The following is a 72,089-nucleotide window of genomic DNA, read 5'->3' as shown; positions in this document are numbered from 1 at the left end:
GATTTTGATATATCATTATAAATACTATATGTGACTAAGTCTTCACACTGAAGCTTTGTTCTTGTAAATATGGCAGAAAATGTGAATTGTGTACTCTGTCCCTGATACAGATGCGTGGATCAAGATCAAGCAGGTGTGCTATTAGGTTGAGATGATAAATCACCAGCCCGAAATGTCTTTATGTTGGGAAACTAGATGTCATTAATGTTCATCTTGCACCATTGGCTCTAACTCCGTTTTCTAGCCAATGGAAGGGAAAAATATTTGTGAATTTGCTGTTACTGACAAGTAATTATTAGAAATTATTTTATTAGAAAACAAAATTAATGTTCTAGTCCAGGCATGGGTAAACTTTTTGTAAAGAGCCAGATGGTAGATATTTTAGGTTTTGCTGGCCATAAGATCTCTATTGCAACTACTCAACCCTGCCTCTGCAGAAGCCACAAACAGTGATAAACCAATGGGCGCGGCTGTGTTCCAATCAAGCTTTATTTATGAAAGCAATTGATCTGCGTGATTTGGCTCATGGGCTGTAGTTTCCTAACTGCAAGAATTCATTCTTCACAACTGAGTTTTCTTATTCGAAAGGTGGGAATCAGTTGCTATCCTGGAAAACATTAAACAAGTACTCCTATCATTGGTACTTTAAGACTTCAACTTCAATGTCTTAAGCTTAAGTTGGAAAGCCCTTTGAAAATTCTTTGAAGAGAAGGATCAAGATGTAAACATGGAATTGTTTGTTAGGATAGGTTATATCAATCTCAAACAAAAGGTTAGTGTCTCAAAGCTTCTTTTATATTAGTGGCTCATAAGTTTCTTCCTAAACAGATATTTCTATCTTCTGCCAGAGAGCTGGACATACTTCTTAATTCCAGTGGGGTCCAGGCTTAGAGCAAGGGCAGCATATGGGTACCATACATTTGTTAGAGTTCATCTCTATGTAATCACAAAAATTAAATACCTCCAGAGCTCTAAATTACAAATTTGGACGATCTGCTTTAAGGCACAGAATTTCCACATGATAAAGGCAGCAAATGCTAGATTCATCCTCAGTATCATTGCTTCATGCTTTAGTAAATCAGGGTGGCTGACTGAAACTTTTGCTTCTGTTTTGATAAATTCTCTCATGGTGCAGACTATAACCTGTGTGTCAATCCCTGATTGGATGCCATTAATCACATTTCAGAGCTAAATATAATTTAGGAGTGGTAGTTTATAGATATATATATGTCAAAATATATGTATATTTTCAGGGGATAAGTAATATATACAGTTTTTTTTTATATCCATCTCTTACGGACTACCCAATAGCCGTGAATATTTGTTCTTGCAAAATTTGAATTCCCTGATAGTGCTTAAAGAAGGTTGGATTTCATACTTTGGAAAACTTCCCAGTCTGTGATGGGGCTTTTGTTGTTGTTGTTCTTGTGTTCTGTTTGTTTTTATACTCTTGGTAGGCACTTTGTTATTCTTTGGTTGTTGGCTTATTTTTGGAGACAACCCCAAAGAAACTGGAGATAACATATAACGAATAAGGTGGATGTTCAAGACAGGGATGGTGTCTTTGTTCAAAAATAAGGTGTCATGTTAAAATAACAAGACTGATTTTTTGTTATGTCTTATAATGTAGCTTTAGAGGATTTTTCAAATGTTTTAAGCAGTGGAAGTATTGAAATATATATTACCTCCTAAGATTCGCTTTTGAAGGACAACTTTTATTTGGTCATAGAAGCTAAGATTTGTTTTAAAAGTCTCATTACTCTATACTCATACCTTGTAAAAATATGTCTCTTATTGTCCCTTAGAAAGATAATTTGGACAAATATAGGAAACTGTTAACAGGTTTGTAATTTGCTTCTGTTTCAAGAAATCTATGGATGCTTTGCTGCTAATTTCCCAAACTCTCGCCAGCCCAACATGATGAGATTTGCCAATGGGAGTTTTCCTCTTGAGTATCTGTAACTTCTACTGTCCTTTGTGAGTGGTATCCTGAAGGTGACCAGATGAAGGAGCAAGAAAAGTAATTCTTGATTCCTCTCATGATGAAACCAAGTGTTGGAAGAGCAAGCTGGGGACCCCAAGGGAGAAGAGAGGCGTAGTCAGGAAAGAGAGAGGAGGTATTCAAAGAACCAATATGAGGGATTATTTTAATCTGAAGTAGATTTAATTTGAGGAAGATGAAGTCTGTATCAACAAAGAAATAGCAATGATGAGTAAATTTGAACAGAGACTTTGGACCACGTCTTTGATTTGTTTCTCTCTCTTAAAATGCATATGTGCCATCCCCATCCCCCCCAAATACAAAACTTTATTGTTAATTTTCTAATTGCAAAAGAAATATCTACTTAATGAAGAACACTTTGAAAACAAAGAAGTAAAATGATAAAATTACTCATCATTGATCACATGGAGATATTGATGGTAAAACTTAAATGTGTGTGTTCCCCAGTTATCTCTTTTTTCCTCCCCTTCTCTTTTCTCCTCCCCTTCTCTTTTTTCCTTTCTTTTAAAATTTCTATTAATTTCTTGTTTTTACAAAAAGAGGATCTATAACATCAAATATGATGTTTCATAAATTCCCTTGTTATATAGCAATATTTCTAAATATCTGACTCTATCTCTTTGTCAACGTGCATTTTCAACTAGCTCTATTTTTCCAGTTGTAAAAGCAATACATATTTACTGAAAAATGATTTAGAAATTATATAAGAACAAAGGTAAAAATAAATTTTAATACTACTGCCAAAATTTGCTGACTCTTCTTTTTTTTTGGTGAGAAAAATAGACCCTGAGTTAATATCTGTTGCCAATAATCCTCTTTTTGCTGAGGAAGGCTGGCCCTGAGCTAACATCCTTTCCCATCTTCCTTTACTTTGTATGTGGGTTGCCGCCACAGCATGGCTTGCCAAGCAGTGTAGGTCTGCGCCCAGGAACTGGCAAACCTCAGTCTGCCAAGCGGGGTGCTCGAACTTAAGCACTACACCACCTGGGCTGGCCACTCACAGGGCATTTGGAAGAGGTATTTATGCTTAAATAAGCTTGGGAAATATTGGATTAAATGCATTTAAACAGGTTTTCTTTTACTGTGGGACTTCTCAAAGCTTTTAATATGCTGATGTGTATTATGGTGCTCACAAAAGGAAGATAAAATGTAGAGTTCCGCAAACTTATTTGACCTGAGAATGTTTTATTCTAATATATATATATATATATATATATATATATATATATTTTAAGAATACACTCTGGTAAACACACACACACAGAGGCATACTCACCCACATACTCTTTATTTATTTACTTATTTCCAAGTGAGTATTTTAATAATAGGATAATAAACTTAAGATATCATGGACATCTATTCACATCAATAAATGAAGATCCTCATCATAATTTTTAATGACTGAAAAGTATACCACTGTTTTTATATACCCTAATGTCTTTAAATAGCCCTTTATTGGTGGACATTTAGGTTGTTTCCTTTTTTTTGCATTTGTAAATTATACTGAAATCAATACCCTTATACATCTCTTTCTGTACACTTGTCCAATTATTTCCTGAGGATAAACTCCTAAAAAAAAGAGATAGTAGAGGCCTTTTAATTCATGTGTATTCCAAGATTAGTTTCTTTGCCCAGGAATATAAGAGGTTTTCATAAAAATTAGTTAGGATGAGGATTTAGTTTAAATGTGTCTACTCATGAAGGATGAACTAATAAGAGCAGAGTGGGCTATCAGAACTTTGTTTGCTAAATACTTGTAATTATTCACTAGACTAATACGCGTGTATAAAGGAATAGTCATCAAGATGTTTTTTTCAGTATGGAAACTGGGAGCTTCCCTCATTCAAAAATAAAGTAAAAAAGCAAATTCCAAAAATGCGTTCCCCTCACCTCACCTGTAGAGAATCAAAAAGCTTAGAAGGAACAATGCTTTTTGAATTTTACATGAAAAGGAAATACATTTTAAATTCAAGTTAAGATGTAGAAATAGATCTCTACTGTTTCTATAAGTGACTTGCCTCTTCTCATTAATTAAATCCTGAAATACTCTAGCCAGTGTTTTATTAGAATTGTGACTCTATTCTACCAAAGGTACCATAAGATATTTCACTGGAGTTTCCATGGGCTGGGGTCTCATCCTGCTTATGATAAAAAATGAGAAAGCAACAGATCTGCTCTGTCTGAATATTGGAGTCCTCACTGAAGCTTTTGAACAATTATATACAGGACTGAGCAAAGGCTGTTGTTTGCTTATGTGGTAGATTGAGATCAAGAATGTTAATGTTATCTCCAAGAACACTTTTTAATTTATATCAAAATTGTATAAACAGGGTCACCAGGGCTAAATGGGATGTCAATGACCTATGAAGATCGGAAAGTAAACAAAAGATCTTAAAATAATCATGTAACCTGAACACCTCCAGGGTTGTTGTATATTAAAAGGCAATTGTTTACATAAAGAAAGGGAAAATTACTTAGTGCTAATTCTGTTTGTGACAAGCTCCTCCTTCCTCAATCCATCAATAGAATGGTGGTGGATGGGGGGTTTTGCTCTGCCTGTTTTGAAGGGCTGTGAAGAAAACCAACATAAACTATCCTTTAGGATCAGTATGGCACTCAGAAGCCTACTCATTTCCTTTATGGGGTTGGTTAGCTTCGGGCTAAGTTCTCTCTTCAGGATGTGTTGTTGAGGTAGGGAGGGATTTGGGGGACCTCCGTAAGATGAAAGGGGTACAATATGGTTTGCAGGAAGAGATGGGTAGATTCACTAGGTACATGCTCAAGGGTTTCTTTGAAGCCCAAACTTCCATCTTCAAAAGGAATTCCAGGCAGATGGCGAACAAATGGAACATGTCTTTGGGTGGGTGACCCACAAAGTTTGGGTTCAAGGGTGAAGGAGTGCTGAGTCCGCCCCCAAATTTATGAACAAAGGACAGTGAATCAAGAAAAAGAAAGCATATTTTTATCATGAATTAATAGACACATATAATTACAGATTTGAAGTTGACACAAATGAAAAACTCACTGCAGTAAATAGTTTCCCCACAAGAAACAAAAGATTCATCAGCCCTCCAAGCTGGCAGGGGCACGATTCACGAGGCAGTGTAGTCTAGCAATTATGTGCCTGGCTCTGAGGTCACACTGCCTAGAAGTGGGTCCAGGCTCTCCTAGTTACACTGTAAGACCCAGGGGAAGTAATTTGATCTCTCTGTGCCAAACTTTGCTCATCATTAAAATGGGAGTAATCATAGTACCTACCTGTTAAGTTAGTTGTGAAGACTTAAGTATGTCACCGCATGCAAAGTGTTCAGAAGAGTGCTCGACCTGTAGTAAACGCTCAGTAAACATTAACCAATGGTTTTAAAATTTGAACACATATTAAGATGGATACTCTGCTGAAATATGACTATTCTGCTGCCTGCTTAATTTATTTAGCTTAATTTATTTGATTCTTCATGACTTTTTAATTTTTAAGAGTCACCTTTAAGAATGTAAATAATCCACGGGGTTCCACCCAAAGCTTTTTTCCATTAATAAATACTTCAGTAGGAATTAATTGGCCCTCCAGATTGCCTGGATGGGAGAAAATTTCAGGCACGAGGAAGCGGTACTGGGGCAGTGGGGCTGCTCCTAGGACAAACTTAACTCACCTTTTATACTTTATGCCAAACTTAACCCACCAATTACAATTTTCCTAACTGTGAAGGAATTCTTAAGCCCGCGGTGTTTTAGTGCAAAGTGCCAAAGAAGGAATATGCCCATATTATTCTGTGAGAAAAAAAATAGATGGCTGTGAAACATCTTCTGGCTCCTTTCCTGAACCGTTGGAAGGCAAAAAGTGTCTCCTTTGAAGGAAGTCATGAAAGAATTGTGTAGATTGATTGTAAAAAATACCTTGTGGAGGGGTTCAGGAGTCTTCGCTCTGGGTGCGGGCTGTGGAAAGCGAAGTTAGCACACGGCTGGAGCTGCAGGCTGGAGAAGCATGTGCTTGAGGCATCAAAAAACAGGAGACACAGGAGGGGAAGGACAGACAGACAGATAGATACACTCATGCACACAATTAAAGAAGAAACTATTTATAAGCATATATACTGTTGAAATACCAAATTATATTTTACGGTTTGGCATTTTTGTTTTTGAATTAGATATGATGGAGTAGAGCATTATAATATTCTCAAAGTTTGGGGTTTTTTAAAATGATACTGATCCAAACTCAACTGCAAGCTTTGTTCAATGGACCAAGACACGCATCTTTAATGTCAAAGGCAGTCGAAGCACTGTTTTACTACAATGATTCTCGAATGTTTTGATCTCAGCATCCCTATAGACTCTTAAAACCCACTGAGGACTTTTGTTGTTATAGCCATCAAAATTCACCATATTAGAAATTAAAACAGAAAATGTTTATTAATTCGTCTAAATAATAACACTAAACTCATTTCATAGTTCCTTAAATAATATTCTTTTTTATGAAAATACATTTCCAATACAAAAAAATAGTAGTGAAAAGAGTGGCAAAATGTTCAGCTTGATAGGCAACAGATTGTCATCTCTGCTTCTGCGTTCAGTTTTTGTAGTATTTCACGTCACGTAGTCTGTGGAAAACTCCACCATGCTCTAATGAAAGAATGAGAATGAACACACAAAGAACATTTCAGTATTATTGTAGAAATAGTTTTGAATTCACCGACTTCCTGCAAAGGTCCCAGGAAACCCCCAGGAATCTCCAGACTACACTTTGAGAACTACTATTCCAGGACGAAGTCTTAGGCTTGGTTAAGACTTGGTGAACTGATTTCATTGTTTCATTATTATAGTTTATTGGTTCTGAGAGGCCCATTTTTTCACATTCTGAATTTGCGATATGTCTTACATTGATAGCGTCTTACAATAGCTGTTGGCCTAGTGGCAGTGGTGACATAGTTGTCATTGCCTGTGCAGACACAAACTTAGTCGTAGATACTCATATTGTCACCATTTTGGTTGAATTACGTGCATTGTTGCTATTACATGTTGAGTTTAATTGCTATTTAAAGACCCTTCCTTTCAGAACTTACAGTATGATTTAGTGTTGAAATGAAAAGTTACTATATATGCAGAAGGCAAAGATACTGGCAGAGGGAGATAAATTTGATACTAGTGAAACAATTTTGTAAGAATGAATAGAATTCTGTATTTTCTTGCATAAGAACAACTGTATGCTCTGTGGTACATAGGAAGGGAATAAACTCACAAGTAGCTGTGGCTGTACTGTGTTTGATCGCTGAGAGATGTGCAAAATGATTGCCTATGATATGCCAAGTAATATACTTGAAGGCACAAGAAATTGCCAAATTTCTTGGTATAGAGAAAAGATGCCGCACAGCATTGAGAGGATAGTGTGACAATTTACACATCATCCAAGAGTATCAATAAAGCAGGGTGTCATAATTTAATTAGCAGCATTTTTTCTTTCTCAGACATCCATGAAATAATTCATGTCTTATCATTGATGTCATCTTAGATTCAGTAAAAAATTAGTAACAACATTCTTGAGTGTATTTGTTTCCTACATCTGCCATAACAAGGTACCACAAACTAGGTGGCTTAAAATAAGAAATTTATTCCCTCGTAGTTCTGGAGGCTAGAAGCCCGAAGTCAAAGGAGTCAAAGGAGTCAGCAGTCATGCACCCTCTGAAACTCTGATCTAATCCCTTCTTGCCTCTCTCTAGCTTCTGGCGGTGGCTGTCAATTCTTGGCATTTCTTGGCTTGCAGCTGCATCATTCCAATCTTTGCCTCTGTAATCATTTGTCATAGCGGCATAATCTAGCCTATCCTGATTAACACAAGATTAACACAAGAAGTGGAGGATGACATGAAACCATAAATTTCCAATTCACTTTCTGTAAACATATACACTAATCCCTTCTAAGGATGAAACACTCCTTTCATCATTCAAAAATAAATTAATATAACATACTATATCAATGGAATAAAAGACAAAAAACATACGATCATTTAAACAGATGCAGAGAAAGTATTTGACAAAATCCAACATGCTTTTGTGATAGAAAGACTCAGCAAACTAGCAGAAGTGAACTTCTTCAATCTAATAAAGGGCATCTATGAAAAACCCACAGCTAACCTGGTATATAATAGTGAAAGTCTGATGATTTTTCCCTATGATCAGGATCGAGACAAGCATGTCCACTCACACCAGTTATATTCAACATTCTACTGGAGGTTCTAGCCAGAGCACTTAAGCAAGAAAATAATACAGTCATCCAGCTTGGAAAAGAAGAAGTAAAACCATCTCTATTTGCAGATGATACGGTCTTATATTTAGAAAATCCTAAGGAATTCACCAAAAAACTATTAAAGCTAATAAATTAATTCAGCAAGGTTGCAGGATACAAGATCAATATACAAAAATCTATTGTATTTTTATACACTAGAAATGAATGACCCAAAGTGAAATTAAGAAAACAATTCAATTTACAACAGAATCAAAAAGAATAACATATATAAAAATACATTAAATGTAAGATGTGCAAGATGTGTGCACTGAAAACTATAAAATATGTTGGAAGAAATTCAAGAAGACCTGAAAAAATGGAAAGCTATCCCATGTTTATAGATTGGAAGATGTAATATTATTAAGATGGTAATACTCCCCAAATTAGTCTACAGATTCAACACAATCCCTATCAAAATCCCAGTTGCCTTTTTTTTTTTGGAGAAATTGATAAACTGATACTAAAATCCATATGGAAATTCAAGGGACCTAGAGTAGCTAAAAACATCCTGAAAAAGGACAAAATCAGAAGAGTTACTCATCAGAATATTTTTGCTAAAGTATGTAAAGGTAAATAAAATGAAAATGTGATTCAACTTGAGGTCCTAAAGGGCAAGGTATTCCTTTTTCCTTTTACTGTTCTGTCTCCATGGTCCAGAACAGTGACAGGTTCACCCACACTGTTTTTCAGAAGAGCATCTTCATTTTAAAGATAAAATTAGTATGTGCTTACTTGTACTAGTCAGGATAGGCTAGGTCATTCTTCGTTAACAAACTTGTTAAATCGTAAAGGCTTAGAATAACCAGAGTTTACTTTTTGCTGTTATTACCCGGCCATTGTGGGTTGGCTGGGGGCTCCACTCCACCTGCAGCTCCTCATTTCAGGATCCAGGCTGATGGAGCAATCACTGTCTCAGACATTGCTGGATTTCATGGCAGAAGGAGATGCTCTGGAGGACCTTGCACCAGCAATTAAATGTTCCAGGCTGGAAGTGACACATGCCGTTTTTGCTTATAATTTATTAGGCAGAACCAATCATATGGTGCCACCCAACGACAAGGGGTCCTGGTGTGTGTAATTCTTCCATGGGCTGCCAGAATAAGGAACTTCAACTACGTGATGAAGAGATTAATGGATTACCTTACTGTAAAAAATTCAAATAGGAGAAAAATATGTCACTCAGTAATACCCCAAAAACACACTGTTAACAAGTTGGTGTATATTTTCTGGACACTTATAGAAATATACCTATGTGTGCACACACACACAGTTAAATGTATTTCACTAGAAATGCCATTCTATAATCTACTTTCTTCCACTTAACCCTATAGCAAGGTCACATTTCTCCAGGTCAAGACATTTAAGTCTGCCTCACGTCTTTTTTTTTTTTTTTTTGAGGAAGATTAGTCTTGAGCTAACTGCTGCCAATCCTCCTCTTTTTGCTGAGGAAGCCTGGCCCTGAGCTAACATCCGTGCCCATCTTCCTCTACTTTATATGTGGGCCACCTACCACAGCATGGCTTGACAAGCGGTGCCATGTCCACACCCGGGATCTGAACCGGCAAACCCCAGGCTGCCGAAGCAGAACGTGCGCACTTAACCACTGCGCCACCGGGCCAGCCCCTGCCTCACATCTTTTAACTGATGCATACTATTCTACTTTATGGATAGATTATGGTTTGTTTAATTAATTTCCTATGGAGGAACATTTAGGTTCTTTCTAATTTTTGATATTATTAAGCATTTCGCATTCAATACTCTTGAAATACGTCTTAGCCAGCAATATATGTTTGTGACTGAGTGAATGAAGATGATAAAGAAATGAATGAATGAGGATAAGCAATCACCAGTGATTAAAGACTCCAAACACATGATGAGTGAAGAAAAAGGTATATTATACAAAGCTTTTTCACATGGTTCGGCATATTCCAGGGTGGCAATAAAGGCGAGGAATTCTTACCTATGTTAATGGAGCAGGTCGTTCACATGAGCATTTCTGGAACTCCTTTGAACTCCTGGATTCCAGTTCAAGTGAAAAATCTTCTTGATTATAAAATTTAACATCTCCTCTCTGAGCGCGTGGAAATAAGGTATATTGCAATATTATTGCCGTAATCTGAGAAACCTGAAGCTCCTGAGAAATGAACGGGATGGTAATGTGCCTCCTCACTTATTTTTTACCCCCAGTTCCAATGCTTGAACCATAGATAGAGAATGACCAGTGATTTAAGTGAGAAATCTGAATCTAAAGATAGTCAGGGTTTGAGCAGTTGAGACCGATCACAAGAAGCTTCGTGACTCTGGCTCTGGAGGTGTTCACAGTCCCGGGAGCAGAGTGGCTTTGGCAGCTCAGTTTTGATGGGTGGAGTGGTTTGTAGTTGGTGGTGGTGGCAGGGAGGTTACTGTGGAAGATAAATGAGCTGCTCAATGTGTGAACTTACTCCCCAGGTACTCAGCTCTCCTGGCAACTGCTCACCGAGGCTCATGCTGTGAGACAGTCAGCACCACGCTCGCAGCTCGGCAGGAAACATAAACCCCGCTGAACCAGCTGAAATACTGGGGAGGGCTGGAGTAGTTTTAGTAAGTTCTGAGTCAGGGAAAAAAAGTGGATGGGCAGAGTGTTAAATATAGATGGGTGCCTATTGTACATCCTTATTCACATAAGCTTTATAAAGATGTATCAAAAAGACAACTGAAAGCAACTAGAAAAAAATTCCTCTTTTCAGGCTGATCTATTTCTTTTTCAATTCAAGTTGTATATGGTATGCACAGCATATTTTAAAAATCTGTTCTATTTTAGCAATTTTACTTGGATAGTTATTTTTTTAGCTCCTGTGTGTATGTGTGTTTCGGGCGGGTGAGTGGGGGGATAGAGAGAGAGAGAAAGAGAGAGAGAGATTTGCCCAAGAAACGAATAAAGGAGAAGGTAAATAATACAATCAGGAATTATAGCAAATTATTATACCTGATTTGGTAATATAGAGTAGGGGATGTTAACCCAGGCTGCACAACAAAATACTATACACTGGGAGGCTTAAACAATAGAAATTTATTTCTCACAGTTCTGGAGGCTGGGAAGTTCAAGATCAAGCTGCCAGCAAGGTAGGTTTCATTTTGTCCTTGAGTCCTTCATTGAGTCCTCTTCTCTCGGCTTGTAGGAGGCTGCCATCTCACTGTGTGCTCACATGATCTCTTCTTTGTGTGTTCAGAGAGAAAAAGAGAGAAGAGAGAGCACTCTCTGGTGTTACTTCTTATGAGCCCACTAATCCCATCACGAAGGCCCCACCCTCACGACCTCATCTAACCCTAGTTACCTCTCAAAGGTCCCATCTTCCAATACCATCACATTGGGGGTTAGGGTGTCAATATACGAATTTAGGAGGGACATAAACCTTCAGTCCATAATGAGGGGTGTTAAATTCTTTGCTTGCTATTCAATCCCCAAGACATTCCCAGAAAATTGAAGTTTAAAACATTTTTATTTGGATAATCTCTAACCCCAAAATCTCCACTCTAAAAATGAAGCACACACAAACATTTATCATTGCCCCCTCCATCTTGCTCTGGAAGGAACTTCCCTACCTTCACTCCCACCCTCATCCTTCATGTAAAATCCTGGCAGATTTTTTTCCCCTGAGGAAGATTAGCTCTGAGCAACATCTGTGCCAATCCTCCTCCTTTTTTTGCTTGAGGAAGATTTGCACTGAGCTGATATCTGTGCCAGTCTTCCTCCACCTTATATGTGGGATGTCTCCACAGCATGGCTGATGAGTGGTGTAGGTCTATGCCTGGGATCCAAACCTGCGAAACCTGGGTTGCTGAAGTGGAGCATGCTGAACTTAACCACTATGCCAATGGGGCTGGCCCCCAGATTTTTTATTAAAAGATGTATTCAGATGAAGAGTAAAGGAAGAAGCAGTCGGAAGCACATTCGAGATGCTGATCCCAGGGCCCAACCCCTAGATACCCTCCTGTTTGTCAATTCCCCTGCTACCTCTACTATCTAAATCTTTAATTTGACTTCTTTTTGTTATCTAAGTGAAATCCCACAGTTAAAGAATCATATGGGCTAACAAGCATTCTCTTTTAAGATGCAAATATTTGTGTGAGTGTGTGTGTGTGTTTGTTTAGAGAAGAATGCCATGTTAACAGACTATTAATTATAATGACAGTAGAGGGATATCTGTCAATCCAAGTCCTTTCCTCCCTGGCAGGTGGCCGAGGCTAACTCCCCTGAGACCACAGACATTGTTGGAAGGGGGAGAGATGGAGCATGGAGTAGTGGACGAGGCAGAGGTCAGAACGTGGTGCCCATGTGTTCAGCCCAGTACATCTAGCACCTTGAAAAGCACTTGTCCCATAACGGGCACTCTACCTATTTCTTGGATGAGTGAAATGAAGAAGACTATTGAAGCATCTTTGTAGAGGACGCTAGAAGCTGGGTCTTGAGTCTTGTAAAAGGATGCTGACATAGTATAGCAACTTCCTTTCACTTTTACCAAGTTTTTCCTGTGTGTGACTCTTTGTTTCTCTTCTTTGTCAGTCCTCGGTGGCTTTGATCTTGGAGGTTATCTGATCTGTTGCTATCACTGTCCATACACTGTTTCATTCTCTGTAACTTGCACTTGAAAATGAACAAAGGCAGCCTCTTGCAGAAAAAGGATGTAATTTTAGGAATATAGGGAAGGTAACTGCTGATTGATGCTTGGAATCTTACGTGGATCTTCATTCCTCAGCTCAGGTTTTCATCATATCTGGTGATATAGCAAAAGAGCACTAGACACTTGGGTTCTAGCATTTGCTTTGCCCTAAATAACTGAGTGATATGGCACCAAGTTCTTTTTGTGCTTTGTTTTCCTTAGAATACTCCATGAGTCCCTTTTGAACCTAGAACAGAGCTTTCTGTACAATGCAGACACTCAGCACTTTGAGTGATCTTTATGTAGAAAAGTTTCAAGTGATGTCATTCTGGGCTAGATTTACTACGAACATTAGTGACAATGTTACATTACTTATTCTGGAAGTAAGAGAGTCAAGGCAAATATGAGTAGCCTGATTATTTTGAGTCTCATTCTTTTAAGTTTGATGATCCACTAAATTAGAATAATTATAGGTATGCATGGAAGGGAAGTTAAGAGAGAGGAAGAACTAATAATTTTAGTTAAACAAGGAGTTATTTGTGACCTTACTCAAGAGAGAGAAGCAGGGTTTGGGGAGTGGTCCATCTCCACCTGCAGTGTTGCCACATTCTGATTCTGTGATGGAGAAAGCGGTTCAACCGCTTCAGGGTTTCAGTGTCGTCATCTATAAAATGACAGGTTTGGATTGGCTGATCTCTGAAGTCAAATAGATAGTTAACAATTTTTTTCTTTCCTTTAACTTATTTACTTGAAAACAATTATTGAGAGATACCATGTGCTATGCATTTTTCTAAGCGCTGGGGCTACAGCAGTAAGTAAAACAGACAAAATGCCTGCCCCTGTGGAGTTGACATTCTAGATGGGGAAAGACACACAATGAACAAATATATGATCAAAAATATAATTAAATAAATACACATATACATATGTATGTATATGTATATTTCAGAGGGTGGAAAGTGTGGTGGAGGGAGAAATATGAAAAGAAAGAGGAGGGGAAATTCTAGAGCAAAGCGACTGTTAAAAATAACGTGATCTGGAAAGTCATATGGACATCAGTCCATCCAAGGGGATGGACTTGGACTCACATAAGACAATCCCATGTAATTCTCTCAGAATTCATGCTTTTCATGGAAATTTTTTCCTAGCCAAACATATCTTTAGCTTGATTTTATTTATCAATTTATATTTTATGTAAAATTTTTTAAAAATTGCATTATAATTTACCTACAACAAAATGCATAATCTTAAAGTTCGGTTTGGTGACCACCTGTGTTAACTGCCACACAAAACAAGACATAGAACATTTCTATCATTCAAAAAGTTCCATCACGTCTCTTTCCAGTCAACAGCCCTGCCTCCGCCGCCACATACAGTTGATTTCTGACATCTATACCCAAAGATTATCTTTCCCGTTCTCAGACTTCACGTAAATGGAAACATACAGTATGTATATTTTTTCTCTCTTCTTTGTATTAGCATGATGATTTTGAGGTTTGTCCATGATGCTTTGTGTAAAAGTATTTTGGACATTTTTATTGTTGAATAGTATTCTGTTGTATAGATTGAACTGATTTTTAAACAGGGGCCTTACATGAATGAGAACCTTTTTTCAAAATATAGATCAGAATCTTGCTACTGGAGGGAATGCGTGCGCAGAAGTAAAGGATGGAAAGATCTAGATGGCGACCTCACTGCTGGCTTACCTATCATTTCTCTCGTTGTAGGGACACACCTGTTATTAGTGTCAGGGGGTTTCTTCCTCCCTCTGAGTGTCAACAGGAGGCCCCACCCTTGGCAGTGTCTTGGCCCTGCACTCCAGAGACTTAGCTATCAATTCCAGCGGGCACTCCTGGGGGCCAGACCCGCCAGGCCTTTCCTATCCCTGCTAATCCAGTTTCTTAGACATGGTCGGCCAGCCAGTTCCTTTGCCCAGTCTCTCTAAGTACCGCAGGATGGAGCAGCAGTGCCCTGACCTCGGCTGCAGGTGGCTGGCACGCATGTGTTTATTTTTATACTGAAGAGATTCCACTGGAATAGGCGAGCTTCGCAGGGGCCTCCTTTAGCTCATTGCTCTTTCCCGTCCTCCTGCTCGCTGCTTTGAATGTCAAGACGGGCAGAGCCGGGTCGCCGAGGCTAGGGGAACAGGGAGACTGCTCGCCTTGGGGCTTGTCTTTGAGAAGCAACTCATCTTACTTTTGAACAATTGCTAACCAGAGCAAGCCTGAATGATACAGGGAGGTGATTATGACATGAAAAATGCATACCCTACAGGTGTTTCGAGGATGCATAAGTCCAAGTACACAGTTTTAACGAAGTTATAAAATAAGTGATTTTCCTAAAGAAACAAATTGCATTCTGAAGGGTGACTTGTCCTGGTGTCCAGTGAGCTGATATATGGACTCTGGCGGGTATTACTCTGCATCCCTGGTACAGTGAAGGAGGCCATCACCACCAGGGAGAGGCACCGGATTAGTCAGTGGTACTTGGATGTCACCACCTGTCTTACACTCTATTCATCGGTTTTGTTTTGTTTTGTTTTGGTGAGGAAGATTGGCCCTGAGCTAACACCTGTTGCCAATCTTCCTTGCTGCTGTGCTAACATCTATGCCAATCTTCCTCCACTTGGTATGTGGGATGCTGCCACCAAAACATGGCTCGATGAGCTATGTGTAGGTCCCCACCTGAGCTCCAAACTGTGAACCCTGGGCGGTCCAAGCGGAGTGTGAGAACCTAACCACTATGCTACTAGGCTAGCCCCTATTTTTTTTTGTAACAATTCTGCCTCTGCTATTTACTCAGACTGTATTCCTGAGCAATAAGCGGAAAAGTAGTAGGGCGACCAAGCCCTGCTTTGGAGCTATGGTGCCTATAACTGAAGGGTCGTTTTATCTGACTGTTCTTTTCTTCCCCACGACACGGAGGTTCTCTCTTCAAGATCAAGATTTCAACGGATGACTATACTGTGGTATATTCCGATAGTGGAATAATATTGTGAAAAGTGAATAAACTAGAGCAACATGTATCAAAGTGGATATAGCTAAAAATGTATGGAGTAAAAAAGAACCAAATTACGTATGTACAATATGATGCCATTTATGCAAAAATTTAAAATATGCAAAATGATTCTGTATATTGTTTAGGAAAATTTACATATGTAAAAGGTATAAAGATGTGCTTCAGGATGATAACCTTCAAGTTCAGAATCAGGTTTCCCTCTGGTGGGGGGTTGGAGAGAAATGCATTTGGGAGGGGTACACAAGAAACTACCACTATGCTTGTAGTGGTTAATTTTTTATGCTGAGTGGTAGCCCCAAAGGAATTCTATATTGTTCTTCATACATTTTTTGTATATTTAATAACAAGTGAATAAAAATTAATTATTACAATAAGACTATAACTAGCTTTTATTCTCTAGATCACTAAACATATAAACATTTAATATTTATTCATTTTCACCAGTTGCTGTATTTCAGATTTTGGCCAAGAAATGAAGTTTAGGAGGGTATTCTTTGATTTCAAAGCTTCTAAATGTCAATAAATTATTTTTAGAAGGCAGTTTTACCCTCTGAAACAAATACAAGGTATTAGGTCAACCTAATTAATGATGTGGAATACAGAATTTTAAATAAATTCTGCTGTCCCTCCTTTTCTTGAAGGACTCTATAATTCATGTATTCACTGATGAAGTACTTAGTGAAAGTGCTATGTCTATTGCACCAGAGCAGGTATCATGGAGGATGGGGGCGGAAAAATTTTGCTTCACAAAATGTGGAATACGAAATGAAAAGCAGAATTCCAGCCAGTTTCCAAAGAGGGAAACGCAGCAAAGTACAATGGGCATAAACCCGGTGGAAGCAGCTGTACTGGAATGAATGCGTGGGGTTTGTTGAGCCCTTTTAACCCTCAGCCCCGTCCAGAATGGGGTGGCAGGAGCTGGATTTGGGTCAGGGCCTTCTGGAGCTGAGATCAAGCCTCTCAAACTCTGTCCAGGCCCGTCTGCATCCTTTTCCCCTGGATTCCCAAGGTCCTGTAGCTCACATCCTGTGAGAAGAGGCCCTTTTCCCATGAAAATCTGTAAAAGCCACTGTGAACCAGGGACCCCACTGGCCTGGTCCAGCTTCGGGCAGTGCTGACATCCAGCACGCTTGAGGATGCAATTGACACCCTATGAGAATGGAGATGTAAAGGCAGAGGAAGAGAAATGATGCAATTTCTTTTCCAGCTAAGGAGAAGGATAGCAGGAATGAACGAGATCTGTGAGGAAATTTATATTAGGGGATAAACAAATGAGTTTTGTGCCCGCCTCTTTAAGTCTCTTCAATGCCATGTTCATTTCTCTTTTTTGATTACCAGGTAGTGCTGTCCTCAGTCTCTTGGGGCATACTTCTTTCCCGATCTGGCACAAACTACCCCTCAGGGCTTAAAGACAAGCAGATGACAGATGATCAAGGTATGCATCTCTTAATCAAGCTGCCGTATTCACCCATCTAAAGAGCTGTTTAAAAAACACATCGAGCAGATCTCAGCCGCTAATGTTCACATCTTATTTACTCCAACTTTCACTTTTGAAAAATCTAAAGAAATTCTCATGCAGCCTGTGACCAAAGGAGAGGGCAAGCCAAAAATTTCCTATGCAGGAGAAGGATATTTATTTATTTTCTATCCAGTGGCTGATTTTTTTTTTTAAAGATTGGCACCCGAGCTAACAACTTTGGCCAATCTTTTTTTTTTTTTTTTTTCTGCTTTATCTTCCCAAATCGCCCCTGGTACATAGTTGTATTATCTTAGTTGCAGGTCCTTCTAGTTGTGGCATGTGGGATGAGCGGTGCCATGTCCATGCCCAGGATCCGAACCAGCTAGACCCTGGGCTGCTGCAGCAGAGCTCACGAACTTAACCACTCGGTCCTGGGTCCGGCCCCCCAGTTGCTGATTTTATTAGCTGCTGTCCTGAGCTTCCAGCCAACTTAAAGACTGTTTAGGTTAACATTGAAAATGCAAACTTGCGTGGCCAGAGTACTTTTCTAAATGACGCTTTTAGATGGTTCTTCATTTGTTGGATGATAATGACTATTGTCTCTCTTGATTTTAAGCTGAAGGAAAGTCATAGAGCACATTTTCCTCCTCTGTTTACCACCTGAGCACCTTCCATGTGTCCAGGCCTGGGGTGGGTCCTTTCTACCCAATCCTACTCCTCTGCCAAGAAAGCAAAGTAGCATTTAAAATCACAGTTCGAAATGTTATTTCCACATCTCTACGGACAGAAGAGACCAGATATTGGGGGACAACTTGTTTTACCTTTGGTGATATTTTCCTTCAGGAAAAGTGAAACGCTTGGCTATAGAACGAGACTCCACAAGCAGGAAATTAGGTCCACAGATTAAAAAGAACAAGCCTCACCTGGGAAGTTTCTGAGTAAGTCCGTCTAGAAGCATTCTGGGTGGGGACGGTTCTGCTCCATGAAATTTCTCCCTCATGTATTCCCCGGGCAGAGTGATCACCACCCCGTGAAACCGCTGTGGGATGCCGTCCCCACACTGGATTCCTGAAAATGCAATGTAGCTGTTCCTCTTCAACCAAAGGTTGGGAGCCCTCACTTAGAGGAAGGTACATGGTACAAAATGAAGTAGGTCTTTGACCATCGTCCGCCATTCTTCCCAGTTGGAAAATTCAGATCTTCCTTGAGCTTTTCACAGTGATGAGATGCCGTGGTCATCAGCCAGATTTCTGCCTCATTTGGTGCTGTTGTGCATAATGTGTCTTATTGAATATTTCAGACTCACTAATATACGCCCTGAACTGTTTATGCAATGTACATCAAATATCTACTGAGACTAAGACCAGAGTGATGGGCTCAATCAAAAACTATTCATTTCTTTGAAAAACAAATTTACTGCTTTTATACACTTTATCATAATTCCCCTTTTTTGAGTCGTTGCTATATGTCAGGTCCCTGCAAGGTGTTTTTCATGGACCGTTGCTAACTATTGTAACAATCTGGAGAGGTGGGCATTATCATACTATTTCATAGACGAAGAAACTGAGGATGAAAAACATTAACTCACCTGCTCAAACTTACATAGACAGGAAGCCGCAGCCCTGGGGTGGAAATCCATCTCTCATCTGATGCTGGGGTCGGCTCTCTGTCCACTTTACCAAACCTTTCCTGTCTTCACAACCGTTACCCTGTCTGTGGGTACCTGGTTAGGGAAATGTGGCTGCTGAATCCACTTGCCTTGTTTAGAACAATGAGAACAGAGATGCATTTCATTGGCTTGACCGAGGATGAGAGTGTTGCCATAGATGCCTTTTATGTAAACCGGGCCTTATCTTCAGAGAGCATCTTTTCAAGGGAATTTGCCTTTTCTATAAAGCACAGGCTGTTAGAGGGATCCTGCCAAAATAATATACTTTCCAGTATTTACCTTTGCAGGGTTTTTTTTTGTTGTTTCTCTTATCATTACACGGATATCCACCTGGAGAGTTTGCTATCTTAGCCAGTGAACCCTTGGACACAGTGACGATTTACTTTTCGATCTCACCACAGATGAAAATGTGGCAATAAGACACATAAATATTATACCTAACTCCTGCAGTCTTGTCAGTGGCAGGAAAATTGCTTTTCTGTGGTACAAACAAGCCTTCCATCTGCCCCTTAGAAAACCCATACTAAAAAATAAGCCCTGATTTGGGGTTGTTTTCGGAGGGCAAAGGGTGATGTTGCTTATCTGATCGCACTTAGTGATACATTTTGATCTATGATTTATGCAACCTGACATTGACGTTCATTTAGCTCCGATTACAAGCAAAGTAATTCACTCCTTAATGAAGTGTACCCTGCATGACATATTGACCATGTGAGCTGACAATCATCGCTTTAAAACGCGCCTAGGTTACATTTTCTTTTGTCATTGAAAGTAGGTTGTCAGTTAATAAACTTAAAACAAGGCCTGCTGACCCGCCTTTCTTCCAGAAGTATTTATCGGAGCACCAGAGAAGCACATATTAAAATTAACTATTATAATGGAGGGAAAGAGTAAAAAAATGCATGTACTCAATGACATTCAGATGAAGAGCTTTTCTATGCATTTATGCAAGTCCCCTTCAACTTTTTGTTTCGAAAAGTTTCAAACCTATAGAAAAGTAGAAAACATAGTACCATGAAGATGTGAATACCTTTCACCTGGATTCACCGATTGTTAGTATTTTATCACATTTGTGCACTCTCCTGTGTGTGTGTGCCTGTGTGTGTCTGTGTCATTTTAAAGCAAATTATAGGCATCATGACACTGCGCTCCTAAGTGTGTTAGCATGTATCTCTAAGAATTAGGACAGTCTCTCATATGACTGAAATACCATTATCACACATCTAAGAAAATTAACAATTCAATAATACAATCAATATATATTGCATATTCCAGTTCCCCCAATTTCCCTCCAAGTGTATTTTAAAGTTGTCTTTTTAGAATCCAGAATTCAACAAAAATGTATGCCTTGCATTTGGTTGTTAAGCATTTTTACAGAATTTTACAAGTAAAAATGAAAGCACGGGAGTTTAGATCCACGGTGATCCGACAGGGCTGGTGGTAGACTGCTAGCAAGGTTTTTTGCCAAAGTGTTTCTAACAGATCCCACTTGTAAAGTGTATAATCCTCATTAGTGCTTATTTTTTTCTAAAGAACTCCCATCTATTACGCATTTTACTATATTTAAATTGGTGGCCATATGGAAATATTATTACCTGTTCATAATTTTAAAAACTCCAGTCTCATGTGTTTTTTCTGTTTTCAAAATAGTTGTAGAATTAAAACCCCAAATCTAGAGAATTCATCCCAGCTCCACTCAAAAATGGAAAAAAATCATGAACTTTCCTGCTTAAAGCAAAGTTTTTCAGCGATATGTTTAGAATTAATTATGTTACATATAATTGAGTTTTATTCTAAGTTAGACCTACTTATTCTCTTGAACGCAAAATGTATTATAACTAAAAATGGAAAGAAAAATTAATTTCAAAGAACATTCACTGGGGCAAATGATGATTTTCTTACTGCAGTGGACATTGGGAGACCAAGTTTAAGGGAACGTTGTTGGATTCAGTGTTGCAAATGCACTTCTCTTCCATGATTACACGTGTCTAAGGTCTTGTAAAGTGGCTGAATAATTGCTTTAGAGTTGGCTTTAAAGTAAATATTGAGAAGCTGCATTCCGTGAGTTACGGTCTGTGTGATCTTATGTACTCTATTGCATGTCATATTTTCATTAGCAGTGCAAAGCTACTGCAGAAAATACAGGAGGGAACTGTGACCCTTTGTAGGTCTACAAACTGTTCGCTTTGTGGAAGACAGTACCTTTGTTTTTAAAGGAAGAAAACAATATTATCCTCTTCCATAGTTAGTCAGAAAAAGCTTATGATCAATGCAATATATTTCAAAGCAAAACCAAAAAGACCCCAAGAAACCTTTGTGCATTGGTGATTACTATTAAATTTTAAAATGAGCTAGAAGTTTCTTCCTACTTTTTTTTTTTTTTGCTGAAGATGATTTGCCCTGAGCTGACATCCGTTGCAATCTTCCTCTTTTTTTCTTTTTATGTAAGCCACTGCCACAGCATGGCTGCTAATAGATGAGTGGTGTAGGTCTGCGCCTGGGATCCAAAGCAGAATGCATTGAAGTTAACCACTAGGCAACCGGGGCTGGCCCCCTACATTCTTTTTGATAGGAGCAAAAAGACGTGTTTCATCACGTCTAAGACATATTTTTTATCTTTTAATCTGAAATAAGGCTGTATCTTAAGAGGGATGCCATGAAGTTTTTAAAATTAGGAGTATTTTTCCTTTCTTGGGTATATTATATAAAATACTTGTGCCTTTCATTATGCTGAGTGAGATAAGTCAGCCAGAAAAAGACATGTACTGTGTGATATCACTTATATGTGGAATCTAAAATGCAAACCTTTAAAAAAAGAGAGTAAAATGGTGGTTACCAAGGATGAGGGATAAGAGTGATGGAGTTTAAAGGTACAAACTTGTAATGAGTAGCAAATAAGTCATAGAGATCTAATGCACAATGAATATAGACAATAATATCATACTATAATTATGTGATGTAATAAATATCACTATATTGACAATCATATTACAATATATAAATGTATCAAAGTAACATGCTGTACACTTTAAACTTACACAATGTTACATGTCAAATTTATTCAATAAAATAATAAATTGTGCTTTTTATAGTTCATAGTTTCTTAGTTTCAATGAAATATAATACCGAACAATACAATATTATGCTATACTATAACATACTTACCTATTAGGAATCCATAACAAGGGAACATAGCTTTTTTATGAGGGTTCCAGAACTGAATATTTGTATGGCTGAGAAATTAGACACGTGGTCCCAAAGACCTTATATCACAAAGGATGGATATCTTTGGCTAAATCAACAAACATTAAATTAGATTTACTCAAACATATCAGTGGCTGATTTATCAAGTGCCTTTTTGAAGAATATAACTTAATGGTTTTAATCTAGTCAGCTTCTGCATTTCTATTTCTGGTTTTCTTGGATTTATTAGAGAGTATCAGCTTTCTATTCCGAGTGTCAGCCAGTCCTTCTTTTGGAAACAATGTCTAGGCAATGCGGATATCAGCCTGCTGTTTACTAAGTCTGAGATGATTGTTTCTATAGCCAAACCATTTTGCTACTGAGAACAATCTTAATACTGAAAGAAATAATTCACAGATTATTCTGAAGGTACTAAATTTGTAGTCATAGTATTTCTTTGCATTTAAGATGTTAAAACTAGCTGAATTCTCCTATTGGAAGATATATGGTGGCCCAAGGGAAACAACTGTTTCAACATTGTGGTTGATTCTGGGCACACAGGATAACTTAGTGCGGCTACAGAAAGTGGGTGGGTGCTATCATGAGGGCTCCTCACCTGCCTGGTCCACGGGATCTTCCAGATACAAGCAGAGGTCCTTAACTATGCACACTTTCCAAGTGGTTTAGGGTTACTCTGGCCTCTCAAGTGAAAATTCCGTGTTTAAGGTACAGCTTCAAAATGCTGCACTGATGCTGTCACTAACAGATGGGCAAAATTCACACATAGCCCAAGTCAGCCTGGCTGAATTGGGCTGCAACTCTAGAATATTCAGCATTGCTCAAAGAACCTTAATCGTTTCATGAAAAACCAGACTCATCCATACAATTTTCTATAATGAAGCCAAGATCCTCTTAGAGAAACATTTTGTCCCAGACTCCTGGGCACTAAGGCCTGTATGTCAAGGGCTTCACTTGGTAAGAGAATCAGGATCTTTTTTATTTTCTAATAGCTTTTCTTGAAGTATACCTATCTACAGAAAAACACATGACTTATAAGCTGAGTGAATTTTCACAAACTGAATGTTCCTGTATAACCAGCATCCAGCTCAAAAATCAGAACATTTCCACCACCTTGGTAACCTTCCTCATGTCCCTTCAATTTAATCCCCCCAACAGGAACTTTAGTATCTTACTAATTTTAATCTCTGTGAAGGATCTTGCTCTACAGTTTGCCCAGTCCCGTTAATTAAATGGCCACAAATTCGTTTTCATTTTTAGTTACACCCTAAGAACAGTAGGCGCTCTCTTCACTCCTGTATTTCTCAAAGCTGTCTTTAAGGAGTTGGTAGATATGAAAGGAAAGTGACTCCTCAGTTTTTTCCTAGAAAATTCTCAGGTGATGCAGATTATGTGGTTTTTCATCTTTATCTTTGCAGAGTAACTGCTCCTTCATACTCTTCATAATCTAGTTTCAGGAAAGGACCATTGAAAAGAAATAAAATAGGATGTCTGGGGGCGTCTCCCAAAAGAATTGTGATAGAGGCAGAGGGGATCATCCCGGGGTATGTGCACAGGTGTATTGATACAGGTATCTCAGTTATGGCAGAAAGAAAGCTGGGTCAAATAAGCAGAGCTTTCAAATGTGAAAAGGTAATGTGGACCACTTTCTATATCCACTTGTCTTATTGTCTACATGAGCTCCCAAATGTGACCAATGATAGGAGCAGAAGAATTGGCCTGTGAAATAGTTTGGGTTCCCTTTCTTGCTACTAATGGGACAGCAAAGGAGTGGGGAGGCAGAGGGAGTGGGGGGCCGGTGAGTCTCAGCTCCTCATGCTGAAGGGTGGTGCAGAAGGAACTGGACTGGAACTATCAACGCCTTTCCAAAGGGTTCTCAATACAAACTTTAGAAAAATAATTCTAGAGATGTTAATATTTGACTCCGCGGCCTTTGATTGCATACGGCATGGGAATGGGGGTGGGGCTGAGCATGTCACTGAAATTTGGAGTTGATGCATGTCACCATTCTGAGAGCTGGATCCCCTGCCTGTATGATTTAACATGACAACCAGATTACATTTATACAATTAATTAATGTTTGCTTGACCACTTTTATCCAATTTCTTTCCATAGCACATAAAAGAGAACCTGACATAAATTTCTCTTTCAAAACAATTGACTTAGCAACTGCTGACCTTCTGTTCTGTCATTCTAAGGATTGATTGGATATTGTTGAATTGTTTCATTCTACAGTAATTAAACATAAAATTAATTATGCTAGTAACCCATTATTTCTCTGAACCAAGGACTAAGTCATTTGTTTTCGCTTGGTTACTCTGAGAATCTGCCTTCAGATGAACAGGGGAAAAAAATCATACCATTGCAAACAGAGACTAAATATTTTCAGGCACATTTTAATGGCTAAAATATAATCTGAAAGCTTCCAATTTCCATATGCACAGCATATTGGATTTGTTTAATGTAATTTAGGCCATAAATCTTTTACCTTATGATATGGTCATTTAAATATTTTCTCAGGTGGCTAATCATTTAGAAAACATGTCAAAGAATGTATATTAAGAAAGAGAGACAGATGGATAAACTACCAGCGTCAGTAAAGTCATCATGAACCCCTAATTCTTGATTTGGTTTGCTGCTCAACTGAAATGAAATTTATTCCACAAGTCATTTGCTTTGTTAGTTTTGTGCAGAAAATGCTTGAAATTACCCTGATATTGTGAGCATAGAATCTGGTACTGAGAGGCCACAAGTCTGACAGGACTAAATTATCAAAATGTATGTGCTGATGGAAATCAAAATAGGTCTTTGCGGTTTTCATTAGTGGAGGTCATATTAATTTAATTAACATGATTGAAGATAGTATCACTGGGTGAGGCGGTGGATACCTAGCCTTGACCTATTACTCACCCGTAGGCTATAAAATGATGCACCTGACAAATGGGTATGAAATCTCATATATTTCATATTTGGAATCAGCCTTTTGCTAGGGGTTTCCCTGCAGCTTTGGGATATATTTTGAACTTCATCAGATGAAATTCCTAGGTGCTTTTCAAAATCCATGACTATGATCCGTGTTTTAAATCCCGAGCAGATTCTTGGATATAGTTTTACCTCATGCAGTTTGGACTGTCCTGCTGTCTATTGTTTCTCCTGTTGAGCACCTATCCCTTTATCTGGCCACTGTAGCATGTCCTCTGGGAATCTTCTCCTCCTAACCCCCTGTGGTCCTAGCTGGGGCTGTGTATCATGACATCCCACTATTCTGGCCACAAGGATGGGCCTGGGGCCCAAGCGAGCCAGTCAGTGGCTCTTTTTAGCATTTGTGTGGCTGGAATTAAGAAAGAAATGTCCAGCAGCAAACCAGTTGTTTACCCAATATCTCTTCTCCTCTTTTTACCTTATTGACGAAACCCCACCTCTGGGGCTGGCTCTGTGGCCGAGTAGTTAAGTTCCCACGCTCTACTTCGGTGGCCCAGGGTTTCGCCGGTTCACATCCTGGACGCAGACATGGCACTGCTCATCAGGCCAAGGTGAGGTGGTGTCCCACATAGCACAACCAGAGGCACTCACAACTAGAATATACAACTATGTACTGGGGGGCTTTGGAAAGAAGAAGAAAAAAAAAAAGATTGGCAACAGATGTTAGCTCAGGTACCAATCTTTAAAAAAAAAAAATCCACCTCTTCTTTTGGAGTCGCAATGTTCCCAGTTGAAAATATCCATCTCTCACACTCTCCTTGAGTCAAAGGTGACTTTGTCCCCCATTTTTGGCCAATGTGATATAAATGAAAAGCTATTGTGTATGGTTTCTGGAAAGTTATTGTCCTGACAAAAGGGGTCATACTCAGTTAACAAGTGACTTTTTCCCTTCTTCTGCTTGAAACTTGCACAGAATGACATGTCTTAAGCCTGCTAAGAATAAGAATAAGTAGGAATTGGGAGAACCTGGAATCATTGAGACCATCTTAAGCAGCTGCGCTAGCCTCAGTCTGCTCACTTTGATAATTCTTTTTTTCCCATAATTCTTGTTATGTGGGAAAACAAAAACCTCTATTTAGTTATGCTACTGTGTGTGGGTTGCTGTTATATTCAGAAGGACATGGTACTAATGGATATAATCCTTTCCCTATGTTAGGGCAGCTTTATAGAGAAGATCAATCTGAGAAAATGAAGTCATTCACAAAAAGACTCAATGGGCCAATAGCAAGTCCTGGTTTTCCAGTCTCTTGTGTCCAGAATTTCTGTGCAGCCTGGGGGTGTGTTGTCTGAACCAACGGGACCCTGTTCTGCTAAGTCGCTTAAAGTTTGGTTCCTGTCACTTGCAAATAAAAGAATTCATGGAGATATGACAATAAAAACAAACCCCCTCTCCATGCAACAAATATCCGAAGCCGATTAGTTGGGATATCCCTGTTGGGATAGGAAGGAGGGAGCTCTGGTTCTTGAGTCCATACTGCTAGTTCAGGGGCTTTGGATTGTCACCTGACATTTTTGAATCTCAGTTGCCTCATCTTCAAAATAATGAGTCGATTAGATGACCGCTGGGGTCTCTTCAGTTCCAAAGGATGATGAGTCCATGCTCATTTTCCACGGGAGTATGGAATACGTCAATCAATTATGAAGGAAATGTACTTAGAGATTTTCCATAAAGCCTACTCTTACAAATTAATAAAAAAGAAGGAAGTTTCAGCACAAGTAGCAATTTGTTGTGGATGTGGTCACACGGGTCCAAAGTGTTCTTTGTCTAGGAAGGTGGTATGTACAGGTTGGTGGAACAAGACAGGCATTCTTGAGGATTAAATTACTTCTACGCATCAAATTTTAGATCTGAAGATGGCTTTCATCATCACATACTCAAAACCATCATAATAATAACAATAATTACAGATAGCTATGTGCTATGAACTCTGCAAGATATTTTGCATGCACTATCCCATTTCATCCTCATAATGATGCTTTGAGATGTATAATCATATTATTCCCATTTTATAGCTATTTGTTTTGTTTTCTTTTAGTTACAATCTGAATAAGTCTCCATTTGAAAATAGTTAGAGCTTAGTATTTTTTTTTTTTAATAAAGCAGAGAAATCTGAATACCAATGTTGACTTCAAAGCTCTCTTTTTTTCTCACTGCATGTTAAAGGAAATAATGGGTTCCAAAGAAAATACTGATTGGGGGTTAATTGTGTACTTGCATCCAAAACAATTTAGTTGATTAATACACCAGTGCAAGAGAGGGTTTCTCTACTACATGGGTCGGTGGAAGTTTAGAGACACTCACTGAAGCAAAGTTGCATTGACCTGGGAGAAGATAAGAGGTGGACAAAATCTATATCCAAAATTGTCTTTGTAAAAAGTGTTAAATTAGACCTAAGAGCCATCAAATGGCTTCTGTCCAGACCATTTTTGCCTCATGGACTAGGTTTTGAAGGGAGACATAAGTAACATTTGTTGAACCCCTTCCGTGAGGCATGCACTGGGCCAGGTCCTCTCTGCACTGCATCTCGTTAATCTTCAAGACAGCCCAGGGAAATAAGCATAATTGATTACATTATTACAGAGGAAGAACAGAGAGGTTAAGTAACTTGCTCAAGGTCACACAGGCAGGGAATGGTAGATGTGGCTGTGAATCCAGGTCTCTCGCTTGCCAGAGTCCAAGCTCTTACAGCTGGTAGGAGTGTGGCTGTCAGTTTTCCAAGTTTCATCATGAGAACCATGGAAAAGTCCAGATGTCTAGTGAGTGAAGGCAAAGGTCAGCTTTAGATTGTGACTGGTTTTGTACTCTGAGCTGGCAAAGAGCTGAGAATGAAGAGTTTAACCTGAAGAAAACTAGTGGAGTGGGCTCTATAACTAAATCTGTTTTTGTTCTCCAGAGATTTTCTCTGGAAGCTTTGAGTCCATGTTTAAAGCAGCCTTTAGGTAAGTTTTCCTGAGTTGTCATTGGGCTTTTTCCTCAAAGGAGAGAGATGTGAACCTCTTGATTTGGTCCTTTCCCAGCACAGAGAATAGAAAATCGGAAAAGCAACATGCCCTGGTTGATCTGTTCTTCTGTTTCAAGGAAAGGGTACAATTAAACTATTTCAATGTGACGTGAGTCTGAAGCACTCTCCTTGAAGTGAGAAAAAACAGAGAGAACAGTTGCCTCTCACTCTTATTGGGGAAGAGAGGAAGAGGAACTACTGAGCAGTCCTTGTTCGCCAAACAGTAGTGAAATGGGTTTGGGTCCACCGGAAAATAACTGGTGCCACTGTGTCATCTCTTTTTCCTTTCCCTCCATTCAAACAAGGTCTGTAAATTCTTAAAACCCTCCAGGGAGGCAGATAACAAAAACTTCCTCTTGGTAACCCTCTAAGCCCGTCTCACGCTTAATAACCCTTCTGCAAGGACAGTTTCCCTCCAGAGCGAACCTGAACCATTCTGCTGCAGGCTAATTCCATTTCCTCTCTTCTCGCCAGTGAGGAGAACGCACAGCTGTTTCCCATTTTCCCGACAGCAGACTTGGACACACCTGAACAGTGAGGCATCAAATCACCCTCAGACTTTCATCATTCAGGCAAAATACCATGGATAGGTCAGTGGTTCTCAAAGTGGTTATTTGACCAGCGGCATCAGCAGCTCCCGGGAACCTGCTAGAGGTGCAAATCTTCAGGCTCTACCCCAGACCCACTTCACCAGAAACTCTGATGGTGGGCACAGCCACTGGTGTTTGAATGAGCCTTCCAGGGGCTTTTCATGTTCCCTAAAGTTTGAGAACTACTGATATGGTAGATATTTTGATCAGATGTGGGTGATTATTACTAATCCTAATAATTCGTTAATTTTTAAGCTTGTGTGTATGTCTGTATATAACAGTGTATATATTTACATATTTATTTATATGAGACTTATTGGCTAGCGGTTGTATACAGATTTCTGTGTAATTGAAATCTAACAGAGGTAAATAAATGAAGGTATCCTTTGTCCAGGCACAAAAGTTCAGAACTGACAGTTTGGTTGTGCCTACTAGGTTTATGTAATAAGTGTTTAACTCATAAATATAAGAGAAAATCTAGGTGGGAGAATGGAAAATAATGAAAAACGAAAATCTTCCAAACAGATAATGTGTTAACTTTTTTTGTGTTGGCTTGAAGACTTTGTTTCCTATGCACAGCAAATGGCTATGTTCTCCCAAATGAAATCATGTTATATATATGGTCTCTTATCCTGCCTTTTTAAACTTAAGAATATGCCATGAGTGCCAACAAGATGACACACACACACACACACACACAGTGTCATTTTAAATAACTACATGGCCGATTGCCTATTGGTGGACCGTTAGGTTATTTTCAGTTTTTCTTTCTTTCTTTTCAACCATTATAGAAAACTGAAGTTCCATTAAGCAATGAATAAAGTGGTGAGTTAGACATCAATATCCTCAGCCTTGTGTGGTCAGGACCTCACTGTTCTCTAGCAGCTTTATGAAAGTTAGAAACCCAAGTGTTAGCTGGGCTTCCATTTCCTTGTAGAAGCCTCTATTTTTTGAGGAGTTTCTTTGAGGTATTCTATGGCTAATAATTAGATGTGATTGGAAAGACTTTTCATAGGGAATACTAAAATGTGATACATTCTACACACAGGCCATCTTGCTATTCTTAAAGAATGTACTTCATCAATTTATATTTAAGTTGATTCATTGGTATCTTTCCTCTGTTTGTGACTGCAAATACACATTTTTAGAAAGATTATTCAGGTTTAGGATCAGTTTATACCTGTGAAATGTGGTAAATCTAACTAGAGAGCTTGAGAATTGCCTTCTTGGCTTTGGCTTCATAGGTATACCATTGGAGCAAGTCTTGAAGAATTTTAGTTGTAGCACAACCTGTATAGAAGAGTTACGGCCTGAGGAAAGTTTTGAGTTCTCCCAAACATTTTCAGTACTGTTGCTCCAGTCCTTGTGTACTTTGTAGCTTCCCTACTTTGAACATTGTCCTTTACAGAAACTTGCATGATATAATGATCAAAAAAATGTTAAGCTGCCGTGGGACCACGGGCATGCTTCATCTTTTCCTCGAACTCTCATTAAAGTTGAGCTATATTAAAGGACTCTCTCATTGTTTTTCACTCAAGCTTAGCTTTTGGGAGCTTGGCTATACTAAAGTGAGATTAATCCTTGAAATATTACCCAGATCTCTTAACTAGAGTCTTGAATATTCACAGGTTGTGTTGCCTAATCAACCTAGCCCCTATTCTTGAAGAGGCTGAGAAAACACAGCCAGTTTGGAAAACTAGAGTCAAGAAGATTTTCCAGAATTTTCACATGGGTGTACATTAGCCATCAAGGAATCTTTGCCAATCACATGCTTTGAGGCATGGATTGTGTCTGTTTAGTTCACTGCCGTATAACAATATCTAGTCCAGGGCCACAGATTCCCAGAATACTTGCTGAAAGAGTGAACGAAGGAAAATATTTTCCTGACTATTTCAACGGGGCAACCAGGAATGCTGGTTTAAATGACAGATGGAAGGGTATATGAGAAAGCTTGTAAAAACTTTATAGAAACTTTCACCCAGGCACCCATTTTATTTAATGCTTAAAATGAGCACGTCCATTAGTAAAACAAAACAAAACAAAACTACTAAAAATATTTGTTTTGGGGTCTCAACTCAGGTTGTTAAGATGTTCCAAAGTATGACATTTATTTGCTCAAGTCCAACTTTAGTAATAAATATTTGCTAAAGGTAGATGTTACCTATTTAAATATCCAATGGCTTATTTAACAAAATAACTTGCCTAGAATAATTAAAAGTTCTCAGAGAAATATTGGTTATGACTAAGGTAGGCTATTAAGACATGAAACACATCATAACCTGTCTCAAATCATTCGAACCCTTAAAGATATATTTTCATGTATTTTCCTTAATTGCAATTTTTTTGCCTTGCATATTCTTTCCCATTTTGAGTTAAGAAAACTTCCCCTACCATTTTATTTCTTTTCTTCCCATGCTGTCACTTTAGGATATAAAGTGGTTTTTCTTTGAATAGAATAAAAAAAGATCTTATTTTCAAACTAACTTGGGAAGGTGTAAATTTTTGGAAATCAAACATTCATATAACAGTGTTGTAATTTACAAATATTAACTCATTTAATATTCATATGAATTGAGTATGACTATTTTCTTCATTTTGCAGGGGAAATTGAGGCACAAAGACGTTAAGTAACTTTCCCAAGGTCACACAGCTAGGAAACAGAAGAACTGAGATTCTGACACAGATAATTTGGCTGTAGTCCGTGCTCTTACCCGTGTACTGTGTACTGGGATTATTTGTCTTTTCTGGGATTATTTGTCTGTTTAGGTCATCCAAGGTCATTGTCTCTCTTGGGCTTGGCCTGGAAAGGTTCATGTTTGAAGATTTATGGATTAGTAGTTGCAGCAACTGGCCAGATTTTCTATTTTTTCTCATATTAAAAGTGATAAGCTTAAAAACCTGACATTTGGAAACGATAATCATTTCTGAATTGAAGATGGACTTTTTCTACTATTTAAGTGGGGATTTTACAGGAATGAATTAATTTACTGAGAAAAGCATGATGTTTTGTGTCTGAACTCCAGTTATTTATTTATTTTTTCCAAGAAAGATTCACCCTGAGCTAACATCTGTCATCAATCCTCCTCTTTTTGCTTGAGGAAGATTCACCCTGAGCTAACATCTGTGCCAATCTTCCTCTATTTTGTATGTAAGTCACTGCCACAGCAGGGCTGACAAGTGGTATAGGTCTGTGCCCGGGATCTGAACTGGGACTGCTGAAGTGGAATGCACCACTTTATCTTTATCTTTTCCACTTTATCTTTTCTAATAGAGGTTATCATCTCAAAGGGGCACTTGGCAATGAAAGCTTGAACTGGAACTAGGATGCTTGCATGTACCTCCTTCTTCTCTTTCTGCTTTTTCCCTTCATTGAATGCTGTAGAAAGTAAAAAATGCCAGGAAGAAAATTGGGGAAAGTGATACTATTAAATATAGCACAGATACTGTTTTTATAGGTGTTCACAGTGTTGGGAAGTTTTAGCTTTCCTGTTTTTTCCCTACTAGATCAGGATCTATCTTTAACTTGGTACTCAACTGAATGGAATTTTTAGAGTGAAGGAGTAGAGTTTTAGGATTTTATTGATTTTTTTTTTTTTAATAAGTGGAGTTTTTTTTTTTCCTTTTTCTCCCCAAAGCCCCACAGTACATAGTTGTATATTCTTCGTTGTGGGTCCTTCTAGTTGTGGCGTGTGGGACGCTGCCTCAGCGTGGTTTGATGAGCAGTGCCATGTCCGCGCCCAGGATTCGAACCAACGAAACACTGGGCCGCCTGCAGCGGAGCGCACGAACTTAACCACTCGGCCATGGGGCCAGCCCCGGATTTTATTGATTTTTTATGGTGAATATTGTCCAACTTTCTTATAGAAAAATAGAAAAGAAGATAACCACCATGAATTTCAGCTTCCTTAAGACCAGAACTGAGTCTGGCAGCTGCCAAAAAAAATACCCCCAAGAAAAACCTACCAATTCTGTTTTCAACTAAAATCGTTTAAGAAAGATATCACAATAAAGTGTTGAAATCATAAGGAATTCTTTTGAGAGGAAGTAAGGTTTTATGTAATTCAACTTGCAGACTTCAACACTTTGCAAATTAAGGCAGCAGAAAGTTGGAGCCTTTCAACTCTAGTCAATGGATGAAGTCTTGATCCTTAATATGTAATGAACACATGCAAATAATGGAAAATATTTTCCAACTGTTGATTCTTCTGCCACATGTTAACAAAGATTGTTTCACAGTTTCAAACCAGTCATTGAAGTTAATTTTGCTTCCTTCTCTTACAGTAGTAAAAATATTCTAAATTCGCATATCAAATCCCCATATCCTTTTGGATTCTGATAAGAGTTGACAAATATTGCAAGCAAGCAGTTAAATTCTGTCCATTAAAACTTATGACAATATTATTTGTACACATATAACCTTCAAGGTTATATGAAGGTGGTTAATTAATCCTACTATCACGATCTTAATTTTTTCCCTTCACTCTTAAAAATAAAGTTGATAAGGAATAAAAATGAATAGAGCCAGCATGATTTTGGATCAAGTTACCTGGACTTCCAATTTGGTAATATTCTATTGAAGATCATTTACTGGGGTGCCGAATGCATATGTTAATGGTAGCATAGAGGAGTAGGTGGTGAGGAATGGGGAAGATGGGGATGGGTGGAGTGGAGAGCAGTACAAAAAGAGACCACAGTGTTCTACCATGCGCTGCTGGTGTTTTCAGATTAAGATGGGGGATTAAGGAATTTTACTCAGCAATTTGAGATGCTTTGTTAGGGACTGAGGAGATTTGAGCTGCTTTGTTCTCAAACCACATGTTAGTGAAAAAGCAAACAGGCACTTAATCCTGACGGACAGCAGAACTTGACATCAATTTGCCCCTTGGGAGGTGACCAGGAGTTCTATGTGATGGGCTAAAATGGCCAGCCCTTGTTTTCCTGAAGCCTAATGCCAACATTCCATCCTAACCTGTATTTGTCAGCAGTGTGGTCATCGCATAGATGGTTGGACTATCCAAGACTTTATAGACGTTAGAGACCCTTACATTTTTTCTAAAAACAAAACAAAAAACCTTTTAAATGCAAACAACCTACAAGGTGCCAAATATTTGAATAGATTTCAAACAGGTCTGACATTTTGGTCACTCAGTTTTGTGTGTTTCTTTTTTGTTTTTATTGTGGTAATGTTGGTTTATAATCTCACATAAGTTTCAGGTACACAACATTCTAATTCTACTTCTGTATATATTATAGTGTGCTCAGTAACAAAAGTCGAGTTTCCATCCATCACTATACAATTGTTGGCCACTCAGTTTTGAAATGAAATATAGAAAGGATGAGATTCTTTCCTTTTGAAAATAATGGATGGTTTCCTCTAACAATAAAATCACAGGGCAACATATCAATTTTTGAGCCTATACAAGGTTGTGAAATAAACATCAATTCTTATGTAGATCTTTGAGGGAGGTTCTACTGAATAATCAGTTATACTTTAAGGTCGTGTCCTTCAAAGTCACTGAAGTAGGACAAAAGCAAACAGAATGAATAGGAAACAAATTAATGGCTTCTTGAATTGGATTTCATACATTAGTAAACTTAAGTGTGCACAGTTATATAGTCTGGCACATAATCTGAAATTGTGGGATAAAGGCTAATTTTGCCACCTTGAGTTTGTGCCACCCTTAATTCATTGACCTAAACTGCACTTTTAGTAGGCTATTGATTTACTAAACTTTGGCATGTGTAAGGAAACCATTTTAGAATCAGAACTGAAGCAGAAAATGTATAACGCATATTTCAAAACAAATCTTATTACATTATAAAGATTTTCTGGTTGAATATTCAGCTAATCAATCTCTCTTATATTCTGGTGGGATGTAAAAATCTGCTCCATCTTAAAAATTAAAAAACAAGTTTTGTCGCCAGTACAAGGTTGTTACATTTTTGCACTATTTACTCACTCAACTTTGAACCCAACCATGCCTCTGCTCCCACGCTCCCACCCCCCACTATACAAACTCAGGAAAACCTACCTCTTCATTAACTAACTACTAGCTACTAAATCTACGTCTATTGTAGGCCATTTTCTCCATTCTGCTGTGAATTCAAACCTTCTTCCTAAATAACCATAGAGTTATTATTCAAATAATCTTTCTTTCAGGAAAGAAAAGATTTATTTTTATCTTTAAATAGCACCAAACTCTCCTTAAAATGACTGTGAACACATGATGATAGAACATCTTGTATCAGAAAATTAACATCACTTCAGATTACCAAAGAGAGATGGTTGTCTTTGATTGTGGAGCTTTAATTTGAAGGAAAAATACCTTTCCATTGGCCAATGGAACAAAGACATAAAGGTGTTTGTATGCTTAGTTGCCAATTTTGAAGACCAGAGACCATTTCCAGTATTTTGTATGCCCTTAATTATTTATTACAAACACCAATGGGAGAGAAATCTGAAATTTAAAATACTTCAGAGGGACACACATTCATTCTCTTCATTTCAAACGGTATACATCAACCCTTTAGCTGACCTTTGAGTCGTGTTGTTGCTCTCTATTTTTGTGAAGGTTTAACAGGCGTATTATAAGGATCAAATACAGGGTGAAGTAAAATCCGAAACACAGTATTCATTCATTGAACTCTGGTACAGTAGAGCAAATTCAGGGTGACTCAGGGGACACAATGTCTTGTAAAACATATGTACTTAATATAAGGGTCATAAAACTTATTAAATTAAAAGCTAGGTTAAAAATAGGAGGAAAATTTATGCTGCTGTCTAAAATAGCAATAATTTCCCTTTGGCCTTTCCCTTTCCAAGTAATATGGATTCTGGTCAGGAAGGAAAAAAAAAAAACCAACTTATGAAATCTTCATTTTGTAAGACCAAATGCAAATCTCTTTTAACTGCACCATGCATTTTAATGGGCAAGTGATATGGCTGAAAAGAGAGGAACAAGGAGATAAGATGTTAAGTCTTGAAAAGTGCACCATGTCTAGGTTTCAAGGTGGCATTATTCCTAAGCCTGAACAACAACCCCATTAGTGTTAGCTGGTGTCCAGGAAGAATAACTAAGGAATATGAGGACAATAGAAACAATATTTTTAAAATAATTGATCTGGCTATGGGGCAGCAGTACAGTGAAAAGGCGGCACGGAGCATGGACAGCCCGGTGGTGTTCAGTCACGGCGCGGTGAAGCATCCCTGAACGAAACATTCTATCCTTGTTCAAGCAATGTTTGGGTTGTACAAAATCTGTGGAAACCAGAAAACTTGAAGTCAAGATTGACCTCCTATTTGCGCATCACTCTGCTGCCTGTGGATGACACAGGGGTAGAAAATGACACATTATCCTGACAAACAACTTCAAGGGTTTGGGACCCAGAATGGCCTGAACTTTTTAAGCACTTGTATCCCTTTTTAATCCACATAGCTAAATATGTTGCCTTTGCTTGAATGTTTATCCTCAATGTGGGTGCCATTTTCCTAGTTGGTGCTCCTAGGTATAGTGCCTCAGGAATTTCAAATCAAAATAAATATCACTTTCCATCTACTATATTCACACAGGGATTTGCTTGGAATTTTGTCTTCACACAGAAGTCTTAAGGCTGTAGAGAAGGAACAGTGTTTAGTCATGTATCTGTTGTCTTTTAGATCCATTCCTGCCTTTTCCTTTCTCTTTCATATTCTAGGGAGCCCAGCCCTGCAAAGTTCTTTGCCATCTGGCCTCCACAAAAGTTTTGCACAGGGACACTGAGTAGGGAGGAGGGGAGAGGTTGGGGTATCCCACTCCCCGCCCCCAACCTGCTTTGGAGGTAGTTCAGGCAATGGCTGCCTCTCCTCTGAGATCCCAGTACCTGTCTCTTCCCTTTGCCCTTCAGTCTAGGGATGGCAGAGGTTTCCTGCTGTTGCCAAGCTCTTGGCAGTCTCTATTTGGCCTTTCAGCTATTCCAACACTTTTGTAGCTAGTTCCCTAGTTTAAACCCCTCTGTTGAACTATCACGTGGTGATTCTATTTTCCTGACTCAACTCTGACTAATATAGCAGCCAACTGCTTTTTCATTTGTAGGTTATTAGTTCAAAAGGTAGGAGATTCTGTTTGAAGTCTTTAGGGTCTTTATTTGTCTGTTGGCCGGTGAATAGGCTGCGGGGTCACAGTAGTCACTTTGGCGATTGGCACTCTCTTTGGTAGAAGTGGAATAAAGATGTTGGAAGGCAAAATGAGGAAGTAAGAACCATCCAAGGGCCTTACAGGATGGATGTTTTAGGAATACAAGGGAAGGCACAGTGAGAGGCCATGGGGATGTGCTGTTGACCTTGGCTAACTCCCTGGAGCTGAATGGTACTGAAAATGGAGGCTTCCTATGGCCCTCGGAAGAACTCTCCTAAAAGCCTATAATCCATTTCTCTTTCATCCTTCAAGTCTCTTTTTAAAAAAATTCTGCAAGTAAGGGGCTGGCCCCGTGGCCGAGTGGTTAAGTTCATGTACTCTGCTTCTTTGGCCCAGGGTTTTGCAGGTTCGGATCCCGGGCGCGGACACGGCACCACTCATCAGGCCATGTTGAGGCGGCTTGCCACGTGCCACAACTAGAAGGACCCACAACTAGAAGTATACAAATACCTACTGGGAGGATTTGGGGAGAAAAAGCCAAAAAAAAAAAAAAGAGATTGGCAAGTTGTTAGCTCAGGTGCCAATCTTTAAAAAAAACTCTGCAAGTAACTATTCTGCTAGTGTAAAAACAGCTTCATTTGATCTAAGATGGGCAATATACACGTGCACACTCAGAAGTCCCACTAACTTCCTTGGTCAATAGAGAAATTCTCAAAATCGTAAACCAGGTTCTCTCCCTTTTCCTTTTCTCCCTCTTTCTCTACTTAGTAACATTCCATAGCAAAATAAAAGTTAGTTTCCATGATAAAACTTCATAGACTGCTTCCCGGAATGAGTTTGCCCAAAAGAGTTCTAAATGCTAGGGGAGAAAAATAGCCAAACCCCAAACCAGACAACTTTACCATTTAAAAATACCATCTTGAAGGTTGACCTTTGCAGGGACCTTGGGACTATAGCATGTGGGGACTTTCATCCTGCTTCTCAAGTGACAGCTGGGCCTGGTCCAAACAGTTCTGCCACTGACATTGTCATTGGGTGGGATGAGTGGAGCTGGAGGGGAATGTTAGTCTTGCTTTCAGCCTCAGAGCCTCTGGGCAACCATTCACCATCCAAGGAACTCACACACTGGCCTGAGCCACATTTTCATCAGGATGTTAGTAAGGCTTGGACAGCTTGAAAACTCATTTTATTTTTTGTCTTTCTTTTGAACCTACTAATTTTATGAAATTTAAGCTCATTGTTCATTGTGTAATTATAGATGAAATATTAGAGAAGTGGACTAATTATACACAATGCACTCAAGCCCAATTAAACTAGCATCTGTGGTGAATATAAGCATATTCTCTTTCACTAATAAGAAATACTTTCTGAACAACGGAGAATAAAATCATTAAATTGGATATGCTGTAGAGATTATAAATATCCCATTAGCATATAAAATGAGGATTAACCTTATTTAATCACTGCATACCAGATCATCAAAAGTCATATTGAACCCCTGTAATGTTGCTGTATCCATTCTGCAAAATAATAATAAAAACTCCACTATTAATAAGCATAGCTCACTGGATGCTATTCTTGTGTACTAAATTAAACTGCCAAAGTATTCCCTTAATTGCTTAACAAAATAGCAAAAATACTTTTACCTATTCATTGTGGTATTATGGCTGATTCAGATTTATGTCATCCTAGTGTCTGGGAAGGTGTGTCTCCCTGGCTGGGCAAATTAGCCTACTTCAAAATAAGTGAAGTATACAATCCATTCCAGCTAGCACCACAAGTGACCTTTTGAAAATGTAAATTAAGTGATTGTACACATCAGGGGTGTGTTCAAAATGAAAATGTATGTATTTAAGACATAGTGCCACCATCACTTCATGTAGTAATTGGCAGACTATGAATCCAGGGATGTTTGTGTTCTAATCTGGGTCACTGGGTGTTCCATTTGAAGATATTCATGACTCTTGTGTTTTTGCTTAATAGTCAAGTATGGGCAGAGAAACCTCTGTGTTTCAGGGAGCAGAGGGTGTCACCCAAATTCAAGTTATAGCTTATTAAAAATATTGGTCATGTGCGGTAACAAGAAGTCAGTGTCAGCAAAGCTGAAGGCAGTAAGTTTATGTATCGCTTTCACGGATTGTGGTCTTTCAGCTGAAGGACAGCTGAAGTCTGTGAACCGGGCTGGGTGCCTCCTGAGCAGGTCTTTGTTGGGACACAGTGGAAGTGCTGAAGTCAATCTTGCTTCTTTTCTCTCCTCTCCCTGTTTCTTTCTTCTTCCTTTTCTTCTCTCTCTCTCTCTCTTTCCTTCCTTTCTCCCTCTCTCCCTTCTTCCCTCCCTTCCTTCCTTTCCTCCTTCCTTCCTTCAAAAGAGTACTTGTTTATTTTCCTTCCAAGATTTGAAGGCTGTTTTCTTTGCACTCTTGAGAAAATCTTAAAGAGCCTGGAATATAAACATATTTATAAATATTGAGAATAAGTGTGGCTTTTGGAACTTTATGTTTCTAATTCGATGCATTCACTTTTTTTAAAAAATCACCAGGCACACCTTTTTCTTTTAGTGGAGCCCTTCCTCTTCCTCTGCCTAGATATTAGTACCCGAGAAAACAAGTTCAGTCCAAACTTGTGTGAAAATTCCGAAGGAATTTGAAAGAAACTGAGAATAAACTGGAGTTATCTGGTCTGAAGGGGACATGGCAGTGCACACGGTCTGGGCCTAAGGGCAAAGACTGAATCCAGGAATACAGAAAGACGTGTGTGAAAAAACACATCAAACACCTGAGATAAAATGTGATTTGGTCACATTACATTTCACGATGCCAATACAAAGAAAGCAAAGTGTATGTGCAAGATTAACTATAGGGAACTCCTTTTGCGTCCTCAGACCAAAACTTGCTAAGCCAGGGAGCTTTTCTTTCGGTTCCGTTTATGTTTTTCTCCAGGTTCCTTGGCTTTTAAAGCCACTTGCACACCGAAAAATATATATTTAGAAAATCTTCTATGGCTCCTTTGTGCTATGGAGAGGGCAATGTGAAGTGAATACAATATTAATAATAGCTTTTTTTGCCCTTTTGAGCAAACCAGTGACTAACAGTTTCAGCTTTTATTTTTATTCTCCTGAAATCCAATTAAAAGGTATTCTGCCTTTCAAGAGCCATTTTTACAATTCATTTGACATGCCGGGTGAATTAAAGAAAATTCTATGCCTTCCAATTTTCGATGAGATTGTGGATTTGCCATGACGATATCACTTTAAACAGACCTTTTCTTTTCTCCCCCAGGTCTAGCTTGCATAGCAATTTAGCCTGGCCTCAGAATCGCTACATTATGGGAAAATGGTTTGGTTGTGACACAGGATCATTTTGACTTCAGAAAAGCAGTAGACAGTGTCTAGAAGGAAAAAAAAAGGTCTTTATTGAGACAATCAAAAGGGACATAAAGGCAAAACTGACTTTCTTTGCAACAGGACTGGGGACCAGGCCTCCAGGGTCCTGATTGTAATTCATTACTTGTTTCTAGGCCCCATGATAGAATTTGTCCATAACAGAGGACTTCGTGAAATTGTAAATGAGTATGACTTCAAGCACTCTCTGGAAATATATTCTCCCCCTCTATAGCCCATACATTATTTCTGCTTAGTGATGGTGGCTCACATTTCCCGTAACTATCAGAGAGAACTTAATTCAACTCACACCACATCACTTTAAAATTGTGCGGCTCTCTTAATCAACCTTTGTATCAGCCACAAATGTGCAGTATGACCTAATTTGAAAATGTCTCAAAGTGCTGACTCAAACTGTTAGTGAATAAAGGCTAGTCATTACCATTATGACACTAATGTGATGCAAAATAAAATTGAGTTGCATCAGCTGAACATTAGTTTGCAAAAATATTAGTGATTGAAGCCATTTTCTGTTCATATTTTATTTATACCTATATATGTGTATATATATACATATGCATATATTTATTTATTTTTTGTTTTTTTGAAACAGGCTTGCAACAAAATTTTTAAGTGTGACAGAAGGAGGTCACATGTTTAAAACTGACAAAGCCGCTTTCATGTGTACGTCATAATCTCTCCTCTATAAGATGAAGACATATTCTTCCTGAATTCTTATTAGAATATTTATACACATCAAAGGAATAACATATGAAAATTATCTTCCTCTGTATTTTGGTGCCAGATTGCAAGATTTTCAACAGCCCTTGTCTTACTTTGTATCACTTACAAATTCTCTGACTTTTGTCTTTTGAAATAACCAAGATTTGGAATTTCTTTCTTTTATGAACCCTCTTTCCCATGCCTTTAGTTGGCCAAAAAAAATGTTTTTGAGATAGAAATACTCTTAATAAACATTGGTCATTAATTATTTTGAAGAAAAGAAAGTAGGATATATAGCTAGAAATTATTTATCCTTACCTCTACTGATAATACTTCATGGAATATATAACATAAGTTATCGTTTTCTTATGTAGTGTAGATGCTTTTGAAAAAATGCACGTGCTTATTTGATACTTATAAATCCTAAAGCTAGTATTAGTTTCAACCTATAAACTGATGATTAATAATTGAAAATAAATCAGCGTGAATGTTCCCTAAATTAAAGAAAATGTCCCGACAGTCAACCAGAAATTCTGCCCTGTATCCCATTTTGGGTCTCCTGCGTTCTGAAAATTCTGAACATAACAGTTATGCATTAGTGATCAAATACTTCTGATTTTATTTATTTAACTGTGTGAGCCACCCAAGCTACAAATACAAAGGAGGTAGATTGTTCTTTAAAATTTTCAAGGACAAGAAGTTTTGGCAATCGAGAAATTATTTAACCTGCTTCAGGTCGAGAGAGTGTCTATCTTCAGAAATATCACTACAAGCTAAGTTAAAATGCTGGCAAGCTTTGTTCATTCACTTTTGAGAAAAACAAGTAAAACCTTAAAGCAAGATGTGTAGAAATTTGCTGCTACGTGATGACTTTAGTATTTTAGTGCATTTTATGTTATGTAATATGTGGCTTGGACTGTTTTTATGAACTATATTTTATTTCCACGGTAAGATAATCTAGATTCTCAAAAAGTAAGTTTGAAAAATTTCAAAGCCGACTTGCCAAAACCAGCATTCAGAAGTACGGGTGCTTTGGAGCACACACACACAGGCACACTTTCAATTTACCTAAAAAAGAGGATCGCGCTTTTCAGCTAAAATACAATTGTTCTTCTTTTGAGGTTACGGGAGAAAAAGGTATGGGGGGGTGTGACTGCTGTGAACGGATTGCCAGCCTCTTAACAGTTCATCATTCTTAAATGATAGAAGAGGAGCAGCACCCTTCCGAGAAAAATCTTTCCTATGGATTTTACTTTTTCTGTGCCAGGACAAATTGTGTGCTAAACTGGAATAATTCTGAGATATAAGACCCCTCCATGACTGTCCTTGGGACACTGAGGAGTTGACATTCCTCTTTGGAAGATGAGGGGAGAATGCCCCCTGCCCTCTTAATTGATGATTTACTGTGCTTTCCCCTGGGACCACAACCGATGATCTGTAAGCTTGTTGAATTTTGAAGCAAATACTAAATATAATCAATACATAAAAATAAAAAAAAAAAGGGAGGAAAAAAATGCAATGAAAATTTATGACCTTAACATTCCTTCAGGGTCAAGCAATTTATCAAATTCTCTCACTTTCTGGTTTCAATTACACAGCCATTGTGGAAGGAACTTATTTTAGCAGGTTCATTTGCCTCAGTGGGGAATACAGGACTTTGGCCTAATGCTTCACCTTTAGTGCAGGCCATTTGAGCCTTAGAACAAATACCAATCATCACTCTTTGGGAAAAAAGAATCTGCATCGGCGTGGCCTATTGGAATGGGGTTTCTGTCAAGGTAAACGGTTGTCGGCAATGACTGTGGTAGAGTGGCGATAAATCCCATTTTATTGCTGAAAAATTCCAGCTTCTCTCCATGCCTGACAGCTCCCCACATTCTCATACCCATTTGGGCAATTTCTGCACTATGTCCATCTGGTTCTCATTACCTCTCAACCTGCCTGCGTCTGATCCAGAAAAAGTGTAGGTCAGAAACAGGGGAAAAGAAACTGAGGTGATGGACAAAACAGAAAGCAGGGGGGTGGCCCTTGGGGGTCCGAGTGGAGGTGTAGGAACAACAGGGAAGTGGGAATCCCAGGTTAGGCTCGGACCTGTGGCTGGAAGGGGCCATTTACATAGAGTATTACAGAATGATAATGACAGAGCCTGAGCCAGGAAGCCAGAGGAACCAGTACGGTTAGGGACAGGCCTTTAAAAGGCACCTGCTTCAGCGTGGAGGAGAGAGAATATGGTAGGTATGGGTGGATGAGGGCAGATTAAGGAAAGCAGAGAAGGGACAGGTCCAGCCCATTCCCTTGATCGAAGGTGCTGAATCACAGAGTAGAGGGCCTGGTCTAGAAGAGCATCAAGTTAAGCATCAAGCATCATGGAGCTTAAGCTTAGAGTCCCATGAACACAACTGGCATGCTTCTAAATCCAGGGATAAAACTCTGCAGGAGATTCAACTTTGGTTCAAGAATATAATTTTTTGAAGGAGAATACTCTAGGGCCTCCAACAGCATGGTCTGCATTCATTGTTCTAAGAAGATTACTATTTAAAAACAAACTTGTCCAAATCAGTGCATTTAAGACAGGTTTACTCATGGAAGGACAGGACCAGCACTGAGTCACCTGGGTATTCATAACCCTACATATGATCATTTTCAGATTTGCTGGGCATTTATGCCTTCAGAAAGTTGGCCTCATTCTCTGAAGCTGAAATCCTTTTGATCATAATTGCTTCTGACCTAAAATTAGCCATAGTCACCATAAGATGCCTCTCAGGGACAAAAAAGAAAAAAAATACAGTAAATATCTGATAATACATATAAACAATAAGCCCACTCAAATATTCACCTAAATTAGACTAGGATAAAACTGTATGACTACATATGTATAAATCTAAAATTTACTTATTATTATTGTTCTTGTGATGGGGTCATTATAGTTAATACTAAAACAAAATTATGGAAAGTATATTGAAGTATAAATGATGAAGATCTGAAAACTTTAATAAAAAGTGAGAATAAGATGGATGAATGGTTAGATGGATGGTAATTCCTTCACCACCTGTTCTGAAGGCAAATTTTATATGCAAATATCTTAAAACCAGGTAAATGGTGATTCTTAAACGTGTTGGAGAGCTGTGGCGTTGCTGTCATTTGCAGACAGAATCTCTTATACTAAATACGTTTGGACAGACAATGTGTCTCAGTGCCTTCTGATCCCAGGGTGCAGAGTGCATTTCAGGTCCTCAAAATTTACTTTTTCAACAGTCAGACCCCTAAGTGCTGCCATGAATACCTTGATTTTATTGGTTAAATTCTAATATCAAAATTACATTAAATTTTAGTTGCTAAGCTAGACTTTGTAGACAAGAAATACTGGCTTCTAAAATTTGAGATTTAATTTCTAAATTTTCAAGCCGTGTATACTTAAAAGAAATTCTGTAAAATATACCGGAAGTTGTAAGTGAACTCTATGTTCAACATTTAAGTGAGGAAAGAGGTTGTTTATAAAAATTTTAAATAAAAATAACTAGATAATTTGGACTGAAGTGAATTTCAGATGATCAAAAATGGAAGTTTGTTATTTGCCGACTTTAAAATGAATCCTTTTTGGCAAAAAATACAATTCTAAAACAGACATTTTCACGTGTGCATATTAAAAGGCACAAACTTTGGTTAGTATCACACATCCATTAAAATGGCCATGATATATGACATTTCTAATTTGGAAAGTAATTTCAGATTCTTAGCCAAAAAGAATCCTGCTTGAACTTTAATTTTCTGGGCTGTACATATATCAGAGAGATGTGATCATTGAAAGTCTAAAGGATATTTGTTTCTTTTAATAGCAGAGCAGAAAATTAACGGCATGGGGGGAGGTGAAGTGACAACTTAACTTGATGCTTGATAGCTGTTTACTTATAAATGTGTGCCCAGATTTCAGTGTCCTGTAAAAGAAAGGGGGAATAAAGAAACCAAAGCATTCATATGGCTTTTAGTGAATTTAAGACACATGGAAGAAAGTGCTTAGAAGGCTATTGAAATATTTACAAAACAAATCATTTACATTTAACTTTTGTACATGTAAAACCCAGAGTGCCTACAAGAAGACAGACCCAACTTTAGCTACAAGAAATATTTCGGCATCAAAATGGTTAATAGTATTATAGCTTCAAAAGAGCCTATTGGCTCACCCTCAAGGATGCCCTGCAGTTGTTGTTAAAGTCATCAGATGAAGCTAGCCTTCTCAGCTAGCCTTTAGATTTGTCTGCTAACAGTAAAAATACTATAATAAATCGGTAACATATGTTGCCAAGCAAGGAAAAGTGATATAAATAAAGAGACTAGGAGACCCAAACCAAGTACAATGTGAAAAGAATTTAACTTTCAATCTATTCTTTGGCTAATTACCATTTGAAAAGTAATTTGAACGTGTTATTCTTATATGCTTATATTCTTCCTCATTTTTCTTTTTTTCTCTTCAGATTGCATTCTTACCCAAATACTCTTCGTGATTGCCTGCTTTGCGGCTTTGGGGTAAGTCCCAGTTTTCCACAACCTTAAAAAAATGCATAACATAAAAGATGCCAGAAAGACTTATGTGTCCTGATGTGCGGGTTTTGTGAAATATACATGGGTTTGTTGTGGGCGGGAGTAATGAAATAAAGAGAAGGGGTTTGTTTCTGCAAGGATCAAGAGTGTGTGAACTGCGCATTGCAAACGAGGCTCCCATCAGGAAAGCCACCTCTGGAATGGAAATGACAAAGCTTGGAACACACACAATCAATTATTTTCACTAGCATTTAAAATACAGAAAACAAAATCTGCTTTGGGAATTGACTGAATTTTTATTTAGCTTTTTTATTGAGACATACTTTGAAAAATGGCATAATATAAATAGTTTTACAAAGCAACAATATAATCAATCTCTAAACTAGAATATAAATCAAGGATTTCATTAACTGCTGGTAGCCAGTTTAAATTGTAGTCTCGTCCATAATGTCTATCTATCTATGTATGTCCAAGTTATATTAAAAACCTTTAAATGGCTTTGTAATATCAGCTACATCTAGCTATTATAATAATTAATGGTACTGTTTTATAAATCAATACATGTATTCTTGATAAATTCATATCCAGTTAATGGTGTAATTTAAATAAAAAATTAATGTAATAAAGGACATACAGAAAGGGGCAGGAAATCTTTAAAGGTTAAGAGACAAATTTGTCTAAATTCATTTTTAACCTGTTTTGAAAAAGTTTATATCTAAAATCAGCTGAGATTTACCTTGTTTCTATAAAACTAATCTTGCCATGTCTATTGGTAGCTGGTATTGAATTTGTAAGATATTTTCTTTTTAAAGTAAATTTTAATTACATACTTATAATACTATGGGATATTTCACTACCATTATACTCTTTTGCAGTTATTGAATATTCTCTCAAACAAATTAAAAACCTCAAACCAGTAATTTAGTTTTAATACATGAATGAAATGTGTTTTATTTTTTATATCTATAAATGAACTAAAAATGTTCTGAAAATCTTCAAAGCTACATACAAATTTTATTTAAGGAGGAAAAGGACCGATTAGTTCAATTAATTTGCATGTGTAAGAGCCCAGAGTTTTTACTGCTTTCACTGAATGAACATCCTAGGAATTTTAGAAAGAAAAGAAAAATGCAGTGAAGAGTCTGAAATGTATGTTAACGCTGCACACGGGTGGAGAAACATTCTACAGAGAGACGAGTGTATTATTGTTCTGATTTTTAAAATACATACCAAAGGCATATTAAGGAATAACAGGACTCAGAAAAACAACTGAATGTTGTATGTTATCAAATACAATCTTAAATCTTTCCAAATAAAATTTTACTCGGTTTATAGAGCAAGCATTTTACACAAAATATCTTGCAGAATTATGCAGACCGGTCTGCCCTGCCATTCTCCGTGACATGGTGCAGAAATGTTACTTTAATCCGCTGAGCTTTTTCTGACATTTTTCTTAACATTGGTGAGCCTTATTTAGAGCAGCAAAGGAGACGTGCGCACTTTCCTTTGACACTGATGGGTGTTTCAAAATGTTGAGAGAGAGAAAGCGAGGTGGGGAGAGAGAGAGAGAGAGAGATAGAGAGAGAGAGAGAGAAAGAAAAGAATTGCTGCCAGTCACTACGTCAATAGAGCTACAGGAGCAATTACTATTTGTTAAAAGTTTACATTTCAAATGAAGCTAAATTTTAAAGAAAGCTCATCCTTTCAGAAGAGCTGCTGCGTGGGAGAGGAGGGAAGAGAATGAACATTCGTGATTACACGTTAAAGTGCACTCAAGTAGTGGAACCATTTAAAATGTATTGTGTTTTTAGACGAAACCTACAGCAAAACCACTCCTAAGAGGCTTAATTTAGGTTTTATAGGAGGAACATAAAAAAGACCAGGTTACAGCAACACGCTGAAATATGGGGTACATTTTAAATATCTTCATTTAAAAACGTATGTTTATTTTCCCTCCTGGGATCACTAACATGTGTCTCGACAGAAAGAGTAAGGACATGCTACATTCTTAAAAATTATCTGTTAAAGGGATCACATTCCAAGACAGGTTTCAGCATTTTTATTACTACGGATAGCCTCTTAATTATGTCACTGCCTTCCACTTGTTAATCAGCGACATTCAACGTGGTTAACCAGCGAGTGGTTGCCTGTAGAAGACTACATTATTATTAAGAATTAGAAAAACATGTTATCCCCATCATCTTGTTATTGTGTGTGTGATTTCAGCACTGCCAAAACCTCGTTTACCTGCTTTAAATACAAAAGACCGAAGGAAAGGTCTAGATGCCGGTAAGAGTGCTGTTAATTTTTTCTGACTCCGCAGCTCATGACAAGCTTTCAGGGTCAATTTTACTTTTCCTGTCTCCCCCTCTCCTGCTTCTCCCACCTCTCACACAATTCCTATCTGAACCCACTTCAGGTTTCTTCTGCAGCCACCAGCGGCTGAGATACTCAGAGACTCTTTCAGAGAGCAAGGTGTAAGTGGAGTAAATAAAATCATGTTTTACTGTTGCTTTATCAACCCTCCTAGGTAGTTTTCCTGCCAGCCAACCTGCACGGTTAGGACCCATAAAATTATGCAATAGTGACTTCTTCAGAGCTTCTCTAATCAGATAATGGCCAGTGTTAGGAGGAACGGCCCAAGGCAATGGTGCTGGCACTTAGCTCTGGGGTTGGTCAACTTGTCTGGTAGAGACCAATAAACAGCTGATTACTGTCCTATAAGGAGCTACTATTTTACATTTATCCTAGCTATTTTTTTCTTTTATCTTCAACTTCTTATAACCGCAAGTATCTGTCAAGAAGATCTACAAGGAATAACCTCATGGGCCCCTTAAAAATAAGAATTCGCCTAGCACGAAATGATGCCTTTTGTGGAATGGTGAGAATGATTTTGGTTTTTACAAGAGCAAAGGTTTGATTACTTTAAAGTCCATTTCTTTCAGATATGGACACTTCTGGACACCTCCCCCACAGACATCGCTGTCCCCTTCTCTCCTCTATGACAGGTTCACAGGCTGCAACCAAGGGGTTTTAAAATGCAAATATTTATATTTGAGTTCAGGCAATAACAGAGTCATTTTGCTTCCTCTGTTAGCCTGTGATAATTGATGCTTCATACCTGGAACTATGTTGCATTTATCTCTTTACACATGAAGATATTGTATAAATAAAAGATAAATTACAGAAAGGAAACAGCCATTTGAAATAGTAATCCTAAATTTGAATATATAATCTTTTAAAGCTTTAAGAGTCAGAGATGCCGACTTCTACATTTTTAAAGAAAACTTGATTGCAACTGGGAAATGTGGGCATTTTTGAATGCTTATTGAATTTGAATGCCTGCCTGGATCAAAAAAGAAAAAGAGAGATTAAAAAGAAGGCAGGAGAGAAAAAGGTGTGAATTTTATATGTTCTTAAAGTAATATATACAGCCCCATGTTTGGACTTCTTGTTGCAATCTTATTGACCTTCTCTTTATATCAGAATATAGTTTTTTAATAGCTAATGCAAATTGCAAAACAGTGAGTCTTCTAAAGTGCCCTTTCTTCCCTGGAATCCTCATCTTGGAATGAGCAGAGGTATATCCAGAAGAGCTGGACCCTGATTTCACAACCTCATACAAAGCCAGGCAATTCTTGAACCAAACAAACAAAGGGGGTGTAAGCGATTTCATTTATTTTGATAATCCTCCTCCTGCACAAGAGCATTTTGCTGTCTTTGTCAAAGTGAATGACAACAATTTGGCCAACTCTCTCTGAGCTGCACTCAACAGTGACAGGCAAATTATCAGAGGCCCTGCACTTCTTATTATCAGAGGAGAAGCCATCAGGGGGACGCATGGAGGATACTTCTCCCTTGTCACTATTTGTCAGTGGGACAAGGGCCACTGCTATGGGTAGCTGACAGGTAATTTCAACAATAACAATTACTCCTATTACTGGTGTCATAAACAATTCGCCCAAGGCATGACAATAGCAAAGCTTTATAATTCAATGCCATATAAATAAATGCCAGCAGGTAACAAGTAATTTAGCTCCAATCAAGCTTTCACCCCCAGCATTAATATTGTTATTGCAAGAAAATGGGAAATTGAAAAAATTCAATATGTTAATGAATTAAGAGAGGTTCAAGGGCTAAACAAGAGGGGTTGAAAAAGGGAAACCAAAATTATTATGGTATCATATTTGGTGCCATCCAAGGGGCCAAACAGCAGTATAATTACTTTAAGATAAGAAGGGGAACCAGGAGTGCTGCTGCCTTTGACTTGAGACCTGGGAAGAATGTGGCATGGCTTTCAAAATCTGCCTCTCTCCAATTTTTGAGCATATAAGTAGAAATATGAGAATGTGTATATAATGTAGCATTTCACTGACTTTTTTTTTCCACCCGAAATATTTCACATGAAACGGAGGCATGAGTATCAAAGGAACATATCCATCTGTTTAAGAAAATCACATCAGCACCTGGTTCCTTTACATTGAGTCTCACAATAAAACTATTTTAATAAACCTATTTTTATCTGCGGTGACGGTAAAACTGAAAACCCTCTTTTCTTTCCAGCTCTCCACATTTTGGAAGTGGACTAGAGGATACAGTCCAATCTTCCTCCATAAAACTTCCTGATCAAACGAATTTGCAATTTCAGTATTTGTCCAGCAAGACAATGTGCCATCACGGTGACAGCAGTAAAAGAATTTGAAAATCTCTAATTAGGAGAGCTGCAGAGCAATTAACGCATGTCAAATTTCACTTCATCAAGTGCCACTCTAATTCTCCCTCTAAAAATTAATGAATTTTTTTTCTTTTGGTATGTGTGTGTGTCCCCTTAAGGCAATGTTGATTCAAATCTGCTCAAGATGCAGTGTTGCACAGCTAAGCATCTTCTTGATTACAATCCGCCACACTTCTAACTGCGCTCATTCTCACTGCCACGGATACTTTGTCAACAGTCAAATTACACCACGCTGATAACAATGCATAATGGTGTTCCTCCTCCGAGGCCCCTGGCAGGAGATGGGGTTCATAAAAATGTGATGTTTTCTTCTCAACTGTTTCTAAAGGAAGTTTGTATGACCAGGTCACTAGTCAGGCGTTAATTTTTTGAAATTAATTTGTTAATTTCAAGAAAAGGAATGAAATGATGGAATATGAAAATACCTCATTGAAAAAAAAGTCAGAGGAAGAATGAGGGATGGAGAATATCTGTGGCCAAAGTTTTGCTTAAACACTTTGCTCGGAGACATTTTCAAGAGCACTCTTCTTGGTTAAATACCAGGTTTTTTTTTTTTTTTTCTTTACTTATGGGCTATAAACATTGGAAGCCTCTCTTGAACAGACAGTATTTAGATTGGGAGAGAAGTTTGTTTAACTGCCATATTTGCCAGAATTTTCAAAACATCACGGGACACAGAAGATAAATGACTTTTTTTGGGGGGGGGTCAGGACTGTATTTTGCAGATAAATCTTGATTCATTTTAACTATTTTTTATCCTAGTTGCTTGTTGCAGATTGGTGTGCCTAGTCATCAGCATAGGTGAGGAATATTTCTCACTGAAAAATGGAAGAAAGAAACACAATGATTAGATGATTTTATGTTCAGTCTTTTTAGAGATTACTCAGATTTTTATATTTTTAAAACGTGATCAAATCCAGAACAAAAACAGGGAAATTCAACAAAATAGTAAATGTTTCTCTTTGCAGGTTCTTCAGGGAGTAGAGAACATTCACGTGGATTGACATCCTAGTTTTCTCATCATGTAAGTATCTTCTTGGTTATATGTTTTCTTTAATTGTATTTATTCAGTAAAAAAATTTAAATTCCTGGGATATATCCTTCGATTTTTTTAATTCACAGGTTGAGTCCAGCTTTTCATTCACTGACAACTAACTCAAAAATCTAAAATTTGATATTTTGAGGTTTGTATTTGCAAATATTAAAAATCTCTTCCTTCTCTTATGGCCCCACCCAGCATGTTCTTGAGTGGTCTATTTCAAACAAAAGAAAGTTACAACCCCCTTTCAACTAGCAAATGTGAGATTCTCTCAAAATTGGTTGGGGGCTCACTGGAAGTTTTGCAATTAAATTCACACAAATTGAATTATTTTCATTCTTCCCAAACATCATTCTTCGAACTTTATAAATATAACAACACCGGGTTGAGAGTTTCATGTGGCTTGTTTACAAATAAAGGTAGCTCGATAAAAACAAAGCTCTGTGTACTTTTGAAAAACAAAAACCTGGAACAATCTCATATTAAAACATTACCAAAGGATTGTAACGGGAAATTTAAAGGGAGAAAACTTGATTATATAATGCAATCCAGCAGTAATCAATTTTACCTTCAATATCTTGCTTTTGTTTTCAAAATGCTAAATAAACAATACATAATGCATCCCTCATCAGCCAAACCATGGAGGCTCTGTGCTCAAATAACAGGAAACATATTCAATTTTCCTAACAGAAGACAGTTCATTAAGCTGTGCCACATCAAATAAAACTTTAATTTCTCCAGCATCAGAGTCGCAATGAAAGCAATTGAAGAAGATGAGCCATATGGTACTTCTATCAGCAAACACATATTGCTCATTCCCCCAAAGTTTTCTAATTCTGCTCCCCAGACCTGTGTAATATAGATAATGTGCTCCGAGAGCAGCAACCATGAGCTATCTAGTGTACACTTCTAATACTGTATTTAATGGGAAATAATGAATCATAAAAGCCTGGAGAAGACGGCTTTTGCTAACCTAAATCTCAGCTGTAATTTCATTGTTCTGTGCCTAAGATGCTGTTTGCCCTTTCCAAACAACAGCAGTTGAACATAATTATGCTGCTTCAAACCTGGGCTGGAAAAAGCATCCCTAATATAACCAAGTTTCTATTAACTCCTGAAATTCTGAATTTAATGATGCACTGATGCAAACATTGGGATAACTGAGCACGTGTCATTTTAAAGCCCCAAGAAGCGTTTTCTCCTTCTTCTCTTCGGTCAGACTGCTCAATGCATTTGAGTCCCCCCCACCCCCTACCGCCCCCTCCCCCCCCGACGCCATGCAACAGGAGTGGCATGATTAAAAATGAGGAGATTTTCTTGTTATTAGCAAATTTGACATTTGCCTGATGAAATGCACATAAAATGTGAAAGCCACACAGCGCTCAGAAGAAATGTCTCCCCTCCAAACTCTGTTACCAAGATGAAATAATTTAGGTAAAGGAAATGTGAAGATCCTTGTACGTCTCTACTGCAGAATGCTTGGACTGTTTTATAAACAAAAGAACCAAATATTGCTGAGCTTTTAGAGCGATAGTATTTTGACACATGTGAAGAGTATGGTGTTTCTTCTCTCTCACCTAACTGCTTCGATTATGAACCTAAACGTAATACATATGCTCAAATGCAGCAATTTCCGTGTCATGGGTCCAGCTTCTCTCTGGCAAGATCTGGGGGCTGAGGCTTAATTCCTTCTTAGAGAAAAAGGTTCCTTTTTTCCCCAAAAAGGTTGATGACTTTAGCTTTTCCGTTTTTAAAGCTCATCAAATCAATATTTTACCAACACAATGATAATTTAAAACACCATCAAAGAACACTCCAGATACATATTGAAAACATATTTTAATGGTTTTGTTTGTTTTGGCATCGTACGAACCAAGGACGATTAAATTAAAAAGAGACTTTTGAAAGTTAGAGATTGCCTTTTTAAAGCTTATTAAAATCAGCATGTCACAAGCCTGTCTCTGAATTAGCTCTACACCCGTGATTGCCATCATTAAGACTAGTTGTTTGGGTGCTGCTCTGTCATGGTTCCAACCCTTCCTCAAAGCTGATTCTGACTAGTTATTAACTTGAAATCTCTTTCTATTGAAATTAAAAAAAAAAAAAGTCACTCGAGTCAGTGGAAGAAGCAGTCACCACAACGTGAAATGGCACAGGGAGACAGCAACATCAGACCCCGGAAAGACCAACAGGTCAAATAACTACAGTAACATCTAAAACACACTCAGGAAAGAAAAATCACCACAACAACACAGAAGCAGTCCATTGATTATATTTCATGAATGCCTTAAAACAAATGTTTAAACAGTTTTCTGAAACAGTACAGCAAACCTCTGGCATGCTCCACTGGGTTGCAATGACAATGGTCTATTGCAATGTAAAACACGCTGGAGGATAAAAAGGTGCTTTTTGTTACCATTTTATCAAAGCTGTTCATCTTCGAGCTGCAGGCAGCATTTTGCTGGAATTGCAGATATTTCTCTGTCCAGGCTCCTTTGTTTGTGCATCTCATTTGCATATATTTATCTCCAGCTGAGGGTGCGTTCTGCTCATTAAGGCCTCCCTTCACATTATTTCATAAGACAGCTGCTAAGAGGGATTTCACCTGTGGTGACTGAGAAAAGAGGGGTGAAAAACGAAATTCTTCATAAAAAGGAAATCTTCTGAGTCTCTTCCCCTATAAATGGGCACCATTTGTGTTAAACAGCCTCTTGTCATGATAGATGCCTCCGGAGGTCAGGGGTTAAAGTTGATTTGAAGGTCAGCAGTAAAACAACAGACAAACCAGACGCCAAACTGGTTCCTTAGCTGTCGGTGGGAGCTGTGGTACAAACAGGTCTTGAACCTTTTTCAACCTCTCATAAAACAGGGGATGAATCTGAAGTGGATCAACCAGGCCCCTGAGGCAGCAGCACAGAAAAACACAAATAATATCAATATCAGGCAGCCACAGGAAACAATGGGGCATTTCTCGGTGCTACATGCATGCTGCTATTGTTTCAAGGGCTGGGGAATTAATTCCACTTATTTATTTAAGGCGTGTCAACTCACTGCCTAAACCTGTTTCAGTGTCAAGATGAATAAAACTTTTATGGCTCATAAAATAGAGCCATTCATCTCAATGTTCTTTGTGGTGCGTGTTTTCTTCTTTTTTTTTTTCTGGCATACTCAGCTAGGCCTCTGCTCCTAAATGGTTACATCTGAACCCACTGTTGCTACGATCCACACCATATTAGAGGTAGAAATGATTTCACCCGCAAATGGATCTCAACAGAAATGACACAGGAAAGCATTTTAGCTGCGATGTAATAGTCCCAAAATTCCTCCTAAATACGCCTCACACGTTGCATCTGTTTGGAGTATGCGTTATTTACAAAGCAGAAGTTTTGCTATTTTAGAGTAAAGAAAAGTTCAAAAATGATAGCAATAAAAAAATTAGTTTCCTAGAATATTATGTATTTCATTTTACTTTAGAACTGCAAACTTGTTAAAGTAGCCCTTTTCATTCATCATTTTTTGCCCCAGTTTTCACGTTTATGTAGTCAGCTTGCACCGATGTAATCAAATGCCTTCTTTAGCTCTACTGTTCTGAATTTTACGTTAAATTTTAGACTTAAAATGGTAAACATACACGAGAAAGAAGGTGCGTTCATGTGCATTTTGCATTATAAAGTTTTTCAAAGTTCAGTTGTAGAATTAATATTACTTTTGATTTTTGACTAAGAATTTGAATAATACTATAATACTAATAAACAACGTAATATTTATGAAGTGCCACACACAGTGTTAAGTACATGCATTTTCTCATGCAATTATTAGTGATAATTTAATCCAAGTCACATAAACCCATTTAGCATGGGCTGTAATTATAACGCTCTTCATCACCCAGAACATATCTTAGTTAAAACAAGAAGTTCCAATTAAACCATATCGTCCTTATTGCAGATGTTTTAACAGGTTAGATCATGGGAACACAGTTGTTTTAGATTAAAATGAGCAAAAAGAGACAATTCAATGACCTTTCGCAACTTCTCCAATCACAGCTCACATCATGTGCATCACAGCTCTTTGCTCTATTGCAATGTAAATTGATTTGTGGATAATTCCTTTACTATGTTGTCCAATTGCTTTGCATTTGAGCTCTCCAATGAATATTGTAGCCTTTACTTAGGGTGCCAGATGATCTCTAATTTGGTCAATTGGTATGTAAGTTTTCCCCATGAACTCAAGTTTTTCCAGCAAGTAGACTATCTGAGAATAGCCCGAACAGAAGTTGTCCTTTCACATTTTGCCTGTGCACAAAGATGTGGCCCTGGGCAGGAGGGGTTCAGTTTTTGGGTGCCAAGCACTGGTCAAGATTCAACTGATCTTTACTTTCCTTTGGAACTGGTGCGTGCACCAGTCACTTCGCATAGGGGTGGCCCATTTACTAAGCAGCCCTGTTTGAAAATGGAATTGTTTTCAAATGGGCCACCAGACCCTGAGAAAAACATTTCAACTAAAAATTGATTGGGTTTTGGTTCTCTATGGCTGGTGTTCTAGTGTGAGCATGGAGCGGTAGCTATTTCTTCTATAACCAACTACAGTTTAAAAACTGCAAGGAGTCTCATTTCACACAAGGAGCTCAACTTGTGGTTGGAGAAATTTTCGAACTTATTAAATGTTGTTTATATCCTCATCTTTGTAGACCCTCTGCCTTCCCAAAGCATTTTATAGCTCCCTCTGTATCTGACTTATCAATTTTCTTTTGGACTCTCCACATTAAATTTAACCCTACTCCCACTCTCCAACCTAGAAGCTCCAAGTAACGAGACTAAAGCAAAAAATACACAGTTTACTCCCCCCAAGTCTGCACCCACGTCTCTCCTGGTTTTCTTTTTACTCTAATCTAATCGCTAATTCTTAAGCTTGGCCAAATAGTTAAAAATGTTAAGTGCTAGCAAAGCCTTTACCTCCCCCTCATATCTGTCTCTGTTTATAGAATGGGCCCAGTTTCCTCCTCTTCTCCTGCAGCCCGGGGTCTTCAGGTCAGAACACTGTAAATACACACAGCCCTGGCCTGACCCATAAATCTGAGCAAAGGGCAGGCTTATATATTCAGATAAGCATGGGTGGGGGTGGGGACATGGAAGGAGCGAGAACCAGCGGAATCTGACGCTCCACAGCCTTGTTCACGGAAGAGAACTGAAAAGGCCAAGAATCTTTAGTGGTGAGGGAAAAAAGATTTTTGTCTGGAAACATGTCTTCTTATTTCCAATGGATGAGGTTGGCACTGCTTCCTCTTCATTTTTTTGTTAACTTTTCCACATTGCTTATAGTCACATCCTTACCGAACATTTTATCTTAGAGGCAATCGAATTAAACAATAAATTTAATTTTTTCCACTGTCCTTTTTCCTCTTAAGTGTATTTGTATGTGTTTTGATCTTTGTGTATGTGGGGGGTGTGTGTGTGTGTGTGTGACATGTGAACTGGAGTCCTTTTACCAGAAATTCTTCTCTACTGTAATTTTTCAAACCCAAGGTCTTTGACTGAATAACCATATTGTTAGTCATCACATTGAGCCCCAAGAAAAATATGTCTGAAGGAGTTGGGAATGACAAAGTGATAAATAAATTGTTACATATCCTTTAGTCTTCTAGGTTTTGACTTTCTTCCTCAGTCCAAGTCTTTCCTGTTGGATTTTTAGATCTCAAAATTGGCTGTGACTCCTGAAAGACCATCCTTCTTGGGGGATGTGGCCCTGAGAACACAGATATTGTCGCAATGGGAAATCCTGAGCAAAGTGACCGTGGCTGAGGACATACTTCCTATTGCTTCTCTGCCCTGATTCTCCTTAGATTCAATGAGCCACACCACAAATTTGCCTTCATCACTTAAGACACTAGGAAAATGTGGCCCTTGATTTGTTTTCAATCAATATTTTATATTTGATCACATATACATATATATCATGTCTATCTGATTTCTCTAGATTTTTCTTTTGGCTACTAGAGAATGGATGTTTAAAAAAAGGCTAATTTATATTCCTCAAAAGAACTTCTTTTCTTGGATTGAAAAGTTGGTGAAAATTGCATAGAAGGGAGAGACTTTGATGGGAAAAATTGCCAAGACAGTAATTGGGCTGGCAGCCCAGAGCGTTTTCTACACTCTAGCTTCACCTTCGACAAATCCCTTAAATGATAGTGATGATAATAATAATTATTACCATTTATTGAGCACTTACTTTTGGAAAGCAATGTACTAATAATAAAGATATGTATTAATTTTAATCCTTACAACAACGTGACAAATGAAATATTATGGTCTCCATTTATAAGTGAAAAAATCTGGTTTGGAAAGTGAAGAAACATCCCAGAACATTCATCTAAGCCCAGAATTTGAATGTGGGTCTGGCTCTAGAGCTCTCTTCTGAGCTGCCTCTCCTGGCCTCAGGTTCTGCATCTTCAGGATGAGGGTCTTGGGTAGAATGGTGTTTACTTAGCAGAGATGTTCCACGTCTCGGTTGATTTTCTCCAATCTACACCTCTTGTGAGGTCTAGTCCTGGCATCTTCAACAGTTCTGGCATCTTGGCCTGGCTCTCACAGACCTCCTGGACCTTGTGTCTGGGACTGAACTCATTCCTTCCTCAGTTAACCTGCTGCTCCTCTGTGATCCACATGTTGTCTAAAGGGAGCACCCTCCACTCCATTCAATACTCCAGGCTAAAGGCTCTCCAGCTGCCTTGACTCTCTGCTGTCTCACCTATCTTGATCATTAGACAGCCTGGCAGAGCAGTGACATGAGCGAGGGGCTCATAGTCCCAATATCTGGGTTTGAATTCTGGCTCCTGTTTACCAGCGGTGCAGCATTGGACAAGTTACTTTATTCGTCTGTGCATTCACTGTCTCATCTGTAAAATGGGGTCTGACATGCTGTTTATTTTGCAAGGTAGCCTAATTCGGACTCTTGGTATTGCTTGACTGAACTGGTAAAATAGCTTTCAGGCTGATTTCTCTGTAGCCAGGCTCTCCCTTCCGCAATCCAGTCTCCTCACTTTATCAGAGTTATCATCATAAAATAATAAACATGATATGCTCCTGCTTAAAAATCTTTCAAACTCCCTATGGCTCTCAAGCCTAAATACTGAGTCAAGCAAAGGCCTTCATAATCTCCCTCCAATTGGCCTTGCCAGGGTCACTTTCCACCGTGTCCCCCTAAGCAACTTGTGCTCCGGCAGCAAAAAATTATACATGTGACATTCTTTTGTGCATCCAGACATTTGACCGTGTTTTGGCCTCTACCAGGAATGCTCTTCCTTTCCATTTCCATCTAGTGAAGTGCACTTAGCTTGCATGGCTCCGTTCTAAAGTCACCTATTTTTCAGTGCAGCATAAATTGAGTCGGTCACTTCTAGAGTGTATTCTTCTGCTTTAGAACATAGCATGTTGAATGGTAATGATGTGCACTGTAATTATTCATCTACTACTAGGCTGTGGACTCCTGTGGGCAGAGCCGGTGTCTTTTTCAACTTCGTATCTTTTGTCCTAGGACCTCACATACAGTGGGAGCCCACTAAATTTAGACGAATATATAAAATATCATTCCTCACTCCTAAAAAATGACTTAAAGTAAATGTGAATGCCTGTGATGCTCACTAGTTGAATTAACTGTTGTTAGCTTAAGAATGATAAAGACAGTGCACTTGTAACAAAATTAAATTAAAAACTCAAGCGCAATTATATTGTTCTTTCTCCACGATAAAGCCATCATATTTTTTCCTAGTACACATATTACATGTTAAATTTTTCTGACACCTTCAGGATATCTGATAATGGAAATTCTTTAGAACATCACTGAGGTCTTCATATTTGATACAACGTTTCATTAGAAAAGGAGCCGTTTTTTTCCTTATCTGCCCTTACTCTAAGCCAAGTATTTCGGTATGTTAGTGATTACGATCATTGGGGCCAGAAGGCCTGGGTTTAAATCCTGGCACTGCCACTTACAAGCTGTATAACTGTTGGGAACAATTTTCTTGGGGCCTGTTTTCTCATTTGTAAAATGAGTATCGTGGAAACATCTACCATACAGAGTGGTTGTGAGGATCCAATGAGTTAATGCATCCATGCACTTAGGTGAGAGTCTGACTTATGGAAGTTGCTCTCGGTAAATGTACCCTATTATTTGGTTGATGTTTACAAGAGAGCCACCTGGAATCCTGGTAGAAGGCTTAGGGGCATTTCCTCATGAGGGAACAGGGGAGAGAGATGGGAGAGCCTTGAGAGATGGTGAGACTGGCCCATCCATCCACCTGTGCAGGGACTAGTTATCCATTCAGCTATCATTCCAACACTTAAGCAACTGAGCATTTCACTTTGTCATTCCGCACATGCTGCTAAATCTGGGAACAAACCCTAGTTTTAACTTAGCTGTCACCACGATTGGCTCCAGAACTGTCCTGCCTGGGCTTGAATCCCAGCTCCATCACGTTCTGATTGTGTGACCTGGGGCAAATGTTTTCATTTCTATAAGTTTAAGTTTTCTCATCTGGCAGATGAAGAACAAAAAGAATAATATTTACCTCCTGCCTGTTGTGAGAATTAAATGAAAACAAAATCATGCGGCATGATTATCATAGCCCCTCTCACATGGTAAGTGCTTAGTATGTGTTAACTACTGTTTTCTTGTTGAAAGTATTATGGAAATATTCTTACTACACAATGTGCCTTTTGCATTTACTTTATTGTGAAATATACCTATAGAAGAGCGCAAAAACATTTATGTAGATTTAAAAAAATAAGGTGAACACCTATATATTGAGCACCCCTTAAAAAATAAAGCACTGTCAGTTCCTTAGAGTCCCCTTTAGCCCTGGGTCATTCAGTTTCACAGCTGTGTAGCATTTTATTATATCAACACCCTCACAATTTCTTTTTTTTTTCCTATCGATGGGCATCTGGACTGTTATCAATTGATTGCTATTGCAGACATTGCTGCATAGAACATTCTTGTACATACGCCCTGGTGTGCACATGAAAGACTCTTTAGGAAGTCCAATCTAGGAGTGAAGTTGCTCAGTTGTAGGATATGTGAATATTCAAATTTGCTAAATGATGGCAAACTCTTTTCTAAGTAGCAGCACATGAAGTTTTTGGCAGATTGTTACACACATTTTGGGTCCTCATAAAAATTGCTGTATATGGTAGTCAGTCTCTGAGATTTCATGGATTCAATATAAGATCCAAATGGTCCCCTTCTCTTGATATTCATACCCTTGCATGCTCCTCTCCCACACTGTCCTGAGATTAGTTTGTGTGATCAATAGAATAGTGTAAAAGCGATGGTATGGTTGAGTTACAAAAGACTGTGGCTTCTGTTTGGGCCTTTGCTCTCTTTCCATCTCTTTTGGAGCTCTCACTCTGGGGGAGTGGCTGCCACGTTGTGAGCACCTCTATGAAGAAGCCCACAAGAGGGGAAACAGTCACCTCCAGCCAATGGCCAGTGAGGAACTGTGGCCTACCAACAACCGTGGCAGTGAGCTTGGAAGTGCCTTTGAGATGACTGCAGATTGACAGCTTCACAAGAACCTCATGAGAGACCTTGAACCAGAATTGCCCCGTGAGGCTGCACCTGGATACATGACACACAGCAACTGTGTGAGATTATAAATGTTCTTTGTCTTAAGCTAAGTTTTGGGGTAACTTGTTATCCAGCAAACATAATTAATACGTATTCCATTAAAGAAGCAAAAACTTCCAAGTTCTCTTAAAGAATTTGTGAAATAAATATTTAATAAATATTAAAACAAATAGATTTGAACTTAGATAGCAAAAAAGGTGGATACACTAACAAATCTAGGTGTCATTGAATTAGCTGTTCATGTAAAACAGCACGATAAAGGTAGGAAACCAAGGATAATTTGTCACTCACAACCTGTAGAAACGTGTCAAGTGTCTTCAAATTTTTTATTTGATCTTGATTTATAATTATTGAGGACTTTAGATGTCTGTATAAGTTATTCTTAATGCAAAACATTCATTATGACATAATAGCAAAATAATAGAAACCATCTAACTGTACAGAAATAAGAAATATAAATAGTTAGATAAGCAATATATCTATTCAGGAGAGTATTATAAAGTCTTGAAAAATATTCTTTTAAAAAAGTAACAACCTGCTCCAACATAATAATAAGTGAAAAGAGCAGGATATTACTGTACAACCAGTATGAAACCAACTACACAGTGACAAAGGGGAAAGTGGGCATTTCTCAGTTGGATCATATGAGATTTTACTTTCTTTATTAAACTTTTTCTGGATTTTGTAAGTTCTCTCTAATAAGCCTGTGTCATCACTTTTATTATTAGGAAAATGTATTTAACATCTGGAGAAATTATTCTTGATTAACTTTTAGCACTACAAAGAAATGAAGAGAACAACTTCTACCTTCAAATTGGAAAAAGAATCCTATCAAATAGATACCAACAACACAGTGTCTGCAAAGGTTCTGGTTGTTGCTTCGGGTTGGCTTGCTTCCAAATCATCGTGGTCTTTGGACATACTCAGGGTTTTCTCTCTTGTTATAACTGCTGATCTGTTGATTTCTCATATACAAATGAAGGTATTTTCTTGACATCAGAGATTCTGGAGAGAGAATCAGAGGATAAATTCATGGAGTTTCTAAAATTTCATGTGACTAGAGTTTATATTCTTTCATTTCTGCTCATGAAGTTGAGAAGTGGAAGAATGAGAATGATGGGATCTCCTGGAGGTGCAACGTGGAGATGAGCGTTGACTAAGACATTTTTAAATTCAGAAGGGTGTTTAAGCAGCCAATGGTGGCTTAATTGGTTTGAATGGGGACTACAGTCATTGCCTGAAAAATAATGCTTCATGACAGAATAAATATGAAAATTTATTTTATTAATTAATTTTTATTTATTTATTTAATTTGGCAAGGAAGTTTGGCCCTGAGCTAACATCTGTTGTCAATTTTCCTCTTTTTTGCTTGAGGAAGATTGTCACTGAGCTAACCTCTGTACCAATCTTTCTCTATTTTGTATGTGGGATGCCACCAAGGCATGGCTTGAGGAGTGGTGTAAAGGTCCACGTCTGAGACTGGAACCCGTGAAACCTGGGCCACCAAAGCAGAGTGCACACTATTTCAATATTAACCACTGTGCCACTGGGCTGGCTCAATGAAAATTTATTTTTGATATTAGTAAAAAGAATTTTTTAAATTTAGTATTTGAATTGACTGAAAATACATTGTTTTAAAAGTTTCCTTCACAAAAATATTTTTGCCCATTAAATCAAACTTCAGAAAAGACATTGAAATAGAATATTTAATTTGAAAAAATTAACCAAAGTCCCAACACTCAAGGAGAACTACCTCAATGTTTTGGTGTATTTCTTCTGATATTTATGTTCTTTGCATGCATTTTATGCATTTCCACTGCATCTTGTGCTTCTGCCTTTCACGCTTTATTGTTACTGCCTCTTCCCTTCTAGATGGTCAGCTCCGTGAGGACAGTGGCTATGTTTCTCTGACTAACCATCCTTTTTCCTCAGTCCTTAGAGCATAGTAGGTACTTAATAAATACTTGTTGAATGACTAAATTATTTGAGCAATACAAGGAAAAGAGAAGATCTGTGAGTAGTAATTGAAGCTTCAGGAATAGGAGGAAAACATCCTGGCTTCTAGGTTTATTTGAACCATCTAATACTGAATCACAATTGCTTCCCAAAACAAGGAACTATTTTGTTTTTATCATGTACAAAATACTGACCACAAATATTTCAGGCAATAAGAAAAAAATATGACCAGTTATGGCAAGTACTGGAAATTTATAATTTGGTGACTTCATAAAGATCTAATCATTCCAACATCACCTTTCCAAGCATTATTTTATTGAGCTCCATTTATAAGGAATCTTGTAGCCAGAATTTATTGTTTGTTTAGATTTTTCCAATGCCCTCATCACTAAGGTCCCTGGTTGCATGTGTAGAAGATTAAGAGATACAATAAACTAAGAAGAATAGACCAAGCAACACATATTAGATCTCAGCCAAACTAAATAAATATGTCTATTTGTAAGTCCCAGAGTTCAAGAAGAACAAAAACAACTTCTTACATATAAAATAAGTGAAGTTTTCATAAGAAACATACTTGAGCTTTAAATTGACCCGAGTTTGCCTAAATTAAGCAGTTGTCTAATCTGTAAGCCAGTATTCATAATTATTTTATATCTTCCAATTATACTTTTGAAAATAATATGGGCCACAAGGAAGCACAACCAAGAAATTAAAAGTAAAACTCCCCAAGGTGTGAATTAAGGACAAGGCATGTGTTTCCAACTCAGGACAAATAATTTTAAAATCCTATTTGAATCTGCTATTAATAAAATCAACAAGAACAAAATATAGCTAAATGCAATTCCTCCTAGCGTCAGGTCAAAAGCCAAACTCTCTCAGTTCAACTTCTAGTTGTGTTGACAGTGGACAAATCACTCAATCTCTTTGTGCCTCAGCTTTCTCATCTGGAAAGGGGGGATGATAAGAGCATCCATCTCATCGGGTTGCTGTGAGAATCCCATGAGTTAATGCATGTTAAGTTCTGAGGACAATGACCAGCACATGGTAAGTGCTATATAAATATTAGCTGTAAGTATTATTAAAGAGTGAAACAAAACACCTGCCTATTCTTATGCATGGTCTCATCTTTTTACTTGACAAGACAACCTTTGTCATCTCCACAGCTTTAGTCTTTCACATTCTTTCTTATCTTTGATTCCTCCTTTCATACCAAAATGCTTCCCTTGCTTTCTGTTGGCCAAATCTGATCTTTTTTGACTTACCACTTATAAGGCAGAATGCTGCAATATGTTGGGGCCAGAAAATGGCTCAAGGCACATTCCTTTGGAAATCAGTGTCTTTGTATTTTCCGACATTCTAGAATTAGCCATAGCACTTGGGAAGACATGACGCACTTTAGAAATCTATAAGAAAATACGAGCAATCTCTTAAAATACTTCTCTTCTTAAAATAAACCTCTTTAAAGTTTTTTTTTTGTCCCAGAGTACAGTTGATTGAATACCTCATATTGCTACTATTTCAAAACAGAGAAGAAAAGAAAAATTCTCTGTGTGAGCATCATTGTTGACATGTCTGCGCATAAAGAAACAGAACATAATTTCTCTTTCCTGGGAGATCTGGAGTGAGAAACCAGTTGTCCATTTTGCTGCCTGTTCGCTTGCCATCTCCTCCATGGTGAAGGCCTGCAGTGGACAGGTGTTCGGGCAGAGCAGGAGCCGACAGCCTGGCATTGTACCCATGAATGTAGACTCTGTTATATGGACCAGTTGCTTCAGTTCCCAAGCCTCAGCTGCCTTATCTACGTTATGCCAGTTGTACAACCATGCCTGTGTCAAAGCAGGAAGCTGGTGCGGGTGGCATTTTGAACTCCTACACAACTCTTAAGTCCCTGACTCAGTTTACTTGTTTTACTGTTGAGAACATTGTTGCTTCTTCTACCAATTGTGCCATCTTTAAAATCCAGCATGCCAACAAAGAAATCTCCAGCCCTGGACTTTCTTCTGGATTTATTTGCTTTTATATATGGGACTGGAAAGCCTCTTGAAAGGAACATTTCTCTCCTCACACCCAAGGCCAGAGTAATCTTTCTAAATGTCCTTTGGATCATGTTACTTCCCTGCATAAAATCCTGCACTCGCTCTTCCTTGTGTATGGGGCAAATGGCATTTGTGACCCTTCGTGGTGGGCCCCTGGGGTCCATGGCCCATGGGAACCCTGGGCTCTGGCCCTAACAAGCTTGCCACTTCCCCTCACTTGCTGTCTTCTCTCTTCCCCATGTCTTGCCTTTGGGTAAACTATTTCCTCCGAAGTTAACGTGCTTCTCTGCTTGGCTAAATCCTTCTCTTCCCATATATTAAACTGAGGCTTCTTGTCTATTGAGAAGCCTGTCCTGAACCTCTAAGGAGGACTAGATGGCCCTCCCCTTTACCCATCCAATGCTCATTTCTTTCCATTGAAGCATTATCCACCATGTGTTTTACCTGCTTTTTGGTGTTCATGTTGCCCACTGTTCTGGAAGTTTCTAAGGACATGGACTGGAGCTTCCATTTTGGCAATTCCTGTGCTCAGCCCAGAGCTTGGTATGTGGCAACTGGGTCCATAAATGTTTACTGAATAGGTAAATGAATAAAACTTAAATTTGACAAGCTCTCCCATGTGATAATTAGGAACACCGTAAACCTAGAGATTATAATTAGGTAGATTTACAGCTGGTAGAAAACTGTTCCCAAAGAATTTAGAGAGTGCAGCCCCTAAGTCAGACAATAAATATATGATGGTTTATAAGAAAGTAAAAATGAGGTGAGGTGAGGTGAGATACCGAACCTGGGAAGGACTTCTTCAATAAGTAACGCACCCAAAGGATTCAGCTGTGAAACTGAAGAGGTGTTAAATTCTGCTTATTGGACTAAGAAGTTTATTAAAATGATGCAAATTGTGGGAAGAGATTCTGTCTGAAGTTGATTCAAAATGAGCCAAGAGTGTAATAGAGGCTGCCTGAGACTTTACTATTATTATTAGCCACTATTTATTGAGCACCTACTATCTCTTGGGCATTTTCACTGGAAACTTTAAATTCATAACCTCATTTAATTTAAGCCTCACAACATCTCTATGAAGTTGGTAGTATTAGCCCTATTTTGTGAATGAGGAGACTGAGGCTCAGGAAGATTAAACAGTGTGCCTGAGGTCACACAGCTCGGAAGACACAGCACTGACTGGGTGACTCCAAAGGCCAGGGGTCAAAGGAGGGGCGGCATCATTGATTCTGCACTATCACGTCATGGGCGAAGGGCTGGATCCTTTTTGAGTGCCCCTTTGAAGATGGCCATTGACAAAGTCGAGCACATTCTGGGCGGGGAGGGTGATGAAGGTTTAGGGGCTGACAATTCATCACATCCTCGACTTCTCCTCAGCTTTCTGAATCAACTGAAGAATACAGAAAGCAGTCAGACTAGAAATCCAAATGTCAGCTTTTTCAGAGGAAACTTGAACTGTGGTTAAACAGATGTGTGAATCCCATACCCCCAACCCAAGCACTAAGTGCAGCTGCCAGAGACCCAGGCCTCGCCTGGAAGAGGCCCATCCTGGTGGGAGAGCTCACCACAGGCAGGGAGAAAATCACCGCACTGTGTAGGCAGACAGTTCCAAAGTAGAGGGCTCTGTGTGGACGTAGCCAGGCATGCTCTGTGAGGTCTCCTGGATTCAACAATCAGGCCAGCCAGTGTGACCCTCAATCTCCTCAGAGAAACATAAGCCAGGGAATGAAGCCCTTGTCCCTAGCACTGGCCAGAATGCTAACTGACACATCAATGGGACCAAGGGGTGAAAGGACTGGTGTAATGGTTAATTTTATGTGTCAACTTGGCTAGGCGATGGTGCCCAGCTGTTTGGTCAAACACCAGTCTAGATGTTGCTGTGAAGGTAATTTTTAGATGTGATTAAATTTAAATTAGTAGACTCTGGGTAAAGCAGATTATCCTCCATAATACAGGTGAGCCTCATCCAATCAGTTGAAGGCCTTAAGAGCAAAGACTGAAGTTTCTAAAGAAGAAGAAATTCTCCTCAAGACTGCAACATCAATTCTTACCTGAACTTCTAGCCTGCCAACCTGCCTGACAGATTTCAGCTTTGCCAGTCCTTACAGTTGTGTGAAACAATTCCTTAAAATCAATCTTTCGATTCCTCTCTCTCATGTAGTATAATGTTATAATCTCTTATCGTTCTGTTTCTCCGGAGAACCCTACTAATACAACTGGGAATGTTGCATCTGCAGCTGGGAAGTTAGGGTGGTGGCCATGAAAGCTGTGTTCACATTTCTGATGGGTCCCCATAGGACGAGGGGTTGGACTCATTCAATGTGTCCCATCACTGTGGGTTATCTTGAGATGCTTGGAGCATCTGAAATGGTTTAAACAGAGCCTCATAGCCCTCATCAGTGGTACTACGGAAAAATGCTCATATTATCCAAAAGACTGACTCGAATGGCTGGCTGTTAGTGGTTCTTCAAACTATTGTGAGGGCAGTGATATTATCTTACCCTTCTGTTAATTATAATGTGATTTTTTTTTAAATGTTTGTGAGGCTTTTTCATGTCTGTTAATTTATTGGTTTTCTTATAGCCTAGGACACAACTAAGCAATTGTGGAATTGAGTTGAGAGAGTAATAATGGCAAATTAAGAACCAAATTTCAACTTTACATTAACCTGCATTTCTCTATTTTCCTCACAATGCTTTGTTCCTATGCATTTCTTTTAAAGTACTCATTTTTTATGACCAGCATATTATTAATGTCCTATTATTACTTGGTTATTTAATTATAAATTAAAATGCATAGCTTGTAGGATTTGGACCAGAACTAAGCAAGAAATTAAAATACAAACGAGAAAATAACTTAATTTGTAAATAACATTTCTCTGAAATCAATTATTTTATTTTCATAGGAAATATAATTGGAAGGAGAAAATCTGTCTGTTACATTCATCCAAAAGAATAAAAGAGTTACTGGCATATAAAAAAAGTACTGCCTCTTGAAATGTTAATGAATACCAGCTTTATAATTTCTGAAGAAGAGGATTTTGCTTTTAGTTTTCTTCTTCCAGTGAAAAATTTTACCACCTTCTGCCTGGCAAAGGGACCTGGGCTCCAACCTGAGATCTGAGACCATATAAATAGCTGATCTGGAAATTTTAAGCCAATTCTGTCCCCTTTCCCTCCAGCTTGGTTACATGCTCTCCCCTTTTCGCCTTGAATGATCCTGTCAACATTCTTGGTCTTGCCAGCGTCAACACAGCCACCATGTCATGCACAGCTGTTTAACTTTGTACTCTATAAGGAAGAGAGGAGTCTTTTGAAGCCCTGACACCAGTCGCCTGTTCCGATCATCTTGCAAGGCAGAGAAAAAGAACCTGGGCAGAAGGTATCCCAGGAAGGCAGAGGCTGAGGGTATTAACAAGCCTTGTTCTTGATACTTCAGGTTGAAGACAATTCTAGCAAACTCTAGCATAGCACTGAGGCGGCGGATGTCGTCTCTTTGGGTGTTCAGCCCAACAGCACTGAGATGGCATGCCTAATGGAGCCAAGATGTCTCAGCCATAGTTTACAGCAAAGGTTTGTCCAAGCGTGGTCCCTGGACCCACAGCATCAGCATCACTTGGGAACTTGTCAGAAATGCAAATTCTCAGGCCCCACCCTAGACTGGCTGAATCAGAATCTCTGAGGATGGAGACCAGCTGTTTAACAAGTTGTCAGGGAATTCTGATGCACGTCCAGGTTGAGAGTTACTGGTTTACAGCACTTTAGCTCCTCACAAACCCAGATACACGAATATTTGGGGTTTTAAAAATAAGATGAAAGTCACATTTTCATGAAGTATTTGCTCAGTAAAAAAGGCTCTGGTCACATCAAAACACAGTGAGTGAGTGTGTGTGTGTGTGTTTGTGTGGTGTTTGGGGATAGGAGTGACAATTGGGAAGGTCCAGTCAGAGATCTCTGGGCTCCTGACTGTAATGACCCAGGGACCAGGGGCCGAGGCAATTTCTAAGGACTGTCTTCGTTAGTTTGTAGACCTGCATTGCTGAAAAGTCTTCACTCGGGATGCCCAGGGCTTCACAGAGCAAAGATGGTCCAGCCAGGATCTTGGGACAGTGTGGCCTCAGAGAGTCCAGGCTGAGGGCAAGATGGGCCACCTCCTCCTGCTTGGCTGGGACTGGCTGCCCTGGTATACTCCTGGCCCCTCCCATCAGGAAGCGCTGGGCTGGGTCTGGAGACCTGAGCTTGAGGCCCAGTTCTACCTTTATTGGCCTGTGTGACCTTGGGCAACTCCCATCCTCTCTGTGTGGGACAGTTGGTCAGATGAGTGCCATCGTGGGGAGGGGGGTCATGAAGGTGTCCACCGCACACGCCGCCACCTCTTGTTGTGTAGCGAGGCCTTCAGCAGGAGATATCCTTCCGCCAAGGACCTCTCCCAACAGAAAAAAAGTTTATACAGTGAATGATTTCTAGGTTCACTTCCAGCTTTAAAAATCGTCAGGCAGGCCTTGGCTCGGGGTCCTCACTTTGAAGCCCTGTGGTGATAGGTTTTATATATTGTTTCAAAGGGCTGGAGCCCTCGTCTGAAGATTTGTTTTCCGATGGTGGGCTTAGCGGCTCTATTTTTTTTCTTAGTCTATTTTCTTTTACAAAGAATAAATGCCCCCAAGTACAATTTGCACCCAGATTACTAGACTCTCAACTTAAACATTACCAAAAGCTATAATTTAGAAATTCTTTTATCTCTCCCAAGCTAATAGCAGTTTTGCATGTCTTTATATTGTTTTCATCTGTTTCCTCACACCCCCTCCCCTCGGTTATTGTCTCTGGAATATGTGCGGGCTTGTTTTAGTGCTGAATTTGGGATATGGAAAAGATTACTCTTAATTATATTACTTATTTATTGAAATGTAATATTTTTATATGGACCTTCTGTGCTACAGAAGCAGTGTGCGCTTTTGTGAGGTCGTTGCAGAAGGCTGCTGAGGCAAGGATCTGGATTAAATAGAATCTGAATCTAAAGCAATCCAGGAATGATCTAGCCTTCAGAATCTCCAGACCAACTTCTCAAATACCTCCATCAGTACGAAGCATCCACCCTGGCCTGGTCGCCAACCAGTTCCCTGCCATTTTTCTCCAACTCTATGAACCCCTTAGGCCTCTTCTCAAACAATCGCCACAGGGCCTAACAAAGATGTCCCTCCCAGAGAGATTAATGCATATTGAACTGGATTGAGTTGATGGGGCATTTTTCTTCTTGTTGGCCTGGTGATTACAATCCTGTCTCTTAAACTGCACCAGGTCAGCCCAAATGACTTTTTAAAAAGGTATAATGCAGGTAAAGAACAGAAAATAAACCGTTTTGTCAAGCTATTACCAAAAAGAAAAAATATTCCATCTCAGAGAATTTCTCACTTTGTCAAAAAAATTATCAACCTCCACTTTCTCCATTTCTTGGTGCCTGCTGGTAAGTTGGGAGTCGGGAGTCCCCAGCTTTGGATGTTGTCATAGGGCCCAGACATCATAGCTGCTCTATTAGGAGAACAGGACTGGCTGCATGATTTGTGGGGCTCAGTGCAGAATGAAAATGTGAGGACTCAAGTTAAAAAATTATTAAGGATTGCAAGATGGCGACAGCAGAGTACGGGTCTTAAACCAAGCACCCGTCTCTTCGAGCTTGGTGCCCTGTGTCACTGCACAGTCACACATTTGTGAAGGCAGCCCTGGTTCAAGGGGATACTCAGTTTGGGAGAGGGAAGCATCCATTTCCTTCTCTGTCTTTCTTCAGCCCAGGTCACTCAAGTTTGTCTCAGAGGTCTGTATTCAATTCTGCCAGCTCAATTAACTGCCTCCCTTCTTTCCACACTTGCTCCACATTCGAGACTCTCTCTAAACAGCACATATATTGCCGTGCCAAGTAAATCACGTTGCCATGAGTCCTCAAAGGCCTGAGGAAAAGCACTGGAGGGGGACTCAGAAAGGCAGGCTTGCGGCTCCCCATCGCAGCTGCTCTGCTCCCCCTGAGGTAATCGGTCTGGAGATGCTCAACTGCATCTCCAGCTATGGAGTTTTCTCTCCCTTTGAGTCTGACAAAATCCTTTATAAGTCCCTTTAAATGTTCCAGGGCTTTTTCAGTTTTTCAAATAATTGTTATCAATGCCTGCCAAATGTCTTAGATCTTCCTCTCCTTGTCTTTACTGTAAATACTTTCCTTATTCTTCAGCAGCAATATTATGACTATACATAGTAGTGAAATCTCTACAGCTATCTGGTTTTCTTTATCCTTCTGTTCTCGGAGAATTCCAAGTCTCGCTCTATTTGTGTTTAAGTAATTGTTCTAAAAAGATAAATTTTCTAAAAAGCAAGCCTGATACCTGTTCATGATCATGATCTCTTCTATAAAAGGTGATCTGCCGTCCCCACTCCCAATGCTTATTACTGGTCACTGATCACACAGAAAAGATTGATTTTGTTACGTTCTAAACTGGAACTCATGGTTGGCCTAGTGATAACTTTGCTAAAAATAGGAGCATTTGGAAATTGCTGTCTCTAAACCAGAGTGCGACATTCCCTGGGAACCGGACGCCACCAGAGGAGAAGGGGAGGGGGTCTTTGATGGAGCACTTCTGCCGATGGTAGTTGCCGCCGGGGGATGAAGTTCACAGACATTAGCCAATGAGTAGTTTAATTAAAATAATTTATAAATAACGTTTGAGACTTCCACATTTCCTTGCCAAAAAAAAATTGACAGAGGCATTGAAAGTGAAAATAAAATGCCAGAGTGGGTCAGACGGCTTCTCCGTGTCCTGTTTGGAGATGCCCCTGTGTGGGGGCACACTTGGGCTTTCCATTTCTCTAAGTGGGACCCATCTCTGTCTGGGACTTAATCCCTCCCGCTGACAGGCTGAGTGTGGCGGTGGCCACAGTCCCAGACAGGAGAATCAGAGGCCATGGGTCTGCTTCTCTGGTACTTTCTTTGCCTATTAATTTCTACGTGACTTTATTCACATCACCAGATCCCTTGATTTCCACGTTTTAAAAATCATAATTACATCTGTCATAATGGATCATTTTTCTTTGCAGGGAGTGAGTTGCATGGATGGAGAAAATATTGG

This window comes from Equus caballus, chromosome 15 (genome assembly GCF_041296265.1).
Source record: "Equus caballus isolate H_3958 breed thoroughbred chromosome 15, TB-T2T, whole genome shotgun sequence".
NCBI lineage: Eukaryota > Metazoa > Chordata > Mammalia > Perissodactyla > Equidae > Equus > Equus caballus.
This window is presented reverse-complemented; position numbering follows the sequence as displayed.